General features: G+C 38.8%; 1 long non-coding RNA gene across 2 annotated transcripts; it reads left to right on the top strand.

Moving 5' to 3' along the window:
• Positions 1–28,128: 28,128 nt before the first annotated feature.
• Positions 28,129–53,325, top strand: LOC136010946 (uncharacterized). 2 transcript variants are annotated; one of them, XR_010611092.1, is made up of 4 exons: positions 28,129–28,214; positions 28,830–28,926; positions 40,497–40,570; positions 53,242–53,325. It is a non-coding gene; the product is annotated as an uncharacterized LOC136010946 (long non-coding RNA). The 2 variants fall into 2 exon arrangements; XR_010611093.1 differs by lacking the exons at positions 40,497–40,570; positions 53,242–53,325 and adding an exon at positions 37,682–39,062.
• Positions 53,326–72,089: the final 18,764 nt, after the last annotated feature.

Genomic DNA, 72,089 nt, shown 5'->3' with positions numbered 1-72,089 from the left:
ACCTACATATTCTCACCAAATTCGATCAGAGATACTAAAAGATAAAATATGTGAAAAAAGCCCTAACCAAAAGACAGAAGTGTCTTGGGTCAGATTATTATTTACTTTAATGCTCATTTATATCACCATAAGACTTTCTTCAGAAATTCTGTGGTTACTCTTCATTGCTTACGTGTTGTAAACTGGCTTTTATAAAAACAAGAAGAACCAGGCCCTTTAATTAAACTTTGCCCTTCTGTATGGTGTATTGGTTGCTGCTGGTGTAACATGTCAGTTTATCAGCCTGTTGACTGAAGTACAGTATGATTTCACTAATGACTGGGTTGCATACTGCAGATTACCACATTTTGCAAATTAGTAAGCGATCAAACAAACGCCATAAAAATCAAGGATGCTGCATAATGAAATACACTTCATCCATTTATTTTTACAACCATATATTAGTTTTAATTATTTGTGTTAATAATTCATTGGGTGACAGCACATGGGGCTATGGAATACGGTTTTGTTTTTTCTTTTAAAATTATGTTTTAGTAACCAAAGCACCCACTGTAGCAGTCTGATATTCAATCCTTTGTGGGCAGATGGGTGGGTGTTTCTTTCTTGAGTGGGGGACCTCATTTCAGAAATAATACCTAAGAAGGACCTAGAGTCCTTATGGTCAGCCTGATCCATCCTGGTGGAGGTGCTTGGGAGGAGTGGTTGTCACCTTGAGAAGGTCAATGCAGCTGGGCTGGCTGCTCACCTGTGCTGGATTCCAAAGAGCTGATGAAGAAAGAGAAACTTGTCCCTGGCAGGTTAGAGCAGGAACCTGACTTGTGGTCACTCACTGGAGGAAATCTTTCTCTCCTGCTCCTTCCCTCTCCTTCTTCCTCCTACTTTTCTGGTCCATAAAGCAAGCCCGGAGCACTAATAACACCAAACTATCTTTTACACTTCTTACTTCTGGTGTAATGTCTAGTAATGACTCAGGGAGTGAAAGCTTTCCTACTAGGTGGTTGTTGCCTACAAGGATAGCAGCATTTGCTGCCTAATGTATCCCTGGGTTTCCCTCCAAGGTGTCCACTTCCAGGGCCAGTTATTGCCTCTTGCCCAGCTGGGCAGAAGTAATTCACTTTGTGGTGTGGGATGAACTTCTTTCTTTCCGGAGATCAGTCTGAACCTCAGACATGGTGGAGAACATCCCCTCAGGGTCTTAATTTCTTGTTATTCCTTTAAGAAATGCACTGTTTTTTGAAAGTGTCAAGGTAAATATTGTGTGCATGTATAAAACCTATGTGCAATGCTCATGGTCTTTTTTTTATTTTTTTCTCATTGGGGCATTTACTTTTCTCCTCCATGTGCTAGCTTGGCATCTGGCAGTTCCAGAAACTTTCAGTTGTTAAAACCATTCCTCTTTTTTTCCTTAGATTTTAAGTTTGATCCATGAATGGCCTGTCAAGAGTTTTGTGTTATTGTAAGCTGAATTTTGGATGGTAGCAGCGACAGGCCACTAACCATAATTGTGTTGCTGTTACCACTGTAACAAATTTGTGTCATTTAGCTATTTTGGAGCTTGGGAAGTGCATAAAGGCAAATGCAGTACTGATGAATATTTATTATGCTGCTGTGGGATCTTAGGTTTAACCATGTTTGCGAACATAAATTCTGCAAAACTGTCCTTAAAATTTAGCTGAGTGGATTATATCTGAAAATGGGGGACAACAGTGAAAAATCTTGCTGGAAAAAATATTTATGATTGCAGAAGATATTTATTTATATAATTTTAATTTGAACAGTGTTAAGGGCAGCCTTCTTGCGAAAACTGGAGTAGGAGACGGATGCTTGGTCTGACCTCAAGTCAGCGCAGCAGTGTTTGACAAGATGCTAAGCATCATACGAAGTACACAGATTTTTCTTATTTGACAGTATTCAGCTGATTGCGGGTTTATGCCCTAAATATCTTTGTTTCTTGATGACCTTATTAGAGAAAGGAAAGTTTTAGCCCCCTCTCGGTCTCAGTGGGAGCAATCCTATGTCACACAGTCAGGGCAAATGAAGGCTGTGTCCTTCACTGTTTATGGGGCTGGTGGGGTATTATCAACCTGCTTGAAACATGATTTTAATGTGTATAAAACATGCTAATAATTTCAATTTATTGGAAGGTGATTGAATTTTTTAATTATTTTTTATTTTTTTCCAGACGGAATTGAATTTAAACAAAAGAAATTTGATAAGCATGAGTCAATGTTTCCCTCCTTTATATCATCACTGTCTTTTTGAAATAATCATAATCTAATTTTTTTTTCTTTTGTTGATAATATAATGTGCATTAGAAACTCAAGCTAGTGAATTATGTTTTAGATAATTATATTCTTAGAGGCATAATAGCTAGAATTTGTCATATATGGAGGACTAGTGTTTGAACAGATCTTGATTTTTTTTGTTTTTATGTTAGTGAGAACTGCAGTTATCTAACTTCAAGAGGGTCACTGTTAGTATAGTTGTTAATATAATAGTATAAACCATAAAGAAATGTTGAAGCCTTGCAATAAAGACAGAATTCTTCTAATGTGCCGAGTCTGACTGTCCATTTGTGGAGCCAGGGACAACCTGATCTGGTCAGGCTTAACCCTTTGGCGTCAATGCATTTATGTCAAGAATAACTGAAGTTGAACCCTTTTGGGGGTTTAAGGGGAGGCTAAATAGGGTCCAGATCATCTCATGCCTCCTTCAAGCAAACAGCTGACTTTCACCCATGCAAACCTAGCTAATGGCTGTACTTTTTTGCCTTGGCCAGTGCATGCATGCAAAATATGAGTATTTCTAAATAAGAAAAACTCAGACATTTACATGAGAACATCTCTCAAGGTCATAAAGTATGTGTGCTGAAGACAAGGGATATTAATTTGACCATAATTTGTGCGAGGGCTTTCAACAAGGCAGTGGAATGCATATTTTTAAGATTTTTTTTTCTCTAGTAATTTAATTTCTCAGGAAATGCTGCCATTAATATTTTATTTGAGCACTGGGGCGCAAATGGTATTAGACATGTTTCTCTTTACTCCTGACAGTACACTCAACACCAAACACTTGTTCCAGTAGCATATTTGTCCCCTGGTAAACACAGAGTATTTTTTGCTTTTCTTTCTCTTACCCCCACCCCTTTCCCCAGTGTCCCTCACTTATAAAAAGCATCAGTGTTTAGAAAGGCTGGAAAAAGAAAAATAACGAGATATGGGGGACATACAAAAAACTGAATTTTCCAAGTGAAATTAGAAACGGAGTCTCTTTAACATGGAAATTTGATTTCTCTACAATTTGAGGACTCATTTCTGCAACTGTCACATATGTAAAATTTTCAGTGAAGTCAAAGAGGCCTTTGAATACAAAGAAACAGCACAATCAAGCTCTGAATATATATATATTCCATATGCTTTTCTCTCTCTTCCAGTGATGTACATGTTACAGTAATTTTATCCGGATAAAACTGTCATAATTTTAATTTTTACAGTCCTTAAACTGTTTAAAAAACAAAATTAATAAAAACAAATTCTGAGAAGAACAACTCATCTTTGTGAGAACATTTAATTAGCTTTACCATCTTTTATTTTAAACTGAAATGTGAAATATTGCATTGTCAGGACATCCTTGAATGATATCCTAGATGTTTTGTTTGTTTTGAATGTCTTGAAATCACATAACTTTACTGAATTATAAGCAGATAAATATATCTAAGCCTGAGGGCAGTAAGTCCTGGCAGCTGAGATGTGGGGAACATGCAGCTTGTCCATACTAGATTCTTCTGTTCCCTTTTACTAATAAATCTATCAGAAAACTTTGTTTTCACTCTCTGCATGATAAATAAAGTCTCCGTCTATGGTACCATATTAGTACTTGGTACTGATGCTTGTAATTCCACCTATTTTCATGAAGAGATGAGACCTCTGTGAACCAAACCTCATCAGGTCAGGTTTTGTTTGGGTTGGTGCCTATTCTGAAGCAGAGAAAATATCGCGTATCACGAGTATTATGGGATTGATGAATCACACCTCAGCTTTATAAGGTCATCTGAAACAGTTATTTGAACTGCCAGACCACCCACCTAAATTTTTGATTTTCCAGAGTGTCTAGTTTTGTTTTCTATTTATTTACTTCCAACCGCACCCCCCCCCCCCCCCACCTTCCTCCCACTGCATCCCCTTGTACAAATCAGTGGAGAGGAGACTAAGAAGTCAGGGTAGCACTCTGCATGTTCGTACAACTCTGTTCGGTTGAACCCTTTGGTAAATAATTTTTCTTGCATGACAGAGCATGTGCTGTGTGGCAGACATTTTTATGAGGTAGCCTAGGACAGGGCTAATCACAACACCGTATCTCAGGTTTTGACCTTATCACTGTTGTGCACTGAGCCTAAAAATTGGACACTGGCCACCACGCTGCAGGAAAATAAATGGGAAATGACATTTTAGTTAAAAAGAATAAGTGGATTTTATTTTATTGAAACATAAGGTCGTACGACTTTTATTTATTGTTCTTGTATGAGTGTAATTAAATAGCTGCCATGTTGCCCTGTCAAATGATTAAAAAGAAAAAAAGAAAAAAAAAAAAGAGCTATTTCACTTGCCAGGACCCAGTTCAGGGTTCTGCAGCTGTTTTACATTCAAGCCTTTCAAGGAAGCCAGTAGAAACTCTACCTGGAAAGCAATGATAGAATAACATTCTTAAATGAAACATCCTTTATAACATCTGTAATAAAGCAGGCTAAGTCATACCTCTGCCATTTGAATTCATAAATAGTATGTTAGCTTTCAAAAGCAGCATTTGTCCTTTTGAAATCTGATGTTAGGCTGCTTTAAGAAAAGCCTAAGTAGGCCTCCCTGTACAGTGGTTTGATTAAGGAAAAAGACATTACAAAGTCTTCAACACTTACATAACAAAAAGTAGTACATAAATGTGAGCCTGGTAATTTGTTACTGGTATTGGAAAGAGAAGAATTTGCTGATAGAACCATCATTGTTTCAAAAGAATGTAGCAATATAAACTGTACTTCATTACCTGCATATATATTTTTTATATACATGTATATGTATGTGCGTGCATGCAGATTGGTAACATAATCTTTAATAATCTGTGTTTAAGAACATAATTTTTCACTGACACACTAATATTGGAACCTTTTACAGTGATAGCCCGACTGTACAAAATGAGAGACAAACTTTGACGGTACTAGTAAGGGTTCTTCTTAACGCAAAGTAAAACTATTTCCTGGAAATCCAGGAACAACAACATGTATTAGTGCAAATTGGAAACTAACAGTTACTTGCAAAATGCCAGGCTGCAGAGAGGGATGTGGTTTGGAAGGCAAATTGGCCTCAGCTTCCAGTGTAAAGCCATTTAAACCCAACATAACACCAGGCAGCCAAATCTAATCCACACGTGTGTGACCTGCAGTGCCCTGTAAAACCTGCAAACTGTGGCCGGTGCTCAGGCAGCTCTTCCTGGGGTGCTTATGGTGAGATGCTGAGGCAGGAGCTGGAAAAAAAAGAAAATAATGTTTAGGAGAAATGGCTGCACCATATTGTGTTCCCTGATTGAACTCTGATTCCAATGAAAAATTCTCAACCCTTCAACCCCATGTATTTTTCTCACACCACTCATCACTGGCACGGAGCTCCCAACAGCCCAGGCAGCCAGCATTCTCCATGCTCTTCCACTGGGTCCCTGCTTCACTCCTGGGGCAGGCTGGTCCTCAGGGTTGCTCAGGTGTTTTCTGCCCATCCCTCATCCAGCAGTCACCTCGAGACCCACTGCTGAGAGGGTGCTTGTGGAGGGAGCTCCAGAGAAAGACAGAGGCTGTTTCTGGTTTGGAGAAATGAACAGACAAGTCTCCCAGCACCTGCCAATCAGTCAAACTGAACACACAGACGAGTGGCCAGCTCTGGAAACCTTGACTGTCATTTACACTAATACAGTTATCTTTCCCTGATGTTGTTTGAGGGAAGCAGGTCCCAGATGTTACCTGCTTAATAATTGCCCCTTTCCCAAGGACAAAGCTCCCTGCAGCTCCTGCACTGAGGGGCAGGCGGACACCTATGGTGGCTCCTCAGAGCTGTGCTCTGCCACCAGGAGCTGACAGAGCACATAGAAATTGTTTTGTCTCATGTCCCCACCTCCGAGAAGGACAATTGTATTAAGGGTTGATTATATTTTTTTCCAGTTTTTGAGTAGGTGAAATAGAATAGGAGAGCCACAGTGGTCTAAACCAAGTATAAACATAATTATGTTGCCCTTTCTTTTTGTTATGTTGATGCCACCTGCATCATAAAGCACATCATAAAGCAGAGGTAAATGATTTGGTCTGAATTTGTATCCCACAACGTGTGAAGATTTCAGATGTTTGGGACAGACCCTGCTGTGTCTGCTCTGTGTATGTATGATGAACAGGGCAGAAGATTGCTCATCAGGGTGATTAGTTGCAGTGATACAAAGATGAACATAATAATGTGGGAGAAACGCTTATGTTTCCTTTTAGCTTTCAGTTTGTTGTGTCCAATGTAACAAAGGGATTGATGACCTCTAAAGCCTTATTCTTACCTCACACAGTTGACATGGATATTAAACACACTGTAAATTGACCTCTTGATTTAAGTCCACTTACTCCACAGAGTAATTCTGGATTGGATTCAGATTAATTCTGGATTGGACTAGTTTACCCACAACTTCCAGGTGTTGACAATGCAATCGGTCCCTATGTGGAAAGAAAGAGGTGTTTCTTCAAGACCGTATTCAATTTCCATGCTCCAATCCTTTGTTTTAACTTTGCCTGCATGTTGGTATGTCATGATAATTGGACATTTTGTGTTTTGAATCATATATAGAATTTGCACCCAACTCATTGACATATTGATGAATAAAGTGATGGAAAAAGAGGGTGAATATCTCCATTACAAGTGTTATAAATAATTGGTTAAATAAAAATATATGGAGAAAACAGAAAAACTGCTATTAAGTACACCTTTGCTGTCTACAGTAGAACACAAGACAGCTTTACAACATCAATTATTTCCACCAGCTTTAAGCCTGAAATATGAATATGTCAGGTATTTAAATACCAATTTACTTTAAAAAATCTCCACTTTATTAAAATATCATTATGCCTGTTGGAAAGTTAAAAGTCAAAGCTATATAGTTCCTGAGGTAAAATTCACATTTATTGTCCACTGAATGTGATGGAAATTGAATTTGTCAGGAAGCTGATTGATATCTAGAAGTGTTTTGTTTTCAGTGACTGGCACTGCCGAGTTACAACCATCTATCATCTAACAGGTAATTAGTCAGATTTCTCATCATGAGCCTTCAATCCTGCTGTTTTATTATTGAAATACCACAAACCAGTAGGCATCTGAATGCAGATAAAGTTCTCTGTCATGGTCTTAAGGACAAAGACAACATTTTGCAACTCAGCTGTAGTAAGCTTGAATAAAAGTCACTGAAATGTGAGACACAATGTTAATACCTATGGGAAAATGAAATCCTGGAAAACATCATCAGCATTGACTTTTTTTAATGCAAAACAAAGTTTAATGCAATCTTTAGTCTTGCAGTCTACATGTGGAGAAGTATCTGTACAAAAGGAGGTTGAAGACTGTTTGGTAAAAGACTGTTGGACCTTAGAAGGGTAAGGTTGAAATCAGTCTACCTCTCATATTCCTGTCTCTCCTTGTTGGTGCCAGATGTCAGCTCCTGCCATGCAGGAGCCCCAGATTCCTCCTGGTGTTTCCCAAAGAAGCCAGTTCTGCTTCTGCATACATCTGTGGTAGCTCTCATTTGTCTCCAAAGGCAGCAAGGCACAACCCAGTGTGGTCGGCCCCATCTGAAAGTGGACAGGAGTGGAGTTTGGCACTCAGGCCACAGCTGACCCCAGGAGTATGTATGTTTAAACAAAAATAGCTTTGTTGGGATCTTGTTGTAAACTCTACCCATATGGTTCAGTGCACATCTGAACCCTTAATGTGCTTTAATAAGTAAGGATAAAATAAAATACTTGATAGCAGAGTTTGTAGCTATCTGACTGTGATAAAAGAACTTCATTTTTACACATCCCTCCTCTCCTTGTCTCTTCGAAGTGTTCACTGTAGATGATATAACAGCAGTTGAATAACCATTACTAGGTAAGGATATAAAATGTAAAACTAAACTGTTACTGGAACTTCAGGAAAATAAGCAAGATGAACTGATTACGCTACTAAATGTGTTACACTCTAGATTCTGACTCTATACTCAGCATCTACAAGGAAATGGAAAATGTGTTGCTGTTCACCCTTAAAATATTGCTTTTGTAACAGAATGCAACTGCATGAACTAATATTAGTAAAAGCTTGCTTAATATTCGGTTTGGGGACTAATTGATCTAATCCAGCTGTACAACTCACTCATAGCACTGGGATACCAGCAACCTGGGTGGTATCTCAGTCAAATTTTGGAAGTAAAATATAAGTTTTTAAGCTTAATTCTAATGTAAAGGAGAAAAAAAACCCAACTTTTTGGTAGAAGCTTGCATTCTTAATATCCCAGCATTCCACAATGTCAAGACCAATAACCTTTAGTCCTTAATGAGTCGTAAAGGTTGTTATTTTCTAAATAACTTCCACTGTTAAATAGGTGAATTTTTATATACTTCTGTAATCCTGAGTTAGAAATAATTGACCATAAATGGTAAAGTGTTTTTAGTTTATGCAGCACACCAGAAAACAATTGCTAAGCAAGTTAGCTAACCATGCTAAAAACTGTTTTGATACAAAAGGTCAAAACATTTCTAGAATGAACAAACTGTCCACTGGGTATCATGTGTTTAATGATTCAAAGAATTGACGGTAGTAGGATTTAAATCACAGTGTACATTATCGGGTAACATATATGTGAATATTGTATTACGATATTTAATTCACAGTTGTTCCTTAAGATTATCTTGTATTGCAGAGCCAAGTAATTTCGAATTATTAATTTGTTGCATATGCTTCAACTGGCATTGTCACATGTGAGCAAGAGGCTGGGACATAATTAACAGTGAAAGAGAGGAGTGTATATTAAAAAGACAGCTGAAATGTGAAGAAAGGTAGCTCTTGTTCCACGGACTGTTTGTTGTGGAGGAGGATCAGAATTTGGGAGTTCTGAACACCCCCAGACTTTTGGGGAGAGTGAAATGGAATTTACATTTTGTGGCTGAGACCCATATTTCAAATGCTCCCTGCAGAGAGGATTAAACAACTCCTTGATGGAAAATGCAAATATAAACCCAGACATGAGCCACAGCTTTTCTTTACCTTCCTTCAATGCAAGAAGCCTGTTTTACACAAAATTTGGATGGCTTGTGTGTTTGGGCAAACTTACCTTGTCAAGCTGTTTATAAATAAATCCCTTACTCCTTGCACAGTTATTCTACAGTCCAGCCCTTACAATCCATCTGGCAACAAGGACAAACTCCTGTCTTGAGAGGATGCAGTGAAAAGAATGTGTAGATAAAAACCAAGTATCATATATGAAATCAGGGTAATTGACAAAAACCCCCAAACTGGCAGAACATAAGGTGACTGTCAAAGCAGAGCATAATGTATCAGCAGTGATATATAACTCAGAACTCTCAGTTCATGGAAACAAACCAACGCAAACACTGAAGACAGCCAGTGCTAAACACTAATTAAATATAATTTTATTTTCAAAATGATTTAGTGGATTGCAGAACCGTTTTCTAGCACTGCCCTCGCAGACACTTGAGCCAAGGCAGTCCACTCACCTCAAGGTCCCTGGGCTTTGCAAAACTCCACTGAGGAACTAAGAGTCAGACCAGGGAAACAAGAAGGGAAACCTCTTACCAGGCACAGCAGACCTTGGAGGCTCACATCTGACTCCATAGGTGGCTTTCCTGTACCTTCACCCAGGGGCCCCTTTCTTGCAATGAACCAACATATCTCATGGTCCATTGAAGTGCTGTATCTGGAGAGGCTGGCTGCCCAAGGAACATGGATGGGGCACCGTTAGATGCTGGGCCATGGCGCAATAGCAAGAGTTGGGATTTCTCTAGGTTGTTAACCTTTTTTTTTTTTTTGCAGGGACATTTGTATGTGATAGGTGACAGTCTGTGTCAGGGTTGCTCAATATTTATCTGCAAATATGAGTTATAGTCACTGTCAGTGCAGTGAGCTAGTTGCATGGGGTAAGACACCTGCTCTTCGGTGTGTAGCCCTGCTCCTTTGAAGCAGCTCGGACAAGTTGTTGGTGTGATTGCTGACTCTGGCATTGCATGTTATAATTTAAACTAATTGATACCACTTCTGGCTGTGCCTGTTTCTTTCCATGAGCAGCTAACAGTTTAAAGTTTAAAGAGATCCAATATGCAAGAATTTAGATTCCTACTTTACTTTTCTATCTCTCACCAAGCAAGCACCTAGCTAAGGGCAGGACTAGGACTGGCTCCTAGGGAAATGTCAAGATGTCTTATTCTCAAGCAATCACCTTTGAGCAGTTTTACATGGACACAACACGGTCTCTCCTAAATGACTGTTAATCATCTTTTGCATCAATAGCACTCCTCCCATTATTGTCTTGTTGGTTTCTAAACGCAGCAGTCCAAACCCCCTTCTGTCTCCTCGCATCCCCTGTGTTTGTATCCAGGCATTTTTAGTGCTCTTTATTTACACAGTACCATCTTCTACCTGGCACTTGACAACAAAGAGCTGTGTTAACTCCATAGCTTGGAGGACTTTGGCCAGTCAAGTGCTCGATGTCTAAGACAGGCAACCTGGTGCCATTCATACAGCATGGGCCATGAAAGAAGAGGGATACCCTGACTTTCTGGCCTCTTCATAGTCTGCTGCCAGAACATGCCACTGCAGTGGCTTCACTGCAACCCCCCATATAGCCCTAATCTAGCTGTACAAGCCTGTAACAGCCAATACCCTTAAATGCTCTTAATTTTGGGGTTCCATGGTTTGGCTCTCACTGCATGGATAAACAACATACAGTCTTACTTAGGCACAGTTCAGAATAAACGTAGTGATGAAATGGGAGGTGACACATTATAAAGGTCTGGTGGAATAAAAGTGACAGTGATGGAGGGTCACAGGACAGAATTCTTTTCACCTCTGAGTTTTACATCCATTTTGATAGAGGAGAGATTGACTTTGAAATGAAGTTTCAAAGCACTGAGTCTTTAGAATGAACGCTTGGAACAGATTATTTTCCTTTTGACATTAGTAGATTAATTAAGCTGCTGAAAGCTGAAGTGAAGGGTAAATTCAAGCCTATCATCAGTAGTAAGCCTGAGCCAGCAAGTATCCAACGTGTAGTTTTCTCTCACCTTACAATTAGAATTTCAGCTTCCTGGTTGGAGTGACAATGTGCAGGTTGTTGTTTCAGAAGATCTGGCAGACATCTGCTGGTGTCAGATTGGGGCACACCTCCCAGCGTTCTGCTGGGAAGAAGAAGCTGGGAAGAAGTGTTGTGTGTTCATCCTGTGCCTGTTGGAGATGCATATGGGTGGCCGGCCAGCCAGTGTCACCTGCTGACACAGCTCTCATTCCCCTCACATGGAGAAAAGAGTTTGCCTAAAGTGAGGGATTGTGAAGACATGAAACATGAAGAGTTGTTGATTTCCTCTTCTGTGAGTGTGAGGATCCCCCACTTCCACCCACACTCATCCTCCCACCTGCAGGCACCTGAACCAAATCCTGTAAAAGGGCCAAGGCTGCAAGATGCTCAGTACCTGGGGCTTCACTGATACTCCTTGGGGATAATGATAACTGATGCACCACAGAAGCAAATTCTTTAATGTTCAGTGGCTGTAAAATGGATAATGTATTAATGTTTCAGTATGTTTATTAAATACTTAGCAATGTAATTTTTTACAAGACTATCCTAGCATTGCTATCTTTTTGCATGTGCTTAGTTACCATTTTAAACAACTACAAAACAGTGACATGTGGTACTGAAGATTTTCTGAGCATCCCAAAGCAATACATGTGTGTGATATATGACATCCCTACATAAATCCTAAATTTACACAGTATGCTAATGCTTGATTCCATAATTTCTTTTAAAAATGATTATACCCTGCTGCTAAGAGCAAAGGCATACTAAAATCAGTTTTCTATGCTTTTCCAACAATGAAATGCAAGCCAGCACACGACATAACCAATACTTACCATATGTTAGAAGATAATCCAGTAGGCTTCAGATACTAACATGATTTGCTTAAATAAAAATCCTTTTTTTAAGGCAGTAACAGCAGCCTACTATTTTTATTATTTCTTTAGTGACCTACTATAGAAACACTAATATTAAATATTTTTATTGTAAATCAGTCTAGTCTATTCTCATTGCCTTTAATGTGAGATGGCTCTGGCTTAGTTGCTAGGCTAGAGGAAAAAGAGCCGCAATTAAATCGTTGGGTTGTTTGAAACAAATTCCCAAAACCAGAAATATTCACCAGACCAAAAGAAGCCTAAAGAGTAGCTTCAAGATTTCTCTGGTATATTTGAGATGAGATGAAACAGTTCAAATTGGTATTAAAATAATTAAATGTAGTCTAGAAAAACAGCTATAAAATATTTCTGTAGAGCACTGATGTCTCTTAAGTGCAGTTCATTGCTTTCCCGTTCTGTACCAAACGAGACTTAATATTAAGCACATGCTTAAGTGTTTGCAAATTTGGGGTCTCAGGAAAGAAAATGTGAAATGCAATTTTTTTATAGTGAAAGGAATGAATGCATCTGACAGGTTAAAATTAAGGCTCAATGCACTAATGTGGCATCTTTCATTGTTACAGAGTGATAAGAAAATAGAAAAATTGCATGTAGAATGTAGAAGGTAGCAAATACATGAATTCTCTTCTTTTCAGATTCACCAGGGAAAACACACTTGATTTCAAGTAGTGCTTATATGTGGAAAATAAAAAATTTTAAAGCTAAGATACTTTCAAATTTTCCTAAACCATTAGGACATCAGTGTTGAACTTTTGGCCCCACTGAAGTCAGTGATAGATGAATGAGTGGAAAATACAGGTCTAAAAGAAATTTACAGCTATTATCACTAGACCATTTCTCTCACATCATACTTTTAAATACTGTTATCATTTCAACTCATGCCATTACATGGTCCTCAGTAAAACATATCTGCACTTGTAAGGCAGTACTTTCTATTTTCTTTTAACGTAAAAATCATGTGATAAATCTCAGCATGCTGGATTTATTAACAGCCCAGTTTCTTCAGCTAAATGTATCTGAATTTCTGGTGCCCTCTATCTCTGACCAGATTATTCCAGCTGGACTAGTGGCTAGTTTTATTGAGTGATAGACTAAGCAAAACCAGTAGTTATGGGGATACAAGGAGTATTCCCAATGGAAGCATTTGGCAGTAAGTAGAAGTGTTTGTAATAGGAGGATTTGGCACATTGCCAGCATCTGCAAAAAATGTACACTCCTCCTTTACTCCCAAAATATGCAAAGGGTTTACAGCTGAGAAGAGAGAAATGTGGGAACTCCACAACTTGACACATTGATCCGTTCCCAAATTGCCCACAACTGCCTACGTGCTTTGGAACACCCTCTGCAAACCCCAGTATTTGGTTTAAGTGTTCATTAGCTCTTTTTGTAATTAATAACAGGGTGGCTTATTCTGCTTATTATGTAGTTAGCTATTTACTGGGCCAGATCCTCAGCTGGTGTTAATCAGCATTAACTATTGATCTTGATGGAACTAACCAAACTGTATCAGTCATAGCTTTGGATATTTGACTTTATGTTGTTTTATAATAAAACACTGGAAATTACAAACGGAAACTTATATTTAAATATTTATAGCTATACATCTAAATTCAGAATTTTGATGAGTACAATAAATTATGCACAGAAATTAATTTTGGAGTAGAGTTTGTAGGAACAAAATATGATTTATTCTTTCAGCTGCTGGGGTTGTTTTGTGCAAATGTGCTTAAAATTACTGAGAGGATTCTATTGCGGCATAATCCCGATGAAATTAATAACTATATTATACAATACTAACTAGCCAACCAATATTGTTTTTTGACATTTGGAAAATGTCACAGGTTATATCAACCTTCTGTTCAGTCAAAGCTCACAAGTTCGTTCTGTTTTAACTTACTTTACTAAAGATAGATACAGCAAGATTATCCTTTTGCATAGTATTGAAAATTAAGTTGTACTAATTATATATAACCTTGGGTTATAAATATACACCTTTGGAAAAAGGGCCAGCAGAAGATACAGAAAGTTATATGACTATCCAATGGTAGGATTATTACATTTATGAAAAAAAAATTGTACAATAATCTCAGCAAAAATTTTGACATGAAGACTTACACTTACAGAACATTTGAACATGTAATCCCTGTTGCAGTCAATCCCAAATCCTGCCCTGGTAGAAATGTGGGCTGTATGCACATTTCAAATGAATGAATGAACTCATATGCAGTGATATGCTAGAATTCAGGAAAGGTTTTTAAGCATACCTAGATTCCTAGCTTCCTTACTAAAAAAACCCCACCTAAATAACAAATTGAAAATTGTCAATTTGAAAATTGACAATTTGTGCTATTTACTGGAGGATTTATGTAACTGCAGTGTAAACCTTCACTTAAATTTGCAAAGGCGCATGTACTTGTCAAACTTTTGAAAGTGTTAGGAAATTCTGGCTTGAATAGTAATTTCCAATAATTATCATATCACTTTTTCTTCTTGTTAATTCTTTGAGTGTAGGAAGAGCCTTAGGATGGTTGAGGCCATCTATGAACTTGAGGAGAAGTAATAACATCCTTGTGCACTGTGCGAAATAGGGCTGCAATGTGTCTCCTGGGGGCATCTGAGGTAGCATAGTCATATGCCAATGTACCCAGGCACAGCTACAGATTGGGCAAAGAAGAGATTCAGAGCGGCCCTGCAGAGAAGGACTTGGGGGTGCTGGTCGATGAGAAAATGAACATGGGCCGGCAGTGTGCGCTCGCAGCCCAGAAAGCCAACCGTATCCTGGGCTGCATCAAAAGGAGCATGACCAGCAGGTTGAAGGAGGTGATCCTGCCCCTCTACTCTGCTCTTGTGAGACCTCACCTGGAGTATTGTGTGCAGTTCTGGTGTCCTCAACATAAAAAGGACATGGAACTGCTGGAACAAGTCCAGAGGAGGGCCACGAGGGTGATCAAGGGACTGGAGCACCTCCCGTATGAAGATAGGCTGAGAAAGTTGGGGCTGTTCAGCCTGGAGAAGAGAAGGCTGCGTGGAGACCTAATAGCAGCCTTCCAGTACCTGAAGGAGGCCTATAGGGATGCTGGAGAGGGACTCTTCGTCAGGGACTGTAGTGACAGGACAAGGGGTAACGAGTTAAAACTTAAACAGGGGAAGTTTAGTTTGGATATAAGGAGGAAATTCTTTCCTGTTGGGGTGGTGAGGTACTGGAATTGGTTGCCCAGGGAGGTTGTGAGTGCTCCATCCCTGGCGGTGTTCAAGGCCAGGTTGGATGAAGCCTTGTGTGGGATGGTTTAGTGAGAGGTGTCCCTGCCCATGGCAGGGGGGTTGGAACTAGATGATTTTGAGGTCCTTTCCAACCCTAACTATTCTATGATTCTATGATAGTGTCACTTTCCAAAAAGGTGATTGATTTACAGCTTAATGAACCATAGTAAAATGAAAGTGTGTCCCTCATAGTTACCTGTATTATGCTATCGCATATGAGACTGATTAGTCACATAGACTGAGAAGCATATTACTAGCAAACTCATTTCCCTGCATTTCAGTCACACAAGGATTTACTCTCCCAGCTGTTTTTAATGAGAGTTGCATGACTAAAGCCTAGTCTGCTCCTCAGCATCTTTGTGTGGAACCAAGAATTATGCTAGCAATGAGAGCATTGGCTCAGAAAGTTGTAAGTTAGAAGTGATTGGATAGATATTGTGTTTTTCCCAACCGATAAGCAAGAAATACTCCTCAAATACAGAAGCTACAAAATTGATTTTAAAGGAGGGTGTAAGCCAAAGGTCAAAAATGTATTTTATACCAGTAAGATAAACTAACATTGTAGGAGGTTTGAATGATCTTCCAATACAGTGTATATCTTATGACAATTTGCCCTTATTTTCCTACCATGACATTTATACTTGTTTTACAAACATTTATCAATGAATTACCTGGTAGCAGCTATAAACCACTCTGTAAAACACATATTCCTCTTGGTATTTTTGGTCTGTGATCCTGCGGTTCACTGCATGGTCAGCTGCTGGGAAAGTGGCTCCTGGAGAATTTCATTGGGCCTCACTATGTGCAAAACTGGCAGCTTCTGAGCCTTAAGTATATACATGGGAATAGACTATAGTTTGTACAGGAGCAACACCCAACCCAGGTATATGGTACTTTAGTGTCAATATGGAAACACCTTGCAATCATCAGTGTCACATAAGGCTTTTTTTTCTGCTTCTTGATTTCTGACTATACTACAGAAACTTTGAAATCCACTCACTCATTAGATTTTTTTGGTCATCAATTCAAATGCAGAGTTCAGCTCTGCTCATTTTAATCTTTGGGATGAAAGTTGTATCCACAGTGACTCCTGAGGAGAAACAGAAGTATCTGCTAGCAGAAGAAACTCATCACTGCAGAAGGCGGAAATTTCTTGAGAGTCAGCTCAAGGCTTTGCCTACCTGGACAATGTTTGTTGGAGTAGCTGTATCAGCAGACCTTCCTCAGGTAGATTCAGTGTAAACCAGCAAAAATGTGCTTTTGTCAGCATAGCTTTTGCTAGTTTCCTAAGCGGAAAACTATGCTGAGAAAAGGACATTTTTTGGCAGTAGGAATGTTTGCCCTTATAATACCACCAAAATTTCAGCTCCTGTCTGATAGAGATACAGCAGCTAAACAGCTTTCCTGAGAGCTTCTGCTGGAAGTAAGAAGCATCTCAAAACTTATCTCCCCTTCCAAGAACAAGATGCATCTCATATGTAGTCTTTGTTACCAAAAAAACTTAACACTGCATATTTGTAGTTTTAAAACCAGAGGAAAACAAAAGCCCTCAAACCCAAATCCTGAACTTCAGAGAGCTCTTTCTTTGTGGAGGAGGAAGGACATGGAACACAGGAGACAGCTGCCATGAATCATCCTCCAGTCTGCACCACTCATTGCTCCTCGAATGGTGTAAGAAGGGTTGCAGCAAAATTTATACAGAGGACCTAAGATAATGCCACAGACATCCAAAAACCCTACTATTGTCTTTGGGGTATCTGTGGTCAAACTGATACAGATGTATTCACCTTTTAAACACACAGTCATTTAATTTATTCAATTTGTATTCTATTAATTCATCAACAAAAGAAGTCTGACCCTTCTTGTCTAGGGCTGATATGCAACAACCCTGGAACACTATAGTTTAACTGGTTCTTATTCAGTGACAAACTTCTTTATAGAAGCAAACAGCTTGGGTTTGGTTTTTTTTTCCACCACAAAACCTTATCCTCTAACTTTTCCTAGCTTACCTGCTCTTATATAGAAAGACCCATCTTCACTGTAAGTTCTGACACAGCTTTCTCATTAAGCACCATGTAAGATCTTACAGCCATAGAAAGGTTCTTTGCTGTATTTCATAATAGTGACACATAAGAAACAGAACTGCTAAGTATGGTAGCCACACTTCAGTTGGCATGCTTTGAACATGTGATTGCCATCATTTCACATAAAGCCAGGCAATCAGCAGGAGTTCTAATCATTACTAGATGGTTTATTTTCACACTATTTTTCATATAGTACTTTATTTCAAAATTCATGTTACTGAATGGGTTAGTAAAGATTAAATTAGACAATGTAATGATAATCAGGACATTGTGCTGACTGTAGAAGGAGTAATTTGATTCTCCGAAAGTTTGGTGAGGGGGAGAACAAGTACTGAATGTTTAAAGTAACCCTGAAATTTGAGGAGTAGGAAGGGATGGAATTAAACAGTTAAAGGAGAAGACTGCAAAACATATAACTAGCTGAGAAGGGATTAATTGAAAGAATGAAAAAGGTTTGAAAATTAAAACAATAAATATAGATTTTTTTTTTAATTAAAAAAGCAGAGGTTACATCAGATGGTTTTGTACATGAAAACAGAAGCAGCCTAGGCTGATTAAAAGTATAGGTAAAGGATAAAAATGAAAGTAGTAAAAAGTAAGAAACCCCCAAATAAAATTAATGAAATGGAAGAGGGAAAAAACCCTAGAGGAGGAATTAATACACCCCTATTTCGGCATCAGTGCTTTCAAGGAAGCTCTAGCTGTCTGTCAGAGCCCCACTGGAATCAATGGGTTACTGTATGGGTGTGGATATCAACCAGTTCTGTGCAGTTTGCAGGCTCTTGGCTAAGATGTGAAGCTATCATCACCTTAACCACTGTGTTTGTATGTTATATCACATTTCCCCATCTGGATTCTGTTTTTTTTCTCTTGTCTCTTAAACTAGCAGCCTGCTTGGAGCAGAGACTGTCTCTTCTCAATATTCAGCACTTTGCACAATGAAACCTCGATTCTGACTGCAGCTGAGAAGACTAATAATTATTTCTAGTGATATCAGATGTAAATATTTTCAAAGCAAAACAGAATTCAATTGCAAATAATGCTGGACTGGCCCAATATAATTTGGGAGTTATTTTAATCATCGTGTTTTGATATTGACAGGTTCTGCAAATATCTGTAAGACTTATGTAAAATCCAAATGTTTCAAAAATTATATTCGTGGTGTTTTAAAAATACATATGAAAATTCTGACATAATTACTCACTGATCTCCACCTCTTCAAAAAGATTTTAGTCAGTCAATCGTGGGGCAAAGATGATGCTGTATGAATTAGGTCTCTTCTCACAGAAAGCTGATAACAAATATGACAGTGTAAGCCTGCTGTGTGCAGTCCATACCCTATATGCAAAACTCCTAGCACAGGAGCTAAGAGTTGAATACATTTAAAAAAGTCAGAACTGGCTTGCAATCATGTGAGTTTTCCCAAGATTGCAAAGAAGGGTTAGTTTCAGGATCCTGAAGTTTCGTGGTGACCAAGATAAGGTCCATTCAAAGAATTTAGGAACAGGCACTTTTTGAGCCCTCTCTGTTGGTACAAATTCACCCATAAGCACTATTCACTTTTGAAAGCATTGGCCTAAGTTTACCACGAATGTTGACAGAATATGACATATGTCTGGATTGTTGTATGAATTTAGATACCTCTGTAGAAGCTTTTTTCTTACAGTATAAGTGATAGTAAAATTTACATCACCTTTTCACTGCTGGGCAATGTCATCATTTTTTGACATTGCTCATTATCAGTGTCTATTAATGTATGTCACAGAACTAAGGACCTTTTGGAAACAAATGAAGAAATTAGTTAAGAGTAAATGGGTAAAATGAGTAAAATGAGAAAACTGGGTAAAATGAGACCGCCCTTGTGACTAAAATATGAAGCAGTGTGCTTACATGAGTCCTGAAATGCATATTAATTTTACATTTATGACTACATCTTTTTCTCCTTGAAGTCAACAAGAAAAAGTTGACTGAATTATCAGGGAAAAAAGTAAATGTTATCTCAACAATATCTGTGATGCTTTTTTGGTTTTATTGAATCTGTAAATTTAAGTGATAAGAGCCACCAGTACCTAAGAGAAAGCCCACGGAAAGTCCATTCTGCACGGTTGCAGCACAGATGTGCTTGGAGGCAAGCAGAATAACCTGGAAGTGAGGTGTGCCTGAGGAGTACAAATGTGACTTTCTCTGCCCAAGCAGCCTTACTGTTTTGCCACAGAGCTGTACTAATACTGCCATCTTCCTACACATCTCTACATGTGGAGAAAGGCATAAGACGGATCTGCTTTGATTTAATACATAAATACCAGTTTTTAAGGTGCTTTGCGTGGGCACAATATATAGTGACTCAATGTATAAATTATGAGATCATGACATTTCTGTCATTCAAGATGTGGTACACAGGTAATCCTAGAAAGCTGAAGACTGACAAAAAACATATGGATAACTCTTTAAAACTGTTAGCTATTAACAAGAGAAACGTGGTAAGCCACTGGGGAGAGCTGGCTGAATTTACATTTTTACAGAATTGTTGAAGACATGTATCTGGATGCACTGGAGCAAAACCTTACATGTACAGCTAGCACATTCACACATATTGACTGAAATTTTCAAATGTCTAGGATTAAAATTTAGTCCTAAACTGATATTAAGTTTCCTAATTATGCATGGCTATATACCCAATGCTCATAATTCTCCGCTGAAGTCAGAGCTTTCAGTTGGGAACCACTTGTGAATAATCAAGCAATTTTATTTAGAAGCCTAAATTTGGATGTAATAGTCTTAATACTGGAGGCATTGATAATAGTGTTTGTTTTATTTGCATGCTTTTTTTGTTTGAAAAGTTTTCTAGTTTATATTGTAATAAAATCTTGCTTTTGTATTTAAAACCTTGTCTTATTTGGAGAGCTCAATATAAGCAATAGGTCTAGCAAAGGTGACCTCGAAGCTCTGGCCAACGCAGGGTCTTCTCACAGGGAGATGTATTGTTTTCTGGCTATAGTCACATACGAAATAATACAAGTGGATATCTATAGGACACCCTGTACTTCAATTATTTGAAGACAGTGTCTGATTGGCTAGTGGAATAATAACAAGAGCAAAATCCTCACAAGTCTACCCACAGCTTCACATACTGACTTCACAAGGGATTTTCATGATTAAGGCGTATGAGCTGTGGGCCACACAGGTCAAATAGTATCTCGTCACATATGGGAATCCAAAGTATCTCTTTTTATGTTTTGCTGGAGTTGGTTCAAACTCGCTGTGGTCCGCATATGAAGAGCAGAACTTGATAATAGCTGAACTGTGACAGGAAACACAATCAGTTCTGTGGGTGCTAATACGCATGAAGCAATAGGGCAGGCTGATGCATCCATGTCATCAGCTCTGTGTGAGCAGACTGGTCCCAAGTGAAAGTCCCCAGTCACTCACTGCCTGCACCAAACCACTGTGATAATTTCTGAGGTATCTTAGCATGTGGGGGATGATGGTGAAAGAGGCTTTTTCTGTGTTGAAGTGCAATAAATTATTGAGACCAGGTTTGTAGAAAGAACTATCATTGCTCTATTAGACTGAGCAAGAACATCAGGAAAAACATGGGGGGGTTCACTTCTGTAGAAACTATTGAAGTCTTGTGGGCCAGGGATTTGTATGCCTTAATCAACTGATATGTTGGATTGACAAGAAGAGAATTTCTGCCCTCATTTTTCCTTCTTTATATCCTTTAGCTATCAGGTGAACCCACAGTGCATCATAGAGCTGAAAGAGTGGGTTGCAAGGAGAATGACAGAAATTACGTTTGTGTTTCTCAGGTGAAGGTTACCAGTTTCTGACCAGAACAAGCTCTGTTTTCTTTGGGGTTTACATTGGTGTGCAATGATTAGAAATGGTGCAAAACAGGCATGGTGGCGGCTCCAAGTGACACTGCTCAGCAGCAGACCCGGCATGTGTGCTGCAGAGAGGAACATGAGGCAAGGTGTGTCCAAGTGATGGACAAGCCCAGACCCCAGCAGCCCATCACCCTCCCTTGTTTGAGGTGTTGCAGCCAGGGTGAGTATCTTTTAGGGTCCAGAGGACTCTAATAGGAGTACTTTTTGTGTGCGAGAGCTGACAGGACCGTTTTATTTCTGAAATATCAGAATTCAGGATGAGAAACTAAAATCCTCAATTTCTTCCAAAACCAAATAGAGCCTATATACCTTTTTCCACTAAAGACTGACAAAATTCCATAAAATGGATTTCTCAATTTAATTGTCTAAATCTCCACATTAAGATATAGATTTTTTCTGTATTATGCAAACCTTCAGGTGCATTATAAAAAGTGGAGATAGGTAGTAGTAAAGGTTATATTTGTATGTGTAAGATAGAAGACAACAACACATGGAGGAAAAAAAGATATATGACTGGCTGGAAGCATTGCAAGCTAACACTTTGCTGACTTGCCACATGTATACATCACATAAGCAGCTGAAAATATTTAAAAGCGAAGGCTTGCACATCTACAGTGCATTTGGTTCAGCGGGAAGCATATGCAGCTGTTACAGATTTAAGTACTATTTTCTTTTCCTGTTGGTGACACTGAAGCAAAAGAGAATCTATACCTAAAAGCTTATATATTAAAGACAGGATATAATAAGCCACAACATGGAAGTTAAAATGAGTGTGAGTATGAGGAAAGCCACTGCATTTTCTGAAAGTGCAGCCATTGATTTTAACTACAGATAAATCTTTCTCTCTCCCTCTCCTTCTCCCTTTCTCTCTGACTTTCTTTATTTTAGGTCTTGCTTTGAGCAATGTCCCAAAATGGGCTACATAGTACGACATTGAATTTACATGAATTATTATGAGGACACATAAATTATATTTTGTGTACCAAAATTTTCAAGTGTGTTACCCCTGTAGGGCTTTTTTCTGTTTTGTTTTTGGTTTTAAATAAAACTGGCTAAAAAATAAATATTGCTACTTACAATGCTTCTAGTCTCCTCTGAGCTTGCTTACTATAGTCTTTTCATTTCCCATAAAATCAGAGTCTAATTTATTTATATAAAAGCATGCTCCATAAAAAGTTGTGCAAAGCACTTTGCAGAGAGACATAAAGAAGGAATGTTTTACACAGATTGCTGCAGTGACTCTCAAGGAGACAAAAATGAAGAACAATATCTGAGGATAGAGTACCATGAGCAGAGGAAAATCAGAAATAAAGAAGAAATAGCAGCAGAATTATTTTTGAAATGTAGGTTGAGTTTAGGGGCCAGAGAAGAACAGAAAAGAGAAGGGAAAGGAAATAATTTGTATAACAACAAAAAGCAAAAAGGAATTGGAAAATTTTTCAGATGAGATTTAAGAACAAAAATGTTTCTGGGAGAGGGAGGTGAGGCAGCAAGGCAAAAAAGAAGAACATCCATGCAGTGTAGGAGATGGCAGAGGAAAGAGGAGTGGCTTAGTTTCTAGTCAGTCAACCAAGGATTTGGAAAACCCGGGTACAGCTGTCTGGGTGCTTTTTGTCTCTCTGGACTTTATTACCTGTAAAAATGGAAAACAGAAGGTTAAGTTATGAGGCATGAGGGTCTGAATGTGAGAGACTTCTGAGAGAAAAGGCTTGAAGGGACTGTGAATAGAGGTCAATAAAAATAGGATATGCCCACAGACCTGTTGATCTTCCCTGGTGAGACACAAATACTCAAGCGCTCTTTACAGGTGATCATTTTGTAGCAAAATGCAAGTACTAGGAAGTGGCTGTGACCCTGGCAACAGAGGGCAGAAGTAAAGGCAAGCAAAGCTGGGATATTTATAGTAGATATAGTGATAGCAAAGATGGAATTAACAAGAAGAAGCCCTGGAGGGAGAGTAGGGAACAATGAATTTTAATGAAGACGAAAATTTCCTTCAAGACAGAAACAAGGGAGCTGGATAGATAACTTTTTTTGTAACTGGATGAAAAGCATACCAGAAACACTGAGCCAAATGTAGCCTCGCTTTATGCCAGCTTTTACTGTCTTTAAACACAGTGCGTACCCAAAGAGAAAGAAAATCTTCCATAGGCAAGTTTTGTAGGGAAGTGCCCCACAGATTGGTCAGCGTCAGCTGAACCCAGAAGGGTGAAACTGGAGATGGGCGTACCTGAGACAGGCAGAAGTTTTGTTCCTCCTGTCAGAAGAAGCAAATGATGAGGAAAAAATGGGAAGCAATGGTTGGTTCTTCTGCAGTTCTCCCTTGAGGCGATTTTCTACCCCTCTCTTGCTGGAGTGCTCAGAGGGCAGTCCTGCCCCACCTGACGGTGCTTGCACAGGACCCTGCCAGCTGCCTTGGGAATACTGATGTGTGATATATCTCTGTGGTTTACTAAATAGCAGTGTAATCTATACCACAGATTCAGCAAGTAAAATTAACCAAATGAAATGTTTTTTTGCTGTGAGATTTTAAAACGTACTGAGGTGTTACTGAAACTTTCAAGAAGAGCAGCTAGAGCAGAAGAGCTAAAGCAGAATAATAAAGGCTCTGTGACCAAAGAAATAAATACCACCAAGCATTCAGGGAAGAGGAATCTTATGATCACTCCTTAAGCTGTAGTTGTGCTGTACCTATTCAGCATACATTTTAGCCTGTCACCCAAATGTTACCTAGTACCATAAAATCTGCTGTACTCAGGTAATGTAATTCACAAGCATGTTGGATCTTTTCTGAAGACTTTCTTAAGTTGCTACTCTACACTTTGTGGCCTTTTACACTCATCTTATTTCTCTTCAAATATATCTTTCCTCTTCTACTTTACATTTTATTTTACCTAAAAACTCAAGATGGATCACGTTTAATGGAATCCATTAAATGTGGGGATGAGAGAGAGAGAGAAATGGGGCAGTTATCTCTGTGCTATGGCTCCATCCATACTCTTTGAATACATCTGCACAATGACACTTGAATGAAAGCCTAAGTAAATTCTGGTTGATAACTGCATGGAACAAATGTGGAACAAAGGAGCTATGTTCTACTCTTTATATGTCAGAAGAATGAACTTGTTGCTGCTTGATCAATTCCTTGTCCTTCAGTAGCACTTGAGTTCCTCCTTTTACTGAAAGAGCATGCAACGTTGCAGTTCAGGGTTGTGTTATATTTCCTGACCTTTGACACTTTTTCTTTTGCAGAGATTTAAAGGAGTTAATATGGGAAGCAGTTTTTGTCTTGCTTTGGCTTTTAAATAGCAGAGTCTATTTATTTCTCATTCAGTAAGCCTCAATTATTTGTTTGTAAAAAATCATTTGGTAACAGGATTAATTCATCCTTCATGTTACTACACTCGAAGACAATAACGTTACACAAGAGATGAATTTGCCAAATATATAACTCTTGCAGGGACAAAAGGAATTCTTTGTAGAGCTGTGTGAAAGGTTTATGATACATGCCAGATTTAGTATATTGCTACAAATCTGAATGTTGGAGCCTATTTGCCTTTCTTCAAAAGTACTTAATGTGAAACCAGGCCCAGGTGTTGAACCATCAAGCCTAATTTTAAGAAAAAGTGATTTGGTTATGATTGTGTGGAGGATGTATAAATCTTTGCTTGCTCCTGGAAAGTACTTCTCTCAATATTTGCAGTGTAACACAAAGTTGAGTAAATCCACCCATCTGCATGTCAGGAGGAATACTCAGTGGACGCCTGTGACTTGAAGCTGCTGGGTTCTATGGGCTCTTGAGGACTGAGTGAAACAGTGGTACTGATGGGGAGATGGAGGCCAGGCAAGGCTGTGTGGCTTTTGTTCCTCTTCTGATATGCACTTTACCATAGTGTCTGACAAGACAGCCCATTAATACGTTAAACAATGTCAATCACATCTGTACCATGCTGCTCTTTCTCTCTTCTTCCCCAGGAGAAGGGTATGCATAAAGAAATGTCTTGCTTTTGGAAGTTCTGTTCTTTTTAACTGTATGTAGCCATACGTGCTTATGAGACTATGTACAGTGTAGTGGCTCCCTGAATTCAAGTCCTGTCTGTAGCCAGTATTTGCTGTAAATGTGGTATGTTTGGTTTATGTGCAAAAATGGCATGCACTGAAGAGAGCAACAATCTGTGACTCAAGGCCCAGGATTCCTAATCCTAGCTATGCTGTCAACACAACATGCTGCATGCGACCTAGGCAAATCACTTGACCCAGATTCCCAAAGATAGATAAGCACCTAAGGTCTTTAAATACTGACGTCCAGGACAGATTTATCTGAGTGCTTGTTGCAACTCATAAGCAGTCCTGTGATGAGGTTGCATCGGGGTGACTGGGTAGTTTTCTCTCCTACTTTTAAAGCTGTTTCTGTTCTTCATCCACGTCCACAATTTTGGCTCCATCCACATTCTTAGATAATTCACGGAAAAAAAAATATGGAAAAACTAGTCTATGGTTGGTGGCCTGTAGGCCCTGGGGTTAAAGGGTGTAGCTTTATTCAGAGTATGTGTAAGACACAGATTTAGGGAATATGGAGGAAGACAAAGGGAGGTTACCTGGGTCATTTGCTGGTTAGGGAATCAGTCTGATCCCAACTAAGTGTCCAAACCAGTAAATTACCAGATACTCTGTGAAATGCCTTTCGCTGTTTTTTGGGAATTGTAGGAGAGAAGGAAAATCAAGCATGCTAACCTCACAGATAAGCATTTATGGCTGAGAGTCCAAGCAGGCACCAGGACGGAATGAATATATTCAAACCCCATCTGTTAGCCTCTGCACTCCAGACTGGTGTGTGCAACTCCTCACCCAGCTCCTTCCTTGGTCTCCCTTGCTCTGAGGGACGAGGCTGGGTGCCTGTTTTCAGCAGAAGCAATGAAAACTGTCATTAAGGAGGAGAAAGGCAGCACACAGTTAAATGCAATGTCCTATGTGTTCCTGAAGAACTACATGTGGATCCTAGCTTCCTGCTTTTTGCCACCTCAGGACACTCTCCGAGGCAGTATCTGTGTGTGTGGAGGTGTTCCAGGACACAGCAGAGAACAGTCTTGGACCCTGATGCCACAACAGCAGGGAACACTTCCATCATGAGCTGAACCATTTGGATAGGAAGCTCCATGAAAGGCAAGGACATGAAAATGCCAGACTCCTTGGAAAATCACAGTAAGAATTTACAGATGATGCACAAAAGGACCATTCATGTCTTTCAGCTCTAGCCATGTTCTGTGTAAGTATGCCAGAATAGTTACTGGCTTCAGTTTCTCATGATATTCAAAGCAGTGAAAGTATTCAGAACTTGATGGGCTAGAGAAGCCTGGTACCTTGCAAGATGGAGTCCAGATTAAAAAAAATACATACTATACGAGTAGGTCTGGAAGTGAAACAGCTGACTGCTTCTTTCAACACAAGCTTTTATACATGATCGTAGGATATCTGGAAATCCATGAATCCACAGTGACATCTGCACATTTAGAATCATGATGCTGCAGGCCCAAAGTATATATTTAGACTGCATCTACAAACCTTGCAGAAAAACATTAAATCAGCAAAATGAAAAAAACCCCAAACAAAAAAGAGACATAAAAATGAGCTGGCTACTCTACACCACAGATACAGTAATTATTTCAGTCTTTTGCTTAGGGGTGTACCAACTGTTTACAATTTACTGTTTGGCAAGCTGGGTGTTCTCATTTCCCTCATGGTTCAGGAGTCAAAAACATATGCTACCTTTAGTAATGAACTCTTCTAAGATTTGAAACTATCCATATTCATGTCACAAGAAATGTTTACACAAGAGCAAAATGCTCCAACATCAAAATAAATCAGTAACATCTCAGAGTTTATATTTCCATATGCTTCTTTGGCATAATAAAGCAGGGGAAGGGCTGCTGTTGTAAAATGGAGTTTAATTAAAAACAAAAGAAAAAAAAACTTTATCAGAAATCATGGCCATCCAAAAATCATGCAGACTTATGCATGGTTTCAACATATTCTGAAGATTTATAATCTATCAATAGAAATGAGAAAATGCAATATAATTGTATGCTCTACACACCTTGCATATTTTCCATCTTCTGTGCATAAATTATACGTTCATTTTCATAATTATGTTAACATTCTAGTTTTCACATAAACTGCTATTACTCCTGGGTACCAGTAAGTTTACATCTACCAAGGCTACACGCTAATTACATTTTCTTTTTATAATGTTATCTATTTATCAAATTTAGTTTCTTAATGGAAATTAATAGACTAGGTCTCTGCAGTAAAAAAAAAAAAAAAGAAAAAAAAAATCAGAGGTAACAGCGGTTTGGGTATTTTCCAGCTTTTATTTTATTCAGGCTTTAAGGGCTTTGAGTGCTTGATTTGTGATGATGGTGCATGAAATGGGTTATAAAGACAATGTCCAGGAATGGCTGGGAAGGAGTTAATCATCGCCCTTTTGCTAGAGGAAGGGCCACAGCTGCCTGAACTGAGTGCAGGGATTTTCGGGGTAGCCAGCTGTGGGGATTTAATTGATTCACTCACCAGTCTATAAGGGGGGGTGGGGAGGTGGGTGGGGTACTGCAGGGTGACTAAATCCTGTTGTGATTCAGGGAGGAGGAGGTAGTTTGGGGTGGATATTGTAGCTGTGAGAAGATGTAAGCAGGAATGAGTAGCTGAGTAAATACTTAATGTTCTTGTTTCCTTCTGAATGTCAGGTGAGGAAAGGAAAGGGTTTTTTTATTTTTTTTATTCTTTTTTGAACATTTCTGTGAGGAAAAAGGGTGTTGTTTCCATTTTTCATTTCCTTTTTTTTTTTTTCTAACTTAATGGAGCCTTTGTGACATTTTTGCCTGAATCTAAAGTCAGGGTAGCAGGAAAGCCTAGATTAAAGGGAGATCAGGGGATAGCCTCAGCCAAGTGCAGTGTATAAAGATGGGTGCGTGGGTTTGGATAGCAGTTGGAAGTGTGTGATACCAGAGGAAGTCTTTGTATCTGTGTATACAAGAGGGTGACATTTTAAGGAGTCTTGGTTTTCAGATTTGCAGTGTGCCTCTTGGCTTGCTATGAAGTTAAATGCAGTAAATGATTACTTACTTTTTCTGGACACTTGAATGCTTTTCATTACACTGGTAAGCAGGGCTTACCAATGCCTGGCTTACTCTCAGGGTGGGTTGTTTTTCTTCACTTTATCTCTGAATCAGAGTATTGTCAATAATCTACAACTTTTTCTAGAGGGACAGTAATGTGTTTTAGTACCTTCTCTAACAACTAGCTTAGGTTGCATTGATTTGAGCCTCAACATGTTTGTTTTTTTTCTCCCTTACCTTTAGTGGAGTGCTTCTATTTGCTTCAAGGTTTTCCATGTTTAAGCATGATAATTTAAGCGAGGAAACAGGGTTGGTTTAGGGTAAGAAGTTCTACAATAAGGTAAGGTACTAAAACCAAACAGCACCTTGTTTTGAACATTACAGTATGTTGAGTTGTTACATATTCTGTTTCTGCTGTACTTTAGAAATGGTCTGCATTTATCAGCTAGTGTGTATTATTATTTATTCCTCTTCTGTCAGTAACTCTGCTATAGTTGAAGTATGAATACAGAGGGGGTATCACAAGCTTCATTCAGCAGTGTGCATCTAAACAGTGTGTTGTGTTTGAGGAAGGACTGCTCATAGTTAAAACAGTGCCATTCTTGTCTAGCACCTGATTCTAGCAGTTATACACTCCTCATGCAAGTAACAAGGGTCTCTGGGATGCTTTGTGCAAGCCTGGAGAAGAGCCATAAATCTCACCTATGTGTTCTACAAGACTTTGTCATTTGAACAGCTTCCAAATAGCACCTCTAGCTTTACAGGCATGCTCCTAGAAGTTATTGGAGCAAAGGCCTAGATGTGTTCATTGTCCCACAGCAATATGCACACTCCAGAACTTTTCTAAGTGTTTGTAGTTTGTCAAGAAGGAATATAAAAGTTGGCTTTTATATTATTGGTATTCTGAAATATTTCACAAGGGATTTTTTGTAGGAAGTCCTGCTTCTTCAGAGATGATGTGTTGACACAAGATATTGTCATGGTTGAAAGCTTTTCAGTCTATTTCCCCCTAAGGTTTGAAAGGCTAACTTATCTTTTGCCCTCATTAAGGTCAGTTATTGCGTATGAAATACCCTATGTATTCAGAATACTCAGCAAAGTGTTAATCATTGACACAGGAGATGTTCCAAATGTTGTGAGTGCTGTATGCTAGCCAAAGTCTCATCATCCCATGGAATCTGTTCCAGATTCTCTGACTGTAATTTATTGCTGGATTATTCTTTATTAATCCTTGACAGGGTGCCCTGCTGATGTATGAGACAAGAAAGAAGATGGGCCTCATTCATTTAAGTGGTGAACCAAACACTGAGAAGTGACATGGCTATTGATGGCCACTTGTTTTGTTATCAGATGAGATTTTCAGAAAGGTCACTGACAGCACCTTATTGCACTGCGTATTACACTGCAATCTCCTGGTTATGTCAGAGGATCCAGGGTAACAGAGTCTCAGAGCCTCCCTCAGACCCTTCAGATTCCCCTCGGAGCCAAAGGATTGTTCACCTAGATTCAGTGTGTTACTGAATGATACCAGGCATAATCCATTAGGAAATTGAGAGCACCAGTCAGCCTTAAACTGCATAAATCCTAAATTGGATCTAACATACAGGAATGGTTTAGATAAGTAGTTTTGTACATGTGAGATTATCTCTAAAATGATTTATATTCTGAGTTTGCCTCCTGCTATTAAAATCTTTGTTGCCCTTGGATTATAGTATAGCCCAATGAAGCATTACCCTCATCCCCTTTCCAGTTGTGATAATGCTTTTTCAAGACATGGCACTGCTCAGAAGCATGGAATGTGTCCTGAGTATTTTTGTTATAATGTTCGGAAATAACTTCATAAAAGCAACTGCAGTAGTTCAGGCGGAAGGCTTGTTTAGCATTATTCTATTTGTAACAGTGGCCAAAATTGGGCGTCAGGGGAAGATTATACAGCATGCGCAAGGCAAACGTATAAAATCTGTCCACTGAGTGTTCTCCTGGCTTCTAACTATTTTGGCTCAGGGACTTTAAGACCACTGTGGTTTGTCTATTTGCTCTCCAGATCTCTTTTCCAAGTATTTATTAATCCTGCCCTTGAACCCAGAGAAATTTTGCTTCTGTCACATCTTTTGGCAAGAATTTGCGTAATTCTGCTACACATGAATGGAGAACTGCTTGCTTGTTTTGAACTGGGATCAACTAGCTTCCTTTGGCTGCTATTTTCTGTATTGAAAGAGGCAACGAGCAATCCATCTCTCTATCTCATGGTCGCTCAATGATTTTGTGGACCTCCATCGCTTTTCCTCTAAGCTGTCTCTTTTCCTGGATGGAAAATTTTAGTCGAGTCATTTGTTGCATAGAAGCCATCATCTTCATTGCTTCTCTGCACGTTTTCCAGTTCTAAGACATTTTACCACGCGCAGGGCTTAGAAGTAAACATAGTTTACGAAGTGTAGAATCATGAGTTTGTACAGTGAAAGATTAGATGTCTTCTATTTTTTTTTGTTTCATTCTTCATTACTTCTAAAAATTAAATGACCTTTTTAACTGTTACCAAGTACTTCTGTGATATTTTCATGGCACTGTTATAACCCCAAGACTTCATGTCTGAGTGATAATGACTAGCTTAGAGCCAATGACATTTTTATACATGGAGCAAGCTCTGTCTCTCCCAACATACATTAATTCACCTTAATTTGCAGCTTCCTTAATTATTAGTCTTTTCTAAAGTATCTTGATATTCATTCTTTGGCTTTCATTTTCAGAATATTCTATAAGTTCAATGATTTTTATAATTGCTTTAAGGTGTATATCAAGCCTGGCTTTTACAAACAGAAAAAACCCCAAAGTATCTCTCTACAGTATGCATTTAGTTTTTATTTTTTTTTTTCTCTCTAGGCTTTGAAGAGAGATTTTGTTATAGAAATAATTCAGTAGAAAAGAGTAGTTGATAATCAAGAGCTTGAATAGTTTTACTATGTAAAAGTGGCAGTATTTAAGAAAAATCATGAGAAGGCTATGAAGAAGCTTTAGGAAGAGCTGTGTGAGAAGAGCACAGCCAGTAGGAGGTTTACTATGACGAAAGGAGGGCTGACACACACGAAAGACTGGTAGTGTGGTGCGTTGAAGTAAAGATGAAATACTAGAATACGATACAAAAGGTGAAGTGGAAACCATTGACAGCATTTGAAGGGGAATTTGTACACTAAGAAGTGGGGAAAGATGATATAATACCTCTTGGTTTCATCAGGAAGGAAGCAGATTCAGAAAAAATTTAAAGGGTATCTGAGATTCTCAGCTAGTGTACACTGGTGTAGACCTGTAAGCATGTCGTCTTTATCATATCCGCATTTTGGTGCCTTTATTAGAGGAAATGGGAATAATGAAACCACCTGCAAAATGCTTTGATGAAAAATGCTTGCAAGAAGTTAGTATTTTATTATTATGACAACTTTTTTCAGCTGATAACATCCATAAGCATTCCAGCATGTTCCACTTTACCTATTGAAAATAGAGACTTGAGGTAAAAGGAAAAAAGAAGCTATTAAGTCTGGTCATTCCTCCTTAATAATGATATACAAAGAACTGGACTTTTTGACAAAGTATAACTGGAGAAAAAACATATTTTCGCCAGATGCATAGGACATAGGCCAAGGTATTGTTGAGATACTAGTGGAAGAATGATCTGGGACAGTAAGCGCGTATTCAAGACTGTTGTTTTCTGTTTGACTACTTTTTCTGTCTGAGAGGAGATTTAAGTATCTGTAAGGCCACCTACTTATTTTTAAAAGGATTTCAGACTACTAAAACTGTATTTTAATTATCTAGTTTATACTACCAGATGCCTTGATCATATATGAGGTGGCTGGTGAGGCATGAATCTAGAGGAATGTAATGTCCTCCATTCACATTTTGATATAACTTTGGAAGAAGAAATGTTTGTTGGCAATACTATATTTTTTTTTCCTTTAAGTACGAAACTTTTTTTTTTTCCAAACAGTATTGTGTTAGCACTCACTAAACAGATTGATTTTTATTGGATATACAATACTTTCAAAATCAAAACACTTGATGCTGATGCTGATCTTTCTTGTAACGATACTTCTTGAAACGGCACAGAAATTACTAGAGCTTTATAATTTAAAATAAAACATCAATAGACAAGGTGCATGAATAATCGTGAATGTGGTAAAAAGGGAGTCGAGTAAAAGGAGTATTATAAAATATTGAAAGCCTGCAACTCGTACATGCTGCATAAGCACAGCGTGGATGGTTATGTTTCTGGACTGACGGGGCACCATAGACCAAACTGTTTATGTTTTTGGCTGCCTTTAGAAAGTATACGTGACATTAGGTCTTAACCTTATCACAGTTATTTTAATTATGATGTTTTTACGTTTAATTTAACTGTAAATCATATTGAAGTTTTGAATGCTATGTCAGTTTAAAAACTGAATTGAAGTTATTTCAAAAGATAAGAATTTGTTTAGCCTGTGATGTTTAGTCAAGATGATCCACTCAAGTGTGGAGCTGTCAGAAAAGACACTGGTGGATGGTGTTTAATCTGCTCAGTTTCTAAGGGAGATTGGATACTCCTCGGTGTGCAGTGAAATTTTTGATGTATCTTGGTTAGTTAGATAGCCAATTTATGTATTTAAGGACATTAAGGGAGTCACAATGGCCTGCAAAACACTATGCTGTACCATTTCCTAGTTTGATGTTCATGGAGTGTTTACTTCTGCTGTATGGGAAACTGTTTTCTCAGTTTTTCTTATTCACTCTGATGTCTCACACTGAGCTGGGTAAATATTTCAAAAACCACATTGGCAAATGTTGGTTCAGATGAATCCTGCACAACCATGTAAGCAATCGTGAAGCTTTCTGTTTGCTTTCTTTTCCACAGGCATTCACGCATCCAGTTTCTGTATAGTTCCAGTGATGTAAATCTAGAATGGCTGTAGTATTTGGTTGGGTGTTCTCGTAGATGCAGTCACCCTCTGCCTTCCTGTCTCTGCTGATACGCTCCTGACCATGTGTAAAAGATCATCTCCCTTCCTGCTTCCCCAGACAATCAAAAATAAAACCTTCCCGGGGAAGAATGGAAAGTTTTATGGCCAGGGTGATGACCAGATTTTGAGTTGAATCTCTGGCAATGTTGTTTTCTCTCAGCACTCACACCATGCACATGCGCATACTCAATAGGTGGTGGGTTTTTTTGCCTCATAGTCATGAATATGTAAGTCTGTGTGCCAAGCTATGAGTTGAGGCCATGCACAGGACACTGGAGGCATTGCTCTTGCAGGAAAAAGCCTGTTTAGATTATAGTTTATGGATACATGTTTTATATTGGAAAGGTTCAGATTTAAATCAAAGGGTTTCCCTAGCATTTTATTTCTGACAATGTTCTAGGAGAGACTGAACCTACCACCATAGTACCTTGGGGGGAAAACAAGAATAACGCATTCCATGTCTCTTTGTAATAATTGTTTAAAAGGTCTTGCATTTAAGAAAAAATGAGTCAAGAAGTGTAATGAGCCTTTTTTTAAAACAAAACGAAACACCACCAACAAAAACCTGCTCTGAACCTTCTGAAAACGGCCTGCTCTAAACTACAAGTTATGTGACAGAAAAGATTCACATAGCAGATTCAAAGGATGCTTTGCATTAGGTCTTGGTGTTTGCTGGAAAGCTGGGTCTGGAAACTGTTTTCACTGAGTGTGGGCAAACAGATTTTTCACTGGTGAAAGCCATCTATTTACAGAGCATACAAAGACCTGTACCTATAGAAAACATGCTGCTAAGCCCTATAATAGTCAATGATTCAGCCCACTATCAGTCATTAGAGATAAAATTATACATGGACGGATTCAGTGGCTGCAGAGTGTGCATAAACACATAGGATCAAATTTACAAATACATAATTAAACACATTTTCATTCATAAAAATTATTGTAACATTTTAAAAAGGAAATTTGTGAGTGCCAGAGAAAGTCCTTCTTCCTGGCGTTCTAACAGTCTTTCTTTTTCTTTCTTTTTATGCTATGTGACAATTTCTAGGAAAAAATTTAATGTGATCTTAGTCTCCAGGCATACTCTTTCCAGAGAGAAGCTAGTAGAACATTTACAGTAATTAACATTTTCCATCTTCTCATTTTGTTAATGATATCTTTTTGAGGGCCGTGCAGTAATTACTGCCCACAGAGGTATGTACTCTGAAATAAATTAATGACCAATGACCAGTAATGATTAAGGATGTAATCATCCATTGTGAAATATAGGCTAAAATAGATATCAGAAACAGTGTTGGCAGCAAAAATAAACTGCACAGAAAGTGTATTGTGAAACAATGCTAAAATTCTTTTAGCAGTTGATCAGAAAAACATACAGAAAGTTTTTTTTTCTAATCAAAAGCTAATGTTAGTAATTTTATTTTTTAATTTCCAAAACATTTCAACAGTCTGATACACTGAATAAAAATCCTAGCCCTACACAAGCTAAGTTTATTTTTGATGAAGCCTACTTTAGAAATATTAGTTTATCATTAAATGCTTTCATTTTACAGATGAATTCTTAAACCAGGATTAGAATTCATATTTAATTTCATGTAAGCATGAATTTTGAGACTCTCTACCACAAACTACTTTTTGGGCAATTTCACTTTGTGAAACAAAATATTGCAGATGAAAAAAACCTTTGCCCACATCTGTATAACTTTGTACAGATATTTGCATACAGAACCAAAAGTTTAATGGGGGTGAGTTTCCAATAAAGTAATATGTTCTGCTATTCTAGAGACACATAAAACATACAGGGAATGGTGGTTTTTTTTAAATTCATATTTAATAAAGCAAGGCTTTATATTTTATTTAGGGAAGCAATTTATTTTTAGAAATAGAGAATAAAGTCCAGTAGTAATTTTTTAAAAAACAAAATTAATTGACAGCATTTTTTTTTAACAGTGTAATTCAGGAAAGGTCTCAGGAAAATTTGTTCTCTAATGGGAGATAGACATCTTTAACATCTTAAATATTTGACCCTTTGGCCTTACAAAGCACATTTTCACTTTAACAAACCTTAATATGCACAGGGTAGTTTGGATTAACATCAGTACTATCCTTACCCATCTCTAGACATCTTGGTTTAAGGAAATACAGCTTTTGAAAAGAAACTCACTTGGAGGAGTTCGATACTTTGTACTGTACGGAGAGTGACAGTGTAAAAGTTGCTCTTTCTTTAAATCTTTGGTGTTTCCATCTTTGAAAGCATGAATTTTGGAGGTATGTGTAAAAGAAGAGATGACTACCATTGAATTTTGAGCCGAGACCTTCATGTTGCTTAAATTTACCCAAATTGATGGATTTAGCTCTACTTGAGCTCTTGTTAAGGTACACTATCTCACAGGGGGTTCGATTCTGATTTTTCTTTCCAAGTTAACACCAGTGTAAATAGAAAACATGCACTGCAAGTGAACAATATGGGGGGTGGTGATGGTGGGGTGTAATCTATAAAACCCAAATGTGGCTATAAGCAGCCACAAGTCTATTATGTGAAGTGGTTATGTCATCTTACACCAGCAGAAAACTCAGCCGTCTATATTTGATTCCTAAATCTCACCTTACATCAGATGTTCAAAGGTTCAGATGAATAAGATATGTCTCCGTAAAGCGTGTTTTAAATTAAAAGCTAGTGAAAAACATGTCTCTCGATTTCTGGATGCCAGTCTTGGAAAATGTGTTTCAACTGGAAGCTGCCCTCTTCCTATTTTACTCCACCCTCACCAAACAAGTATGCAGTGATGTTGGAGGTGATATTTTCAAGAAAAGCAAAAACTTCTTTGGTTTATCTTCCTTGTTTTGTTCTGGGTGCTGTGAGGTGGCTATGAAAGGGCAGTATGTCTAAAGCAGAAATATTTCTTGAGGGTATGGGGAGGATGTTCTCTTGTTTGAAGGGAACCAAGACTTCCAAGACTGATTTTAATTTTATTTTTAATGTTCATGGGAACCAGTCTTACATGCCTGGCTGAATTCGGAGTTTGGATTTTTGGCAGGTTTTTATTTGAGCCCAGCTTGGCTGTTTTTCAAAATGTCCAGATTGCTCACATTAAATCTGAATAAGCACTACCCACTAGTTTAATCAGAGTCATCTGGTACACCTCTAATTAGTGTTAGTTAAAGTTGAAATTCATAACACAAAATGCTGTATTTTTGGGATATATTTAGTAAACTCCTGAATGTAAAATTGTAAAACGGAAAAGATATTTTGAAAGATTGTTAAAAATTAGAATACATGAATTATAACACCACTATGTAGCAAAATAAAGCTAAGTTCTTGAAAGAAGCCATGAAAACTAGTCTATGCATTTAGGCATGCGTTCATGTGTTCAATGTGTGTAGATACAAATGCATTAATTCTTGTCCCTGCTAATCTAATAATGGACTCCAACTCTACATTGTACACAAATCAGTAAAACATGTACATGTCTAGGAGTATTTCAGAAATTGTCAAATAAGCATGTGACACTTGTTTTAGACATAAATTACTTCTTAGTCTTAACCCATTGCAATATATGATACGCAAGTTTTTCCTGAGTCAGAACCAGACCATTAGCATGTTAGTGCAGATTGTCAAAAAATGAAGCTTGAAAATTATTATACTTGTGCAATTATTGCTTTTAAAATATCAGTCCACTCTACAAGTCTAATCTTTTGGGGTATTATGATCTATATCTGTGTAATGCTCATTTATCTTGAGTTCTTCCCTACATTCTTTTCTTTAAAAATGTTTTAACTTTTATTATGTCAAGACATAGGCCAATTAAACCAGCAAGCTCTGCAGTTTGAATTAAGAAATTAAGAAAACTAGATTTATGATTTTGATTTTTCAGGTATCACTTCTAAAACCTAGAGAACTGGTGAACCATACACTTACGTTTTGCAGATGAGCTATTGTTTTTATGTGTGTAATGTGACAATAGCATAAGAAAGTATCTAAGTGTTTATTCAGATTTACGTCTTACCTGAAATGTTTTTGTTTCTCAATCATAGTTCAATTGATACTCTGGACATAGAAATATCATTTACATTATCTTTTTTTTTTTCCTGGACACATTTCAGCTTCACTATTCAAGGATTGAATGCATCGTGATTACACAGTTTTTTTTCAAGGGCATCTGTTCTTAGACACAGCTGAGGATGGGGCCCACTGAGCCGACTGGAAGGATCCACCTAGAATTTGTTGAATTAAGTCCTTGCACCTGGATATAATTGTCATGCTGCTGTGCTGGGGTTTTCTTAAGCTACTGGTAAAACAAATTAGCTCAATTTAAACTGGCATCCAGTAGGGAAGCAACAACTCACCTCATATAATGTTTTCCAAATAATTATTTTTCTATTGCCAGTTTTGCTTCATGAATATTTTCCTAAAGGCAGGATGAATTGTTGGATTTTTTTTTTTTTGAAGTTAAGCACAAGAAGCAAGAAAAACCATTCTCTTCTGCATATCTGCTGAGTTACAACTAGTATTAGAGTAGTACGTGATTGATTTTATGCGACTATATCTTAGAGACATATATATATATTAAAAAGAAGGTAACAGCAGATAGAACAGATTTAAAAAAAATGCAGTGTAACAGCAGCATCCTCCACCCTCCCAAAACCCCCAGCTTGGTCTCAATATGTATACTTCATGTACATTTTGCCAGCTTTAGCACTGTAATAGTATAGCCACTTCTACATTTGGGAAAGATTCGTGCAAGTTTGTTTTTTTGTTGAACAGTAGACAAAGGTAGTCATTTATGTCTGACATGGGAATTTGTATAAATACCATGGGATCTCATTTCCTTATGTATTTTAGAGCTGCTGGAGCTCGGTAACAAAATTCACAAGCTTCCTGGAAGGTCCACAAAGGTTCATCGTCTCAGTTGGACTTGCAGTGGCAGGACTTTACATGAATCCCTGGAATGTGTGCATCTGTGTTAGCTTCAGCTTTTAGTAATATTCTCCAAATGTAGACTCTGGGAGAAAACAATAAAAAATAATTTATTCAGCTGGACATTTCAGGATGACTTCTGAAATGGAAGAAATAGTACTCTCTAGCAGTGCTCTAAATATTACTGTTATGTATTATTAGTATGTGAGATGCTATTTTGGAGAAGAGAGGGATATGTTCACGAAGCATGGATGGTAGTTTTTGATGTGTCTCTAGAATAACTCCAGTGTAGCTCTGCTTCAGCTGCTGACCAAAGATACCGCTCCTGTGACGTGATCGTGCCACTGTGGATACCAACTTAAATGACTTTCTAAGACGCTGCTCAGTTGGTTAAAAAGTATCAGCATGGATTGAAGTTGCTCCTTGTTTATTAAATTTTAAAGAAAATATTTTGCGAGATCAGAAATAAAGATGGACTTCTAATCATTCTTTTGGAGACAGCGGCAGAAAAATAGATGTACATATATGTTATCATAAACCATTCCCTAAGCCACACTCTCTTTTAATATTGGGTACATGCAAATGCAACAGGAATGTGAATTAGGAAAGCAGAGCTTTTTTGAAGGATGGGAAAGTATCCAGAGATCAGAAGTTAAATGTAGAAGCTGCTGTCAGTCCTTCAGCTGTGCAGTGAATTTCAAATTTTGGAGAGTGTGTCTGTAGCGGCAGGGTCAAGCACAGACATTTTTGTGGCTCTTGATAACAGTTTCAATTGTGCAGGTCTTACCTCAGGGTGAACCATTTGTGTCACAAATTCTGTTACCTGAAAAGCTGTGTTTGTGGCACTGAGACGAGTGGTAAAGTGCTAAATGCATACAGTTTTGCATCAAGTCAGCTTTCAAACAGCAGCTGGTTCCTAACTGGGGACAGTTTAAAGGTGTAGGGCAGATGGCTGTTTTTAAATCACCAGTGTTGTAAAGCAAATTTTGTTTTTTAACTGATAGGCCTGATTCTTGCTCTCACAGTACAGCCTGTTTTCTCCACTCCAGCAGTGTAACAGGGACTCCCCCCTGGTGTGGATTTGCCATCAGTGCTCCGTTCAGAGGCTTGAGCAGACCCAGGAAGCAGAAAATTCTTAGACCAAAAGGGCCCAGCACATAAAATAACATTGACTGACTTATCAGTATCTGTGTTCTGTGGAAGAGGAGATCACAGCAGAGAGCTCCTGTACCATAACTCCTTGTACCAGTGCACACCCAGAGCAAAGTTTTTCTTCCAGCTGCGATAACCCTGAATCAATGCATATGAGAATGCGCAAACAAGTTACTTTCATACAATATACCTTTTCATAAGCATATTTTTCTTGAGCTTCAGGGGAAAGAAAAGACTTTCACTCTTCCTCAAAGTTGTATAACAACTATGGTCTGTGTAAGGGTTGCCTTGCCTCCTTTCTGTGCTCCCTCTCCTGTCCCAGCTTCCAGGGAAGAGAGAATAAGGAAAACCAGCAAACTGAAACTGAGCTTAATAGCTTAATATTCCTTTTTTTTTTGTTTTCCTTATGTGATGATAATCCTGGGCCTGCACTTAGAGAGAAGCTTCCAGTGGGAAATTAAGCTAAACTGAAAAGCATAACAAAACCCAAATCATCTAGACTGCAAGAATTCCTCATTTCTTATTCTTTAATGCTTATTAATAGAGACAATACTAAACCCAAAAGGAAGCTAGCAATATCCTGTTCTTTTTCTTTTTTGTTATAGCTTAAATTTTTGTTTAGTAAACTCCATGTCAGATCTTCTAATTTAATTGTTGATCTCACAATGTGAATAACCGTACAGACATGACTAATAGCATTCTCTTATAATTTCATTACAGGGTAATGGACATGTGGTTTTTAAAACTGATTTTTTTTTTTTTACTTTCTGTTGCAGAGTGTTTATAATATAAATGAACTCTCACATCCTGCTTTCTTTTTCTCCTTACCCTTTTTTCATTTCTTTTTAGATTTCATTCACAGGAAAATGCGAGTGATGTGTGCCACTGATTTGGGTCATCTGCATGCAATTCAAAAGGAAAAGGTGATTTTTATTTTTTTTTTATTGCCTGCCAAGTAAGTGGGAGAGGTGTAGGAAAAAGTGGATTTATGCATAAAAAGCAAAACTCCAGATGAAAGAACGGACCTCTTTTATCATCGTAGAAAGAATCCATCTGCAATAATTACCAGTCAGATGATCCGCACACTATGTTACTTTGTGACATCTGAGAACTGCTGCACTTCTTGAACCAATAGCCGCTATATAGCAACCAGCATCAATCCTGAATGAAAAAATTGGCCCAACCGCTGGTGAATGGCACTCAGTAGGTTTCCCATTGAACTATGCTGCGAAACAATGATGCACATTGGTAAATCACTGTGTGCGCCTTTCACTTCTTATGCATATCCCATACTGGACAGCTTCCATTCACTCTGGCACCCACTGCAAACAAATGTAACTATGCATCAGAGATGAAAGTGAAAATGCATATGTTAAATCCCAAATGGAAGCAGAAGAGTGTAATATATACATAGTTGCTTAGCAACAAACATGTTTTGGCCACAGGAATGGTGACATCAGTCAGAGGAGCCAGAGGGAAGCTGCTCTACCCTCCTTGTCTCTCTCCCTAGAAGCTTCATAAAGATTTTTCCTTATTTCTTTCAAAGCAGAAGAGGGAGGGCTATTGTAGACAATTGTTTATGCTATTAATGCAACAAACAGCACGACAATTGGACTTCTCTTTAAGCAGAGAAACCTGTTTTCATTCTGGGCGCCCTTTCCAATGCTGCATGCCCTCCCATACAGCCAGGTGTTTGATCCTCACTTTATGGCTCACTGCAGTCCCTCTTAGCTGAAATGCTCAGAGAAATGAAGTGCTAAGTCCAAAACTACAAACTGATGTAATTAAAAAATATTTTTCGTGTCACTCACTCTGGTTTTGACCATATAATGCCTTTCACTTCAGCTTCTAGCTTTTATTCTAAGGGCATTTTGCATTCATCTGGCTCTGCCCTTTCTCAGGGAAGCTAGCAATGTTTATTTCAGTAGATCACACAGTGGCTATGGCTAGTAGATAAGTATTAAGTGATTCCTCCTGTTTTAGATGGTCTGAATATCTCTTCTTTCACTCTCTCTTCTTCCTGCATACTCTGGTGTGCATGCTGTGCCTTCTGCAATGGGAGGCAAAGGAGAGAGCTGGCAAGTCCTGGTTCAAGTTACACGCACCCCTGCATGCAAGTGGCTCCTATTGACACAAACGTGAGCTCTGTGCATAGCTGACACATAATGTGCCTCATGCTTTCAGCAGGCTGCTTGCTCCACTGGACCATAACATCTTTCACGTATAGAAATATTGCACACTCGGGTTAAAATCGATCTGCCACCCTCAATTGCTGCAGACACATCCCTGAATACATTATTTTTGAGTGTTTCCTTTTAATTTAAGGTAATGAATGTACTTTGGTGGATCCCCAGTGGGGGGAAAGAACATTTCAGGCATACACTTCTCTTTGCAAAGGCGGCTTTTTTGACAGTGTGAGAGACGTGTAGGAATGCGAGATATATTGAAGAACTCGAATGAAATTAAAATCATGGATGAAAGCAGGGTTAAAGGACCATTATGGTAAAATAAGGCCTTTATTTCCATTCATGGAGCTATTATGCAGATGGTGTTTTACTTGCTCTCATTTTCTGTGAATTCATAGAGACCCTTTTTCAGGTACTAGCACATATCAAATTGACAAGATATAACCAATAATATCTTGCACTTACCATCAGATTGATTTTTGAAAAAAAGTGTGCCATCCTGAAAATATGGAGGAACTTGAGACAAGTTGTGGTGGTGCCTCTAAGCCGACAAGGTAAATGAGGACTTAATGGAAGGGTGGATTAAAACAGTATATAAAAAAAAGTTGTATGATAAAAGGCTGCAAAACAGGAACAAGTGTGATAGTGATTCTTTCTGAAAAGAAAGACTATTTTCTTCTCTTAAGACTCCAAGAGAATGAACCTGAAGGTGGAAGGATATAGCTGATGTCCTGAACAAGGAGCTGAGGAGGATTCTTCTTTTTCTGTCTGTGACCTAAAAGCAATTCTCTTTGCATGACTTTCGGCCTGAATGGGAGTACTGTGTAGCCTTATCTTACAGAAATCAAATTAATATGTGGATCTGAAGTTCATGACTGGCTCCTCAGAAAGACAATAGGTAAAACTGGGATACCATATCTGAAATTTGTGAAGTTGGTATCTTGAGCAATGAACTGAAATTTGTTGGCTGGGGCTCAATCCAAGAAATTCAGCTAATATGCTCCTGTGTTTTCCTCACATAAACTCTTCTTTTTTAATTTGTGATATGAATGACTCTATCAGCTGAAAAGATAATTTAACTAGCAACCAAAATAGATGCTTTAAAGGCCTGTTAGATTGCTAGTATTTTAAATGTGAATCAAAATTTTTGATGGTAATTGCTCCCATTGAGTAAAACAAGATTTTACAATTCACATTAATTACTGAATTCTAATTTATTTCCCAATGTATGCATTTTAGCTCATATCTCTGTGACTTTATAAACATAGGCTCAATGGTTTGTCAAATGCTGGCTTTCTGAGAAGCATGATTTATAATTATTGTAAACCACATACATGGACAGGTAGCTCCCTTTTAAAAAAGGTATATCTTAATGTTAAGCGAAGATTATGAATATATTCATGCTTTTAGTAGTGTTGTGAAGCTCCAATCAAATGCAAAGTCTCTGTAAAAATATCTTGAAGATTATTATTTGGGTCACATTTTAGTCTGCTGGGTTTTCCTGAAAGGTGGAATAGAAACAGGAGGAATGTGGTGCTGGAATCCACATGAAGATTCGTGTCACAGTATCAGTGACAAAGTTCACATCCTGAGGAGTAAAGTTTGAGTTTGCAAGATTAATAATAAGAGAAAAGGTGGAATGGAACAAAGCAAGTTGTGAGTGTAAGTTCTGCTGTATGGGCTCTATTTTTCTATCCCTCCATCTTTTAAATGGGTGACAACTCTGCCCCACTTCATTGCAGTTTTTTTGTGTGTGTGTCTGCAATAGGCTCTGTAGGATCTGTACAGACTGTATTTATATGCCACTTGGAGTCACTTTGATATTCTTAGCAGCTGTACTGATCCAGTGGTCAAATAATTTAGCTTTAAGTAAGACTTCTGAAACTGATTCATTATTCAAATGCGCTTTATCATGACATCAAATGCCTGCTAGTAAAAATGGTGAATACCTCAGATTCTGTTTAACCTCTCTCTCTCTGGATAACTCTCTTGATAAACTTATGAGCAAAGCTAAAGAAGCAGTCTTGATGAAGCCTGCCATGAGATAGGTATTTTCCCAGTTGGAAACCATACTTGGAGATCAATAATCAATGAAACACCGATCAAATGGAAATCTTCACCAAGCAAGATCCTGTGTTGCAGTTTGGTCTCACTGATTAGTGGAGGAATTACTGGAAAAAATATTATTATTTGGGAGGAGAAAGTGAAAGGTACTTGATATATATACAGAGGAAAATTTGGGTGTAGAAATGCAGAATGAAAAACAGAATGTTTGATTCTGAAGAAAATAATAGACAAGTTATGATGGGTTCAACCTGTACTTAAACCTTCGACAAAAGGATGATGTTTTTATATGAGCTTTATCTGGAAGGCAGGTATATGTGTCCTTCTAGCTTGCTCAGTACTGACAAATTTCGGGCTTACTTTTCAAAAACAATGTGGAGCAAAGGGGAGAATCCTGAACCAAGTGGTCAGAACAGCTGACAGGGAAATTGGAAAGATGGGGGCTCTGTACAGTGTACAAAAGGGACCAGAGCCATCTTCAAACATGTAAAAAGTTGTTGCAGAGAGGAAAGTAACTAGTTGTTTAACACTTTTTCTCTGAATTGGTAAGAAAATACAGACTTAAATTACTCCAAGAAAAATTTAATTTAGCCATTATGAAAGTCATAATTAAAGAACAGATCAGATTCTTTTGGGAAAATGTGCGCATTTCCACTGTTGAAGGACTTTAAAAACCAGTTAAATAAACATCTGTCAAAAATAGCTTTGGTACAGCTGATTTTTGACAGCTTACTTTATTTTTTTTAGCTTTGTTTTATGTTCTCCAAGTAGATTCTGCCACTTGGATGTTTGTTGTTAAAGCCAGCAATCAAAATACTAATGTAAAAGCAGAGCCCTGTAAAAACAGAGGATCTGGTACAGTTTCTAGTCATGTCATTTAGCCTCTAGTGGAAAGTGCCAAGATATGTGCTTTGGAAGACTCGTAGGGCATATAGCTGCATGTCAGCCTATTTCAATTAGTGTGTTGAAATGGCGGATTATACATCTCTATAAAAATTAAATTGGTCTCATCCCTGAAATTACAACAAGCCTGAGGATCCAATGGAAAAATCAAATCTTGAGCACCTCGATTTCAGGGGCCACTGAAATGCATCGTACCACTACCCCTGTGGCACCCTGCTGCCATTGTTCATCCCCTCTAGATGTCCTTTTTCCCACAGTGTGGGGGTCACAGGGACAGGGACACACTGATAAGGAGCAGTCCCGAATGGATGGCTTTCTGCTCAGAGTGTGTTGGCTGCTGAGATGCTGGTGAGCACTGGGAGCCTTAGTTCTGTAGTTTTCCAAAGATAGTCTTCCTCTATTGAGAGCTTGTATTCAGACTATTTAAGCTTGATATTTAGATGGATTTTGAGTGTTTAATGATGCAGCAATGTCTAGCTAGTGGTACACTCTAACGCACCATCCATTTATAATCATCGTGTGCCCCGTCTAGGAGCTCAGGTGAGCTGAGGGTTTGTAGTTACCCTTGTGTGCTCAGCTACTTCCCACATTCAAGTCCACTCTTCTTCAAATCCATCAGTGGCTCATGCCACCATCCAGCATGCCTGCCTTCCCCAAGCTCTGGGGAGATCGGTCACATTACAGGCTGAGATGGGAACATTTCTCAGATTTCATTACTTTTGCTTCCTGCCAGTTAGTGAGAGGATGCCATTGTCTGAAGCTGGTGGTCACAACTGTTGTTGGGCCCTTCTGCCTCTTGTGTGCTGTACACAAGTAGCAGCCCCAAGCAGAGTCAGAGGCTCAGCCTGTTGTGTCTCCATCCCAGAGGCAGCCAAGCGGTGGTATTTCCTGGTGGCTGTCCTGCCTCTGCTGAGCCTGCAGCAGTGGGTGAGCAGGTCATGGACAGGGCCTGAGAGCCACCAAACGACATGCAGCTGTCAAGAAGGAGACTGATTGCTGACAGGTCTTCCCACCTCATGTTAGGTGGTGACTAATCCTGAAGGAAAAGCAGATGGGAAGCTGAGGCTGGGCAGAGTTCAGGCAGCTTCCCTGGGGAATGGAGGTTAGCCCTCCGTGTGTGGATCCATGCTCTGTACATGAATGTAGTGACATTTCTGTCTCTCCTACATCTCCTCTAAAAACTGTGCTCCAGGATGTCTTGCTCATTGGATGTGGGTGGATCTGGCATTGCATTTCTTGTGGACCAAGGCACAGAGTTCTTGGGAAAAGGTCTCAGGAGGTGTTGTTTCCATAACACTCTTTCTCAGGGACTGGGGGAAGAAGGGAGGGGAAGAATTGTGAGGCTAACTGTCATAAAATGTAAAAAATGAGCCCCTGCTTTCTTGGATGCTACATGCTTGAGCTCTAAAATTACTGGTTTCTAAACTTCTACAAAAGTCAGTGGCATTACTGTGTTACTGGATTTGTTGCCTCAGTTTTTAATTCAGTTGTGTTGTGACAGACATAGAAGTATTGGGGGACAACTCCAGCAACTTCTACCACCAGTCTTTAATCTCCACCTGCCTTCTTCCCTGTCTCTCACAGCCCCTGTGGACAGTGCCAGCCATCACGAAAAATGTGAACTAAGTATTTTTCCACAATGCCAGCGTGACTGTAGTTCATCAGGGAGGGCTGCCATACCATGAAGCTCTTCAGATGTGGTTTTGGGTGACAAATGGAAATCACAAAAGCTGGGTGCGCAGGTTAGCTGTTCCCCACTGCATTTTGATTGGCAGTCAAGAAGTAACAAGCAGACAGACATTTTAGGAGGTGCAAAGGCAGTAGCAGCAGCATGGCTGAGATTCGGAAGGTGTGTGTGTGTTCTTGACCACACACACCCTCCATGGAGTTCAGTTTTCAAGGGGAGAAGTGTGTGTGTGGGTGGGGATGGCAACAAGCTTAATTGCTGTTTGCCTGATATTTTAATTTTCTTTGCTGTTTCTTCAGCAGGGGGGAGCATTTGGCATGGGTGCTTCTGAAATGAAAGGCTTGGAGGCCCATCTTCTGGCCTCTATCAAAATAATTTGTATTTTTTAAAAATTCCTTATAAATGAAACTTCTGCATTATTTAAGGCAATATCAATGTATGTGAAACAAAATGAATTTTAAATGGAACTGTTTTGAAATGAAAATGTTATTTTCAGATAAGTCCGGAACAAAATGCTTTGAAACTTTTCTGCTGTGTTTGGTTTAGAAAGCACAGTGCTGCTGAAATGGGCCTATTCCTTAAGGACTTTTTTATTTTGAAAAAGCAACTTTTTCTACCTGAAAAGCACTGCCCAGCTCCAGTTAGAAACCTAACAGCCCTGGTGTCTTGTAGCGGGAGTTTTCTGAGGTTCATAAATCACTTGGATAGTTATGAGCATTTTTCTCAGGACCAGATTTATTATATTTAATGTCTTGAATATTGTTTGAACAACTCATATTAAATCCTATGTACTATAATTTTTTCCTCATCAATTCCATATTTATAGCATTAATCATTTCTCTGCAGTTAATTAAGAGAATTGATGGCTCTTAGGCTTCCTTAAGCTGATCCTTTAAGTATATCAAACAAGATCTCCATTACCCAAATCAGACACTATCACAATAGCTGTACAGATGCCAAAGAGACAGGAGCACAGATCGGAGAGTATCCACAGGGACTTGACAGACAAAAAAGTAATATTTCAAGCTTGTACCTCAGTGGAATGTGAAAATAATAGCAATATAATCCGAGGAGTGTTTGTGTAGCCCCTATAGTTTAAAACCTTTAGCCTCAGCCACACTAATACTCTGAAACAAGGATGCTGATTATATGACCAATTGTTTAACATGTGTTCCTAAACTGGTTTATAATTACCAAATTAATCTCTCTGAGGTATTAAAAGCTCATTTGCACAATCTTTGTAAAACTAAAAGGGAAGCAAAGCACTTTACCTGTGTTGATACAGAGCCCTGCAAATAGGGACTATTTGTTTTTGTAGCTGTTGTGGCTCTGGGAGCAAGTAAATATAAACAGCAGGAAACACAAATACAGAGGCAGTGCAATTGGAGGCTGTCAGGAAGCAGTATGGTGGCTTCAGGAGCTGAATTCGGCTTGAAATAAGCTTTGTCTCAGTATGCGTAAGAGGCTTTGGCACTGTATCAGACCTCTGGGGAAGCCACTCAGCAGGGTGGGGATTACTATAGTTTGTGCTTCCCAATTCACAGCAAACTTGCTTCCCTGTCATACTCGTGCATTAACTCTCTCTGTCCCACCTCGGTGCTTTTTGTGGGGATTTGTTTGCTTTCTAGCAAACAGCCTGACATCTGCTAGTCGGGAGTGGAGGAGAAAAATCCCCAGCACGCAACATGACTGAGCAATGGCAGAGCGTTTCGCTCTATGACGAGTGAGAGGCACAAAGATGGCTAATTTTGCCAGGCTGGATAATTCTCTGCAACGGATGTGCTGTGCTTGCTTTGACAATACCATCTAAAATGCAAATGAATTATGCCTGCATATAATAGCTGGCAGTTTTGTGTAGACCTGGGACTGGTATCACCTTCCTCCTAATGGCTATTATTTTTCTCTCTCTGAGAACACATGGTCTCCACTCTCTCTTTTGAGGTTTCGCAAGGGTTAATTTTCTCTTAGCTGTGGGAATATTTTGCATTAGGAGAAACTCCATGGTTATTCCTAACACATGACTATCAAAGAGTCAGATTAGCTGAGGGGGAGGGGAAAGGCTCCTGAGTTTGCACTTCCTGTGTCTTAATAAAGCTGAGATTCCAGAAGTATTTAATATTATTGTGGTTTACATAGGAAATTGTCTGAACACTCTTAGTAAGTAACTGAATATACGGCTGTTATATTGAATACCATTTGTCCAAGATAATTTTTCTTCCGGTTATATTAGATATCTGGAAAATGTTGTAAAAGCAGGATCTCGTTACGGTGCACAGCTAAATGAGTGACTATAAAATACAGTTTTAAAAATTTAAATATCCAAAATGTATTGAGAAATGTGAGGTGCACTAGTACCAAAGAAACAACAGCAATTGTTTTATATGCACTGCTAAGGCAATAAAATCTGGATTCCTTATGTAGGTCCAAATGTAGCAGCTGGATTTGGCTTTATGAACCATGAAAAATAGTTCCCATCTGGAAGTTGATGTTGAATAAAGATGCAACAGTAAGGCTGCATCTTACATGTAACATTTATACATTTCCAACTCAATACAGCACTAGTATTAGAAAGGAAAGAGAGAGAGGGAGGAAGGGAGAGATGGGAATATACAAATCAGAAGCCTCTGGCCAACATTTTAATGTGTATTCTCTAATTCAGGAGCCTCAGATTTTGGCTGCTTGTGTATTTTTTTGTTTGTTTATTCGGTTTGGTTTGGTTTAGTTTTATAGCATAACCGTACCAATAGTCAATACTGCTCAAGAGAAGGCTTCTAAATGTCTTCCACCACACTTACCGCTTCAAAGACTGTAGTCTTTGTCTCTCTGTCAGATAAGTAAGAATGTGATTATGTCATTATTTTGTGATATTAACTCCCCCCAAAGCATTCCTACAGCCCCCTCACCCATTGAATTGGCATTTAAAAGTGCATTCAAAGAGCCTGCAAATCAGGAAGTCTGCTTCAAAGTGGCTGCAGGCTGAAGCTGGCCCTTCGTTCTGCACCTGCACCCTGTCATGAGCAGTGTTTGCAACATGCAAATCCCACATTTTCATATCCAATTCCCCTGTCATAAGGTGTCCAGGAGATTCTACTTCCTCTCACACAAAAATATGAAGGTCCAATTTAGAGAGTTATTTAAAAATCTGACCCCAGACAAAACTCTATTAATAATATTCTTAAAGGGTTTTGTTAAATTTGTGATGCCCCAAGGATTTTAAAAATTGAAATTATACACAAGCATACTCTGTGCTAAAACCTTACACTGTAAATAAGGTTGTAAACTCTTATTGATAACATAAGGCAACAAAAAGCTAAAAAAAGGAATTAAGTTTGACCATTTTATTGCTTCTTTTTTATTCCTTGAGCAAGAATTATTTCTAATGCAAGACGAAGTGTTAGAAGACGTGATGATTCCCTTTGGCTTTTGCCTAGAAGCTGTTGTGAGGTTTCTTTACTGTAAGACTTTCATGGTGGCCCCAGTGCTGCAGTACATCTGGCTGAAAAGATTTCCTGTATTTTCCTAAAAGGGTGCTGTTATTGTTCCTGTTGCCCTGGCTATTTCCATGAGCCTTTAAAATGAACCCAGGTCCTGCACCAATGTTGCAAGGCAGGCATTTTAAAGGTGGGAGAAACTTTAATATCAAAGTTGGATGTTGCAGGTATTTGTAGTCATCAGACCATGGGAATTTTGAAGCGTCCTTAATATGCATTTACCATGCATTTGAAACAATAACGCACCCTGATGCTTGCAAACCGTATTCCTTTAACATAGGAAATAAGAACCACATAAGTTTAATATACTGACATGTGCAACACTCACTTGGTACATGTGGCCCACTGATGTGATCACAGGCTTTCCTCAAGTTAGCTCTTCAAATCAGAAAGCAGTATCACCCTTTCACCTCTTAATATCCTGAGATTCCACACCTACAGTGCACTCTCCTGCTCATTCAGGTAAGTCCCTTGCTGAGGAGGGCTCTGGAGGTCTGTCCCAGGAAGGTGTGTGGCTGTTTGTATGTGTGCAGGCAAAAGGGAGGATATAATCCCTTTGAGAGAAATTGTGCCACAGTCTAAAAATCTGCCACAACTCTTTTGGGAGAAGTTTCCAAAGCTGAGCTGAACGTGTTTGACTTTAGCAGTCTATTTTCTGTGGTGTTTCTGGCAGATACTCCTCAGGCCAGGACCTAGGTGGCTGGTCTGAATTTGCAAGTGAGGGCCAGGAGTGTTCTCCCTCTCTCCTTGAAAATGAGGAAAAGGCACCACGTTTGCTGCTCCTTGGTTGAAAGTACCCTTAATGGTAAGGTCTGATAACAGCATCCAGGAACACATCTTCAAGTTTAACATCTCAAGAGTGGCCAAGCCCCTGAAGGTGTGAGGAGTGTAAGGCTGCATCTATGAAACCAAAGCAGGAGTATAGGCAATCTCTTTTTGAGGCTGGGTGCTTTGGGACAGGGCGGGCTTGCTGGCAGGCAGGCAGCGAAGGCAGAAGGTGTCTTTGCGGCAGATTGGGGGCTGCAGAGAGGGAACAGGAAGGTCAGGTGGAGCAAATGAAGTTTGAGGAGGAGGCGATGAGGGAGGGAGAGGTTCTACCTCCCCAAGCCTGTGCCATTTACCCTCAGCCTATCCCTTTCCCAACTGGACCAACATCCTCCATCCTCCTCCACTATCTCCCTTCTATTGTGGGGCTGTCCTTGCTCTATGCTACAGCCCCTGCATGTACCTCTGTGCACCTTGGGCTGGGTGGATGAGGACAAACAGACTGTGGAGAAGGACAGAGGCATTTCTGTTCTGCCTGCCTGCCAGGCAGTGGGCTGCAACTCCTTAACTCGCCTTGGCCTGGCAGCAAGAGGAAGAGCAAAGGCTTGCATCCATAAGCATGGGCTTTTCAGGGTCAGGAGCTGGTTCCTTTCTCTCCTGTCCTAAGTAGAAGAGATGATCAGACATTACCTACTTTGTCTATGCCTTGAGCCTGTTCTGGACTCAGTACAAAAACCATAAATGTTCATTAACTCCCGTGACCAGCCTTCATGAAGAAACAAAAGCACCTGGAGGAACACTATAATGCTGGTTAAAGCATATGGAGAGGTGATTGTCTCTCTTTTCTGTATATTTACATTTATTGTTCAGGTTAGTTTTATAATTAAAATTATATTTAAAAAATTAAATAGCTAGGCTTCCAAGTCCCTGATCTCTTTTTATCCTCAAACTTGCACCAAAAAGAAAGATTTTTTTGCATTGAGAATATTTCTGTTCCCAGTTGCAGGATCTCCAGTCTTTTCATTGTTTAATTCACGTGCATGCAAATGTAGGGATTGTGCAAGCCTTGGCAGGCAATGCTCTGGAAGTTGTTCCCTCTGCTAAGCAATTTAACCAGATAGGTTTCATGGAGGTTGGTAATCCCTTCCAAAACTGCTGAATCTAGGCCAGGATTTAGAACAGACCAGCGCTGTGCTATTAGAAAGCATATAGGTTGTGTGCGCTTAGCCTGGGAGCTGAAGAGCAGCGCTACAGTCCTGCCTGTGTCCAGTGGCTTTAATAAAGAATCCCATTTATATTCATTACCGCAACCAAGTCCTGCCTCTAATCTATCGCAAGGGACACTACAGATATATTATTTCTTTGTAGTCTCAAAAAGCTCAGATGGTTTTTAACCTTATTAAATTTAAACCCCTTAAATATGCTTCTGAAGCAAAACTTTTAGCAGTAAGCCTCCAAAAAAGTGCAAGATTTACAAAGCAGATTTATGGCTATGTAGTGAGTTTAGTAACATTTCTCTGAGCATATAATTTGCCAAAATTAGAGGAAATTCCGTACTTCAGCTGAAGAGAGAGCATTAGGAACATCTACTGTGCTGGTAGATCAGGTCGTTATGCTCTAAGAAGCAAGACAACAAGGTGTTAATTTACCTGGATTATTTCCTAATGGTTGTTGCCTTTCAGGAAACAATAAAACTTTGAATTACAGAATGCTTCAAAGTCCTGCGGATTTCACATCTACCTTATGGGAATAAAATTGGTCATAACCTCCCAGAGACAATATCTTCGTTTCCTAATAGAACCAAAACCCTAATTCTTTTTAAAGGTTAAACCACAATCACTTGCCCTGTAGCCCCATGCAACTATGTAATTTTTTCTAAGTGTGCAGGTACCAACTTGGTATTTACAAGTAAAGGATCAGCCTGAGTGTTTCAGAGCTACTGTGATACCCTGTGGTACATGGTACAGTACATGGCAGTTTACTTCACAGGAAATAAGAACTAAGAGAAGTCAGATCCTCCTAGTCAGATTAGGAGTTTTTTGTTTTTTTTTTTTGTTTTTGTCTAAAATAACATGCTATCAAGTTTTTGCTGAACTGTGTTATAACTAAGCAAATGTTTTGGTTATGGAAAGAGGAAATACTGCATGGCCTGGGCTTGGATTTCAGCATTTGGTAAACAGTACGATAATACAGATGTTTGTTCATTTTTCATCTACATTTTGGGGCCACATGTTTTCAGTCAAGTTTTGGAGACTTATTTTCTGAACGAAGTGTATTTTTTTACTATTATTTTAGATAGGGCCAGCTGGAAACTAAGGAAGGGGGGAACTGCTTAAAACTGCCTCTACATTTGCAGTATTTCATTTTGCAGTATCAGTAAAAGCAAAATTCTATGAAAGATTATAGAATTATAAGCCAATCAGCGGAGAAATAAAAATGGCATTAGAAATACCAGTATTAGCATCTCAGGGGCAGTGATTCCTCTTTTTGTATTCTAGGCAATTCTTTTCCCAGCACCTGGGCCTTGGATAGGACATGTATATTCTGGCAATTTGGCTGAAGACACCAGCTGAAAAATGAGCAAATCTACACTGTGAAATCCTGTAGCCAGACACAACAGGAAAGCAAAATTGCCTGTCTCTAGGCAGACTGATACAAAATATAGTTGAGGGACACATTTTCCCTAGACAGGGCAAGCAGAAGTTGGATGAGTGTTTTCTCCATCTGCCTGTTTTTGACAATAGCATTCAACATGACTGGGAAACACTTCAAAAGAGCATACAAGTGTTCCTCTGCAGGCATTTCTACATGTTTTAAGTACATATTCCTAAATGGGTGTATACTGCTTTTGTCTTGTGGAATGCATCACCTAACAACGTAATGCAATGGACAGCAAAGTTTTTGCTCCCATTAGTAGTATCCTCCACATAGCTGTGACTGGCAGTTCCAGGGAGAAAGGATTTCCATGAGTCACAGTGATTTATAACATAAATCTATTTAAAGTACATTATATTTGTAACTTTTGTATTAAATAGAATTTCATTAAATGTGGTGTGAACCAATGTTCAAATGGATATATAACATGAATTTATATAAATATGAAGTGTTCACAAAAAAAAGTACAGAAATTTTGCTGTTAGGTTTGTATTTCTTTGAGGCCCTTTTATGTATTTTTAATGCACTAGTTATTAAAGTATCCACTCTTTAAATTGTATTCTGGCCTATAAGCTTTTAACTTGGAAATAGATCCATCTGCCATTTTGAAAGAAAATCTTGTTCTAAATATGTATTGCCTTCAAAGCAATAGATATGATCCTTGAAGTCTGGGTTTGTTGTTACCTTGTCAAATACTTTGAAGAAGGAAGTCTCAGGGTGCTTTTGTAAACTTGGCACTTGGCAGAAAAAGGATTGTGAAGGCACAAAGCAATGTAGTATCAGGTTCTTGGTCTGGTTTCAGGTGATATCCCAAATGTGAGGGATAAAACTGCTTTATTAGACTTGCATAGTAATTAATCAGAGGAAAACTGAGGACACTGATTCATGTGTGACTTGCACAAAATCCATGGGCATATCCAGCTGCCTTCAAGCAGATCTAACCTCCAGGAGGAAAGGCAGAGTGTATATCTCCACTGTTCCTCTCCAGAGATAGCTTTAGGCTGATCCCAGCTCCCCACTCTTGGCACCTGGTGGCACCTTGGACCAGAAACCCCTGAAGGCACAGGCGCTGCTGTGGGGATTCCCTACTGCAGGAGCCCTGCAGACACCAGTCCCCATCTTCTTTCCTATGTGGAAACTTAGGAAATGGTTGAAATATTTCTGAGGGAATTCTGCCAGATATTCATGTAGCTACATTTTCTGCTCACTCAAGGGGTGCAGTGGTAACCAACGTACTAAAAGTCTTCAAATGCTGACAAATACAATTTCGCTTTGAAGGCTGCCAGCAATTCTGTGGTAGTAAATCCCATTTGCAATCAAAGGGTGAGTCATTAGCCTTGACATTTGAGAAATGGAGATTACTATGAATTTATGAAAAAGGTTCCCTAAAATGTTTCCTTAGCAACTGCTGCTGAGGAGCCTGGGGCATCTCTCAGGTCCCTAGGCTCAGAAAAGCTGGCAGTGGTGGAGCAGATGGTTTCCTATCCTCTTGCTCTATGTAGTGCTGAGGGTTCGCTGTCCCTTTCCACTCAAGTCTTGTCTAAGGGAGTTAAAATGGTGGGTTTTTTCAATTCAGTTATCTTTACTGAGCTGGCTTAATGCAGCTGAAACTATTGCAATGGGCTCAGCTTATTATGCAACACAGGAAGTTGTACCATATCCTATAAGGGCTAGGGGCAGTTTGGCCCCTACAGAAGTCATATGACAGCTTGTTGCAATCATATCAAGCATAAAATTTTATTTTAAAGGTTTTTTGTTAAAAAAACCCCCAAACAAATAAGAGAAAACTACTAATTTTCCATTTGCCTTCTGCTTGTGCAATGCTCTTAAGTTCTCTACTCAACCTTCTAATTACAGGCATAATTGTTAAATATTTCCTTTTATGTTAAGAGGGAATGACCTTCAGGTCTTCCACCTATAAGGAAACCACAGAATATTTCTAGACTTACATTAAAATCGTAGCCATAGACAATATTATGTGTTTTATATCTCAGTCTGTTATTTTAAGTTCAACATGGTTAATTTGGTTAAATTGGAGAAAATAGTTTTCTCCCCGTTTAAATAGCATCCTTGGCTGGCTGCTGTATCAGCAAAGAAAGGTGAGAGACTTCAAGATGAGTGTGTGGGAAGGTGGGAAGGGGGGAGAGGGAATGTGGAGAGGCCTGGGTGTCTTTGAAAGGCAAAGGGGTAATTGATTGTAGGTAGCAGAGAAGCTGGATGATTGCAAAGCCATGAAATCATACTGCCATCTGATGACATCTGTGTAGACCAGAAAAGAAGGTTTCTTGTGGACATAAGGAGCAGTTCTTAGTGAAGAAATGTGCAGCTACCTGCCTACAGCACATATTGTATGCTTTCTGTTTGTTGTATTAAACTCATTCCCTTATTACATGAGATTCTACTTGTGGTTCCAGCAGTCAGTGTTCTATTTGCATGATTTGCTTTTGTGGTAACATCTCATGATATTCTTGTATACGTGATTTTTTTTTTCTTCTAGATTTCCCATATCTAGATAAGATCATTCAAGTACTTAAGGGTGTAACTGCTGATGAAACCCACAATACAAATATGGGCACAAATCGTATATATAATTCTTAGCAATTCTACTCCAGAACATTTGCAAGGGAGTGGTTCACTTTCTTGACATTTTAACAAAAAATAGAGAATATTATTTTTTTCTTTTTAAAACAAAAAGAAGCCCTTCTTTCTTCACTGTGAAATGAGATACTCCCCATCTTTCTATTGCTCCTTTGCTGCATACCCATTGAGAACGGCCTGTCTTTCTGCAAACTCGTGCTTTACGCAGTCAACATCGCTATTCATCTCATGCAACTGCAGCCAACCTTAGCTGCCAGGTGAAACATGATGTTGAAACAGAGAAACAGTATTGAAGAAATACAGGCTCTTAAACCATGAATGGCTTTGTGGATCAAAAATGTCATTTTGAATTACACCTGGAAATGGAGAGCGGCGAAGTCTCCGGAGCATGGGTGCAGCCATGGGAAGGAGGAGCGGTGCTGGGGCAGGCAATCCCACCCTTGCCTGTGGACTGTTTTGCAGGTCTGCTCTGAGCACATTGGTTATGATTGGGAGCAGCTGCAAGCTGAGCATAGTGCAGCACTCCCAATACGTTCCAGATGATGAATATGATGCAGACTTACTGGAAGAAAAATATATTTCTGAGGAGAAAAACAATTACTTCTCAAAGCAAGACAATGAAGCTGAACCGATGCTACATGGGCATAAAATAGACCAGAACTTTTGGGCAACGGCTTTAACTTCTAATAAATCACTCACCTGGAGCTCTTTTTGCAGAGTGAATTTGAATGTATCAGACCCAAAATATTTTCAAAGTTACATAAAGTTGAAAAATTATTCATTTCATCCTTGATTTCTCCCAAAGGGGCAGGTACTTTGTTCTGTCATAGCCTCCAAATTTCACATTAGCAAAACAGTGCCTTTGCAACTCCAAACAACACATGGGCTGTTTCACAGAAGTTATGAAAAACGGTTTAGAAACACCACTTCATACAGTGGGCTTCATTGGCTGAATCTTCAGAGGGGACTTGAAGGAAATTTGCAAAAACATGTCAAAAGTTAAGTGGTGAAAATCAGCTTAAATGCCTGATTTTAATTTTGTTTGTGCTCTTTGTTGTTTCATTGTGGGGGGAGGGAAGAAGCTGTCTTTTTCTCCCTGTCCTTTCATTTTGCTGAAGAGAAAATGGATGTTGGTGAAAAGAAGAGAGCTCTGACAGGGACTGGGAAGAGGCTGTTTATTCTGTTTTGTTTTCTTTAGAAAGGGGCAACTCTTCTAAAACTGGTGATGATCCAGTTAAAGGGGGGCTCGGGGGAAAAGAAAACTAATAATCAGCTTTTAAATGACAAGTTTCCTCTTACACAACAGAGCAACAGGAGGCAGTGCAGGCAGGGGGTCTGTGCCCAGGGGTAACATCACCAAAACAATGGCTGGAGAATGTGTGCAACAGCTTTTGCCACTCTAGAAGCTACTGCCCCAGTGCCTTCACTGAGGGGCTGGAAGGGTCAAACCTGACCCAACGGTGGGTGATGTGTGATGCCAGTTCTGGAGTCCTCCAAAGAGCAGGCAATGACTGACTGTGGGTGACGCAAGCAAGAGGAGGACTGACTGCAGGAGGATTGCCCTTATTCTAAATGGCAGGTACGAATAAATAGCTCCAGCTGGTTCAGCAGACCCCGTGTCAGCAAAAGGGCTAAAGGTGGGGTTTAAGGTGAATTTAATGTGTGGTAATTTCTTCGCTTTCTCTGGCATTTGGTAAACTGTCTGTTGGGAAACACCACCCGTGGCAGATAAACTGAAGTGATATGATTTTAAACTATTACAAGTGTTCACACAGAAGTTCATTCTGGTTTAGACTAAATTGGTTTTAATTTAAATTCTTGTAACTTCTGTGTAGACGAGGCCTATGGCTTGCCATTTTGCAGCCATGGTGAATTTATAGCATATGTGCTCCAAATGGTCTATCATGCAAATTCCCTTGGCATTTACTCCAAGTCCAGTTCCAGCTGTCGGTGGAGATGGAGGAGCAGAATGGACCACTCGCATGGCCTCCCATGTAATGCAGATTGGATCTATTGTCAGTCAGATGGACTGGTGGTGTGGGAGCAGTGTGAAGCCAGTTCTTTCACTACATGGTGTGTAAAGCAATGAGGCAGACAAAAGCTGGATTTAAATTAGGGAATATTTCTGCCAAACTTCATTCTCTGAAGAGGAGAAATAAAGCATTTAATGCATCTGGCAATGTTTATTCTGTGCACAATGTTCTAGCTGATCATAAAAGAAAAGCTACGTGTGAACATTATCTAGAAACTTCATCATATTCTGTGGAGATGAGAAGGCATGATTCTGCCGCAGTCTGAAAAAGTGTTTGATTGAGAAAGCGGATGCAGTTTGGCAAGAAAACAAGATGACAAGAGAAAAAGAAAAAAACCCAAATGGTTCTTTTCCATTAAGTAGGAATTACCAGTTACAATCACAGCAAATTCTTATCTGCAACAAAGGCTCCATTTTGAAAATCCTCGGTGTCCTCAATGTCCTGCTCAATGGCCAGTGGCTTCCCACTTTGACTTTTTGCTGTGTATTCAAAGGAAAGTAAGAACTGAATGGTTGGAAAATGTGCATGCTGCTCATGCAATAACTGCATGTGCACAAAAATAAAAGAATTTCTTGCCTGTGCACAGTGGGTATCTATGCTGGTAAATGGGCAGTAACTCCCATTACATGCATATTGCCCCTTTGAAGATTTGGCCCTGAATTCTACTGGTTAAGTTCAACTCGTATTTTCCATGACTCTTCTACTGTATCTTCTCAGAAGTTTGTGCTCAAATCCTCCATTACCTTGACAGAAATAGAAGACAATGTTAAAAATAATCCAAAGAAATAATACTAGACCATTTTTAATTACAAATGATTGAAACAGCAGTATCAACTAATGTGAATAAAAACATAGGCTGTGCAATCCAAGTAGGAAGAATGTGAAGAATAACTTTGTAGCAACACTTTCCTTTTTACATAATAAATGTGGTGTGAGTAGTGAAAAATAACATTTTAAAAATGCTGTAGCATGTTTTTATATCTACTGGTTCAAAAATCATTTGCTTCTTGAAATTAATGGAATCCAATTGAGGTTCTATCTTTCCAGAGATGAGTCTGGTACAAAATAATGCATTGACTACCCTACTGATATTGTCACTTTTCTGGCATACGTAGAAATTCTCATATTGCAAGTTGCTGAGGCGCTTGATATTTCACAAATTGGGGATCATTAAGAATGTTTTCCATGTCAGAGCTGTATTAATTGTGACTGTGTTGATGACATCCACCATTCTACTTAAATTGAAAATCACTGCTTACTAAAGAAGTTGGACTCTGAGCTTAAGTCCTTGGTGACTGATTTGATTAGTCCATTTGAGTGAGAATAGGGCAACACAGAGGCTATGTTAATGGAACTTAAACAATAGGCCATCACTAATCAGAGACCTCAAGGTTGAAGTGAGGTTAATTGTTATGCGGGTGGTATTTGAAAAGAAGTGTTGACTGGTGTAATGCACTATGGGGCTGTAGTATTTGAACATGCAGCCCTAAGGCCAGGGGTTTTGTTTAGTTTCCCAATGAAATTTAAAGCACATTATGTACATCTCTAAACAACAGCCTATATGCTATTGCCTTTTGATACATTGCAAGAGTAACTACTAATTGATAACAGAAATGAGCCCCCAGGCATGACATTCAGATCCAAATCTGGTACTGGATTTAAATCCCTTTCTAAACTTGGTGAGGTGGGAATTGATTGAGTTTTGATTAAGCCCTTCATGATATGCACATGCAAGATTCAAATGACTACCCCTGCCCCCAAAAGTTTGGGAAATTTCCAAATTCAGAGTTTAAGTTTGGACTTAGGAAACACATTTGCTGGAAACATATAAGCTGACAACTATAACTTCTTGATGCAAAAACATTTTGGTATAATTATGGAGAACTGTTATTGTTATCACTGTGCAGGCATGGATTTATATCTCAATGAGTGCCACAAGTTTTAGCTAGATTTCTGAGGAAATGCAGCTTGTATGAAAATATTGGTCTTTTGTCCATCCAGAAACTATGAACCTGTAGAGACAGAAGTCTCAAACTGTAAAGACAGAAGTCTCAAACTTTCTATGTACTTGGTGAAAGTAGCCTTATAAAGAGCAGAGATTTTTAGTGATCCAGCTGAAAGGGAGGCTGCAGACTTGGCAGACATTACATATACTATATACACTACATTAGCCTGCAACTCAGTGCAATAGAAACAGATCTTGTAAACCGGACAAATACGTGCTTAGGCTCCTCACAACTCCATTTCATGTGGTTCACAGGATTTATATTCAATTAAATAGAGTTTGGACCTCTGGGTTGACTGTCTCCACTGCACATGTGATGCATAACTTTCTGAAAGGAATGTATTAGCTGTGCACTAGAAGACTGTCTGATGGTGCAGCTCTCCTAGTTGTGACTCAAGTGCCACTTTGGTGTTGAAGCATGACTTTAGGCTTTTCTCCAAAGGAATCTGGTTGGCAACCACAGACTAGTGGATGAAACTCCTCTGGTGTGAATGCTTTCAAGGAAATAAATGAGAAGAGGAATAAAAACAATGAAACTGGGGATGGGTGAAGGAGGGTTGGGGAGGGGGAACAACTCCAAAATCAGTCAGGAATAAATATGACTATGTTTGTTTTTTTTTTTTTTTTCCAAATGTGGAAAAGAATGACAAAGAAAAGGAGGCAAGAGGTGGTATAGGTGGGAACAAGGGACTTTCTGACCCCTTACTTTTTTCCTATCAGTCAGGCATTTTTTTCAGACTCTGTTGTGCAAATCCAGTCAGGAAGCCAAATTTTCCATTTCTGTGCGTGCATAGGAGGAGGGGCAGAGAGAATGTGCCGGCACTCATAAAAGTCTAGTATGAGCATGGGAGTTTAACACAGTCACATATGGAATTTACAAGGTTCTAAGTCATGAATAAAAGCCTTATTCACAGGAAGCCAGTATTTTGATGTATTCACATGGCAGAAACAAAATGATGGTCAAGAAATGGATAGGCACATAGTACACACTGCAGTTGTCCTTTGCAGTCAGTGCCTTTCCCTAAAAAGAATCCTTTCTCTATTTTCATTTCTTTTATCTAAATAATCAGTAATCCCAAGGATAACCAATGTTAGCAATGTCTTTCCAGTGTGATCAGAAGTGTTACTGGATGCTGCAGATACAGCACCTGGAGGCCTTACAAAAACCAGCAATTCAAACTTTTTTAGCATAGTATCCCACACACCAAATGACTACTTAAATGAAAGTTTAATTGCAGCCCCTAAGGAAGGATGAAGGAAGGGTGAAACTGTTAGACACACATGCTTTGTTCTTTGCAACAAAAGCCTTAATGTGTAAGTAAATGAACTCTGAAAAATAAAACAAAATTGTGTTTTGATGTTTTGGATATCTACTATATGGAATAGGGGATGCAAAATAGGAAGCAAAGGGCAAGCTAAAAAAGAAGCTAACAGTTTGTTATTTATTGCACCATATTTATTTCCTTTAAAAATCCCAGCAGTGTGCAAACTACCTGCTTATGTTAGACTCTGGGCAAATTCAGGGCTCAGGGTTAACCTGGCAGGGATTTGTTAGGTTGCCTGTTTATTACTGCAGCTATTGCAATGTTTCCAAAATTTTACTTGTTTTGGGTAGCCTAAGCTCCACACTTTAGCTAGGACAGAATGTGCTCAGAGCTGTACAGATACAAAAAACAAGGTCCTTTCCTCAAAGAGCTGAAGGTTCACAAAAAGGACTGGCAGCAGACAGGTGGTTGTAGACAGTGATTTTCTCACTGAGTATCCAGCCCAGGCAAGCGTGTCCTACTGAAGAGCTGTCCCATTGAAGTCAAAGGAGCAGATTCTCAAGTTCAAATGAGGTTAAAAATTGCAAAGGACATGTTTCACTGTGTGGAGGGACATTCTTCCTAAAAAAAACAAACCTGAACACTGAATCTCCTGCCTTCTGAAGACATAAAATCCTTTGCCCCTCCATAAAGCAGGTGGAAAGAGAAATGGGGAGGAAATGCCTGTGATGAAACAGATGGCTTTTTCTCATTGGGATTAAATCTTTCAGGTCCACCTTTTGATCTGAAAACAAGTCTTCCTTTCTATTCATGCAACCTCAGAGTAAGTCTGTCCTTCTCTCTGTAGTGTTAACTGGGAGCTGTGGATTATCATTCTAAATGTTGTTAGCTCCACACCTTCTCTACCCACAAGTCAATGAGCTGATTTACAAGCCATGGAAGGATTCAGGAGGTCTGAGATGAGCTTGGTTATTCAATCAAGTGCCACTAATTGGAGACTGTGGAGAAACTATGGAGATGCCAGTTACGTATGTTTAGAAAGTATTCTGAATTCCAGACCCTCTATTTATGCATTCCACTCCTTTGGTTCTAAAGATGTATAAAAACAAGTGTTATCCATGGCAACTAATGGAATAGATTTTTCCTGGAACTCAGACCTTTCTCAACTATAACATATAAAACAGCCCAATGCCATAGCCTGAATTCAGAAACCCCCTGTTAATAAGAAATTCTTACAGCTAGCCTTCATACGGCTCCCATATTTTAAATGCAAAATTTGGATTCTAAGTTTCTGTCTCAGCACTTTTACTGTTGTTTTTGCAATGAATGAGGTACAAGCCATCTACCATCGATGTACATGTCTGTTTTCACTGCAGTGCATGTCGTTTCAGCCTTTAATCTCGCTCAGCTTTCAGAGCTGTGGATATCTAACTCTCTGACAGGAAAGGCCCTTGGAGCTATCAATTTACTATCTAGATCCGTCTCATTACACTGCGTACTCCATCCTCAGCCAAAACTCCTATGGGATTCAGTGGGAGATCTGATAGTGCTGAAAAACTACATGGCTTGGCCCATGTGCTCATGCTGGGAAGGGAGACAAGAGAGACATTACATTTAACATCCTTACATGAAAGGAACGCTATAGTGTATATGAACCATGCCAAATGTTGTGGTCCTCTTTCTACCTTATTTTCTTTCACAAAAAGCTTCAAAATAGATCAATTTAAATGTTGCAGGCATCAGAAGTTTATTTAAGGATTTACTTTAATTTGAGATAATAAAAGCAACTTTCAGTCGTGTTTCATCTCTTAAAAAATAACAGTAACTTAAGAAAAATCCTTCTGATTCACAGCCGAGTTCTCAGTTTCCTCAGCACACCATTCACCAGAGCTTTGATTCATTGTCCAATGCCAGTAAAAGCTTTCAGATGTTTTAACTAACTAAATATAAAAACTGTTCTCTCTGATCCAGTTACACTTTGTGAAGCTGGCTTCAGCTAAATCATCTTATTTTTACACCATAATCAGCATAAGCCCAGTAATGAAATGGTTTTTCGCTGCTGAACTGTATTTGTTGTTATTTTCTTCTGTCTCATCTGTCTTGTGTTTCCAGGTAGTACAAACCCCCTCACACTATACTAAGCAAACCAAGTTAAAAAATCCCCCTAGAAGTAGAGAGTGCACTCAACGTCATGATTTAGGGTTTTCAAATCAGCCTTCAAAGATACTGTTTATATCCCCAAACTGCAATCTGTAATTTAAACAAACCTTTCCCCGAGGTGAAGTAAACTCATACCGGACAGCAGACATTGCTAAACATGCCAGCTTGCCTGCTATATGGCCAAAGTGTTTATTCAACAGAAGCTTGGACGACAGCCACCACATCAATGTCACAGCCTCTCAGCACATGTGAAGAAAATACATGTGATACATAGCAAATTAGGTGTCCTGCTCTAGAAGGAGTGGAATGGGATTGATTTGCCACTTTTAGCAATGCTCTTTTACTGTCAGCTTGGCTTTGAGAAAAGCATTAAAGATTCTTGTCACAGATGTTTCTTTCATAAACTGTTGTGGGAGAATGACATTCTGCAAAAATGGTTTACTACTCTGCTTTCTTCTCCTGGGAAAACAAAGTGCGCTAGTCAGCCTAGCCAAATGGGCTCAAGGAACGCTCTTCAGTTATACCACAATAGCATTAAGGATCATGACATTTACAGAGCTGATCTTAGACGCTCTCTTGGCAAATGTACAGTGTAGAGGTATTTATCCAAAGTGTGTGCCATTGATTTTTTTTTTTTGTCTTGCATTAGTTCAGTGGAGTAAAACTGGCCGGTTGGGTGTTCCAAACAGAGAAGATAAAAAGGGCTGAGCTTACACACCATGTATTAAGTGAATGGTTCACACTGCATTTGAGTAATTAATCACGTTTAAACAACCCATCCCCCCTCCGAAAAAAAAAGGGGAAAAAAAAAAAAAAAAGAAAAATCTACTACGGTAGTTAACATAGGAAGCCTCATTTGATTTTACTCCAAGTTACTGCATGTAGCTGTGAGATGAAATCACTTTTTTAGATCACAGACTAAGTCTTTGATCAAGGAAGCATATTTTTAATTGCTTCTATCTGGCTGAGAGAGATGGGGGAAGGGAAAGACAATGAATCTATTATTTTTAGGTCATAAACTTTACTTGTAAGCATTTTGAAAATGCAGATTTTCTTACTAAAACTCAAAAGGTTTTGTATGACTGTTTGCTCTGCCATAAAAAAGAGTTACTATAGCAACAGCAACATCATATAGAATCTATGACTTGTAAAGCACATTCTGGAGAGAACAAGTTATCCACATGTCACATTAATTTTCATACTTTGTATAATGTTAAATAAGCAAAAAAACCCCAAACCCCTATAATGTCCAGGTTTTTCTCATTTTGCAATGTTTATTTTAAAGCAAAGTTTTTTCCCTACACAGGCCTATATTTGCACAGTAGTTTAAACTCTGAGCAAGATTTTGGCATTTCAAATGCACCTTGCTGTCCTCCATACAGGAGGTATGGAGGTATTGCTGGTAGAATAAAACACCATTATGGAAACACAAAAGAAATTTTAAGTGTGCTGTGATTATGAGCAGGATAAGTGTTTTCCAGGAAGGATCATCTCTTTGTGTTTGAACAGCTCCTAGCACAAACTTCAGTATATGACAGTGGATCCAGGGCTGCCCAGAAATGATGCTGCTGGAGAGGTGTCTGTTGCTGGACAGGTGTACAGAGAGTGGTAGAGATTTGCAACTGCTCTGCTTCTCTTTTCCTAGGGTAATGCTTAAATAAGATCATCCTTACTACCTGTGCCAAAGTGTGTGAGGCTTGCTATGTAAAGAAATATTTTCTAAAACAGGAGTGCTTGTGAGGTCAGATTTTGTTTCAGGCAACAGCGAAGGAGCAACAAGTAGCCAGGTGAACACTTAGAGGTGGGGTGTTAATTAGCGCCATTTTGTACAGGTGTGTTAAGTTGGTGAGACTTGATTTTGCCAGTAGGACAGTCTAGCACATATCCATTAAAAAAAAGGTGAAGCAAAGGTGATTCAAAGTTCACAAAAGTGAAAAATTAATGGAAGTCACTCCCTGCCCCAGCAGGTGGAAAATCCCAAAGGGACCTTACTGTATTCCAGTTTACAGCACTGTATGCACCTCCATAATCAGCTCTCTCAGACAGTATTTTTCTTTCCACAAGCTGATGTGCTTTGTTTCATTTTTAGAGGTACTGCCTGGTGTCCTAGAAATAGGACAGTAATAGAAAGATTTTATTTAATTTGAAGCTGTGACCATGTGGTCCTGTCATTATGAACACAGTTATACTGAAAATATATGTTTTAGTTTCTAAACTGGCTTGAATCCCAGATTGCAATGTGGTAAGACTTTTGATTTGAGATATTAATCAAATGACAGGAATTTCATGCAAGATTTGCTTCTACAGAGGGTCCATGTAATCTATATCTTTCTTTTCTACACCATTAATGTACTCAGAGCGGCCTTTTATTTTTTCTCCATCTAAATGTCAACAAGTCTGATTAAGTGTAAGTAAGGAATTAGTGTTCCTTCTTCAGTAATATTTCAGTGCAGAGGGGACTTTCCAGAGAAGATGGTGTCATCACTGTTACTGTTCAGACTGTTTCCCAAAACCAGCATTTCTGGAATTCTGTGGCAGCTCAAGACTAACTTTCTGATCTAGGGAGTGATAATTCTCTGGCTGTAGTACACAAAGTATGCCCCTGGCCAAAGAATTCCCCACTTCCACAGCCTGAAAATCACTCTATAACCATTCATGAAATAGTTTCAGAGCATGTTGACATAGATCCTAGGGAGGAACAGCAAACAATAGCCTGCATCCTCCCTGTGTCTGCACTGGGGGAGAAAGAGCAAAATGAGCGTGTTCATTGCTCATGACACATGCACGCATGAGATAGCAGCTGACAGTATCTGACAAGCTGCAATCACAAGTACCCCACAGCACATTGATTGGGTCCTGTGTGACTTTGCCATGTAAGGACGGACACCAACGCTCTCTTGATGGCGAGCTGGGTACACCTTGCATTGAGTGTGGCAGTGCCTACCCAAGCACTGGGTGGATGCCTATGCCTGGGCTTTACCCCATCACCTTAGCATGTGGTATATGGGTCATTTAATAAAAAACTTCCCAATGAAGTGCTGAATGGTTAAAATACGATACATGTGTTTTATGTAAAAAAAAAAAGAAGAAAGAAGAGGATAAGACTAGAGGCTTGGTTACTAAACAGACCTATCTGGTGACATGGGGGATGTTAAGCTGGATTTCTCCATGAGCGTCAAAAGTAACACCAGGATCTAAAATCTAAGCAAGCAGAATGATAACACACTGCTGTTGACAAACTGGAAGGAACTGGATCACTATTAAGAAGTCTTTTCCCTACTTCATTTTATGATTTTATATGTGGGCTTTCCTTATCTATGCATTACTGCTTCCCCCCCCAGAAAAAAATAAAAAATAATTTAAGTGGGCCTGTCTATCTTAAAAAGTAATTGAAATGATTTTGTTAAATTTGTGGTATGACACAGACACTGTCTGTCTGAAATTCCTTTCCTGGTGCTGCTATTTTGACAGGTAACAAAAAAGGGAGAGAAATAGCTATTTAAAGGCTTTTGAATTATGTCATCACTGAAAATAGTGTGGAAGCATCTAAAATAATCTTAGTAATAATATCTTCTGGCTGGTTACTTTTATTAGTTTATTCGCCTAGCACTTAACATAACATGTGATGCTGATAGAAAATTTTGATCCTTCATTTACAAAAATGAAGACTAGTGTTAAATAAAGTAAAATGAATTCTACAAATACAGAGGAGATCCACAGACGACACAAATTATTTTTAATGAATTTCATAAACTTGAATTAAAGTCTCAAGTGGCTGTGTAGTTTGACTACATTAATTCCTCTTTTTGTCTCTGAACACTTATTCAGGAGGGATTTTCCAGAAGATAACATTCAGGAACGTTCTTTAGCTGAGGGCCCAAATTCTCACATATTTGTCTGAAGATCATGCCTTATAGCCAATTACTCATTATTAGACATTCATTATTTATTCACTTTTCAATTTCCTTTCTTGATATCTGTCTACACAAACAGCAGAATGCGAACTTAAAAAAAAATCAGGATGAAAAATATACAAATATCTAGAGGTTGAACTTTGAAAGCTATGCAGTTGTTTATATATTTACTGGGGACTCAGTGAAGTGCAGGCTGGAGAAAAGATTACCTGTGCATGAGGGTTTTTTTTCTCAAAACAGAAGTAAAAAGGGATAAATATAGCTGACAAATTGTTCATAATGAATGCTGTAAATACACATCTCCCTTCACTGTATTATCTTCATTGTTAAAGACACCAGATCTCATTTTTTTTTGGTCAATATATACACCGTTTGCTTTCCATAAAGCAATACATGGCTGTCAAGTCTAATGTTAGCTGGAGAGCCATCATAAACTCATGAATGATAGGCATCTATATTGTAATGAAAAGGTCCAACCAATTGATGAGTGGGCATAATGCCATTCCAACAGATGGGTCTGAGTATCAGCAACCAAAACATCAAGTCCATCAAATGGAGATGTTGAGGCTGGGTAGATTTCACAGCCAGGAACATCGAATGTTAAGACTGTGTAATTAGCAGAATATGATACTATTAAACCAGCTCTGGGCTGGATTAAATAAATATAAAATCTAATAAATACTTTCTACATTATGGAAGGGAGAGCCTGAAAAATGCCTGCCTTTACCAATATATGACAGATGGAAGCCAGGATTTCCAAGTAGGGAGTTTGAGGTTTCCGTTCCAAGCAGATTCATAGCACAATGCTGTATTTGGGTGTTCCCAAGGCTATACGAGGGCAAACCCTTGTTGCCTAAAATGAATGGCATTAGTGGAAAGCTGCCTCTTCCACAGTTTTTGTGGAAGAGGCAGCTTTCCACTGGAAGGTCTCAGCTAATGAGAATAAAGCTCTTCCCTCCTGGCTAGCATTTGCCAGACAGAGTAGCATAGTGTCTGAACACAGCTTTTAGTGATTAAGGGTTAATTTACTATACATCATAATTTAGTCATCCAATAAGAGAGTAAAAACAAGAAAATGTGACTTCAGCTAAATAACTTGTGAAAATTATATTTGATAAACCCTACAGGAGTTCAAATTATATGTCAAATCTGTAAACTTGCTTGAATTACTCTGCTTTCCTAACACAAACCAGATTTTCTATAGTAAATGTGCATTGTTTATAATAACTCAGATTTCATAAATTAGCAGTGTTCCTATCCTGGTTTCCATTTGCATAGTTAGTTTGCATCCCTCCCAGAGACACAGAGAAAACTACTGCTCAGATACTGTCCAAAATGGTAAAGAGGTGCGCAGCTGTTTTGCAAGCACCACCCTGCCAGGCGTCTTTCTTGGAACAGGAGCTTTGAACTTTGCTAGTGGCACAAAAGTCACTTTCCTGGAGGGACACCAGGAAAAAGAGTCTGACTGATACCTCCTCTGCTGCACTATCTATCTTTTAGCAAGAAATCCCAATTCTTTAATAAGTAAAACTGGTATATATAAAGAATATATACTGAAACCCTATAGAAAATCATGAGTAGTAAACTGGAGTGCTTTAAAGTAGAAATTTGGTTAATGGAGAGTGTATTGCTGAAGCTCGAGCTCTGGAGGAACCAGATTGGTGTGTACAGTCACAGAACTTCCAACATTCTTGGAATAGCTGAGGCAAGATGGGGGAGTTGCATGCATGCAATGCTTGCTGGATGGACACAATTTCCTCAGGCGAGGCAGGCAGAGGAGCTTCACATTAGGGCAGAGGTTTGCCTTAATGTGAAGAAATATTTCAGATGAATTGATATCCTCTATGGGATGGGCAATAGGCTGGGTGAGAGTCTGAGGGTCAGCACGAGAAAAGAGGTCAGTGAGGGTGTCGTTATGGTGCTAGTGCATTGCAGACCAGCCAGTGAAAGGGCGGATGGAGCCTCCTTTATCGGTGTGGTCCCTGGAGGTTTCTAAATGTGACTGGAAAAAGCCCTGGGCAGCCTGGTAGCTGACTCTGCTTTGAGTTGAGAGGTAGAATAGAAACCTCCTGGTGTTGCTTCCAGTTTGAATTATCCATTGGTTCTAATTTTTATTGCACTAGAGAGGGTGGTGGGCCCTGTCTGAGTGCAGTGGACTGGGTATTTCAGCAAGGCTGAGACAAGATTATGGCAGACCATGAGCTCAAAGTACTACTGCTCTTGGCAGCTGTCCTGCTGTATGCACAGTCTGCCCAAGATAGCCAGGAAGAAGGATTTACGTGAGGCCTTGCTGCTGAGTTTGGAAGATGCACAGTAAGTATGAGAGCAGAGGAGTGAGAATGTATGGCACAGGGGTATGTAAGTGCAGGTCAGAATCCAATATCTACATATCCGAGAGATCTGTGTGGTGCTACATGGAAAGGGAAGAAGTTTCAGGCATTCTAAGGCACAGAGCGGACCTCCTTTCACCTCTACCAGCAGCTCCTGATAGAAAATGGTCCTCTGGCCAGAAAGTGTATCCAGACCAACAGATGAGTCTTTAAGAGGCTTGTTGTAATGGATTTTTTCTCTGATTGCCCATAGAAGTTGCTGGATGATGAGGGACATGAGGTACAGTGAGAACTAAAAAGGCACTGTCATTAAAAACAGCAGCAAAAAACAAAAAAGAAGTTGATTCCTCTTTATGTTTTAATGCCTTTCTCCTCCACCCCCAACATTTATGTATATCCTTAGTCGTTTAATAGGCTTATAATGTCACCATGGGAAAACAAGATGATATAGCTACAGTGCACATTAATGGACCACTAATCACAAAGCAGCAAGATTTTTGTTGACCTGGGGATAGTCTGGCAAATGGTAAACATTTAAAGTTTTCATTATTTGTATTGCATTATGTTCAAATATAATTTTCAGAAGCAAAAGCCAAATCCTGGTCTGGCCCTAGCTGACCTGTTGAAAATGAATTTACAAGGCTGCTCTCAAAGGCAGTTTGCAGTCTAAGGTGGGATGTGACAAAAACCTAGCACAGCATAGTGCAGTCTTTAGGTATGATGGCATGTTAGTATTAGTTTTACTAGAGGCTGGAACCTTCAGAAACCAAAGAAAATATTTATTAATTCGTTTATTTATTTAATTTGCACTACATTGTTTAATTAGCTCTACATTGTGGGTGGAGCAGAGGTGGTGAGGGTTAATCACTCTTAAATAAACCAATCTAAAACATATTACTGTAACCATACCGAAGGACACTTAACCTTTGGCTTTCTATTTCACAGCCTACCCTAGGTGTAGTGATATCTTCATAATATCACATTACCCAAATTTTTCTTCGTAATAGCTACAAAGCTTGATCTTATCCATTGTAAATTATGCTAATCAGGAAGTTCTTCACGAAATATCTCAGCTGAATTGTATGAAGTGGACAGAACAAGACAGAAGACTAATACATAGGAACTGAATGAAAAGAGAAAACTAATACTAAAAATACTAAATAGATACAATATTCAAGGTTGGTTTTGCAAGTATGGTTGGAAATATTTTTTGTTTATGGGAGGGTGATGTAATTTTTAAGCTGAAATGTTGGTAAAGGCAGCTTTTATTTTAAATAATCAAGACACATCACTAAACCCGACAATTTCCATCTTCTCAAGACCTGAAACACACAGTTGCAAAAAGTGACCTAAGGTCTGTGTTGTACTGCCACATTTCTGTTTTAATCAGCACTGGAACTTCTGCACAGACTGTTTAATATTTGCCTTGTAAAAAAGTAGCACTGTCCTTCATTTTTTCATTTAAAAAATACCCAGCTGTAGTATGTAAAGCATGTTGTTTGTTGATCTTTGTGGGTGTGTGAGAGTTACCTTACCAGTTATGCTCTAATGATACCTGGCTGTATTCCCGGGGGCTGCCCCAGGGTTAAAATCACTGTACTGCTTTGGTTTGTTTATCCCTGCCTTTGCCTTCCTATGGCTCACCTACTTTGCTGAAGTGTACTCTTCAGGATGCAGCTACTTGTAATGACACAGTAACTTTTCCAACACAAAGACTGCCTTTTGTAAATATTTAACCATAAGCACATATAGCTGCCCTATTACTTCAATCTTTAACATAAAAATTGCCTGGCTTGTAGTAATGGTTCTATAACAAGCGTGAAGTACTGTATGAGCAGGGAAACTGTTTTCTATGTCTCCTTCTTATTATTTTATTTGAGCTAAATAAGAATAGGGCTAGCAGATGAGTTATTCATATGAAGGTTGGAAGAAATATCACTTTTAGTTACAGAACCCCTGCAGATATTCACGAATTTTACCAAAATATTTTTGTAGATTCCTATTGTTTTTTTACTTAAAAATATGGCAGATCTGAGTGAAATGGATAGGTCTCTTTTAAGAATAAAAAATATTCAATTTCATTGCCCAGCATGTAACATTTTTCTGTGTGTTTCAAATACGCTGTAAAACTAGATCTCCATGTCTTTTTAATAGAGAAACTTAGCACTTTGAAAAATCACAGTCAAATAGAAGACTGTTGATGATTCAGCTTTCTATAGTTATACTATTATGATATTTTTCTACTTGTTTGCATTGTTTTGTTTTGAACAAGTTATTTTTTTTTTTACTGCAAAGAAAATACAGGCTTTCCAGAATTAACTCATTCTTTGAATAGAATATGGAATAAAAGCCATATATAAAAGGATGTAAGGTATATGTGGCCATT

Source organism: Lathamus discolor, chromosome 3 (genome assembly GCF_037157495.1).
Source record: "Lathamus discolor isolate bLatDis1 chromosome 3, bLatDis1.hap1, whole genome shotgun sequence".
Taxonomy (NCBI): domain Eukaryota; kingdom Metazoa; phylum Chordata; class Aves; order Psittaciformes; family Psittacidae; genus Lathamus; species Lathamus discolor.
The sequence above is the reverse complement of the archived record's forward strand: the minus strand, read 5'-3'. Positions and strand labels throughout refer to the sequence as shown.